Source organism: Myodes glareolus, chromosome 8 (assembly GCF_982192425.1).
Source record: "Myodes glareolus chromosome 8, mMyoGla1.1, whole genome shotgun sequence".
Taxonomy (NCBI): domain Eukaryota; kingdom Metazoa; phylum Chordata; class Mammalia; order Rodentia; family Cricetidae; genus Myodes; species Myodes glareolus.
In genome coordinates, this window is record NC_142033.1 from 19,613,247 (window position 1) to 19,674,194 (window position 60,948).

At 35.2% G+C, this 60,948-nt stretch overlaps 2 protein-coding genes across 2 annotated transcripts in view; both read left to right on the top strand.

The window, feature by feature from the left end:
* The window catches only part of Sult1b1 (sulfotransferase family 1B member 1), a 17,548-nt gene extending 8,300 nt beyond the window's left edge, over nucleotides 1-9,248 (top strand). Inside the window, exons 3-7 of the mRNA XM_048443092.3 lie at nucleotides 1,689-1,786; nucleotides 2,680-2,806; nucleotides 3,400-3,494; nucleotides 6,578-6,758; nucleotides 9,030-9,248. Of these exons, the coding sequence (XP_048299049.3) occupies nucleotides 1,689-1,786; nucleotides 2,680-2,806; nucleotides 3,400-3,494; nucleotides 6,578-6,758; nucleotides 9,030-9,151 (623 nt within the window). The 3' untranslated portion in view covers nucleotides 9,152-9,248. The remainder of the gene's footprint in view (nucleotides 1-1,688; nucleotides 1,787-2,679; nucleotides 2,807-3,399; nucleotides 3,495-6,577; nucleotides 6,759-9,029) is intronic.
* A 28,320-nt stretch (nucleotides 9,249-37,568) lies between these two features.
* Nucleotides 37,569-60,473, top strand: LOC125406241 (UDP-glucuronosyltransferase 2A2). The gene is made up of 7 exons (XM_048443106.3): nucleotides 37,569-38,283; nucleotides 44,803-45,432; nucleotides 53,912-54,060; nucleotides 55,691-55,822; nucleotides 57,209-57,296; nucleotides 57,808-58,027; nucleotides 59,952-60,473. The coding sequence occupies exons 1-7, from the start codon at nucleotides 37,569-37,571 to the stop codon at nucleotides 60,229-60,231; spliced, it is 2,214 nt and encodes a 737-aa protein (XP_048299063.1). The 3' UTR covers nucleotides 60,232-60,473.
* Nucleotides 60,474-60,948: the final 475 nt, after the last annotated feature.

A 60,948-nucleotide genomic window follows, 5' to 3' on the forward strand; every position in this document is an offset into this window, starting at 1 on the left:
ATAAAATATTAGTTCTACTAGTCTTCTGAAGCCAAAGAACAAGACTGTATGAAACATTTTCATAAGAAAGAATTGTCATGGGGAAGGAAGACAGTCTTAGATTAATAGAGGGAAGTTTGTACCTATAGAAGATTACAATTTTCGTTTCTCTGTACTGCGTAACTTGGCTGTTGTGGTGGCATTTCATTTGTATTTTAATAAACAAACACATAAGCTCTCAGTCTCAGTCTTATAATCTCTATTTCTGGGGATTAAAGGCAGGCACCACTAGTGCCAGGTTTCTATGGCAAGCTAATGTGACTACTGGGATTAAAGATGTGTGTCATTGCTAACTCGTCTGTAAAGCTGGCCAGTGTGGCTGTTTTACTTTTTTGATCCTCAGGCAAGACTTATTAAGATACAAAGAAATGTTTCTACATACTATACCTGCCACTTTGGAGATATGAGATCCATGATGGAATTTTGTAGGTTTCTAATTAATATCTTTAGATATTTGATTTTCATGACCTTATTTTTATTGTTATAAAGTGGTTGTGCTTAATATTTATCGTGGGCTATGAACTTCAATCAAAAAGATAATCATTGGTAAATAATATGTCATATTTCTGTTCTGAAGGAATTTCCATTCTATTAAATGTATATTATAGAACCAGCATCAGCAATAAGCATTGGAACACTCTGGAAATAAGCATATTTCTGTTTTTAAATAGTTCTCTATTTAAAAAAAACCAGTTTATTGTGGACTTCTAAGAAGTCCAAGCTGGCTTTAAACTTAACATCTTCATGTCTCAGTCTCTTGAGTATTGGATTAAAGCTCCAAGTCACCATGACAAAATACATGCCATATTACATACAGATAAGTGTTACATAGAACACTGGGACTGGATGTTGTATGATAAATTATAAACAGTTAAAACTGGTGATTGCTTGGGGTTGAGTAATCAGGTGTTTTGAAGAATGTATTCCTATGCTGAAAATGGCAAAAGTATGTAGCATTAGCAGATAATTTAGAGATTAGAGTTGATCTAAGTGATATTAAAAATAAAATATGCATAAGACTTTTGGGTTTGTATGGAAGACCTGCAGAAGCAGATGTGCTAAAACTCCAAGTTACCAATGTAGTGTTTTAGTCCTTATTTTGCAAACAAAAAAATGAAACTGACTTTTAAAAATTTAGAAGTCTTTTACTGAGTAAAATTATAGTAGAAATTTTAATACAGTGATATAAATGTTGAAGTGAACACTGTTACCTGTCTCCTAATACTACTTCCTGGAATCCCGAAAAACAAAACAAAACAAAACAAAAAACAGCCTGTAGTTATTTTAGAAGTTACCTCCATTTAATATTGCTTCAACATGTCTGTAGAAAAATGTTTGGAAGACATCAAGATAGCTTGCTGGGAAAAATCCCTGGCTGTACAGGTACAAGGACCTGAAACCCACATTGCAAGAAAAGGATGGACTTTTGAAAGTTATCTGCTGACTTTCACAATACTCTTGTATTGTGACACATGAACACATCTATCACACACACACACACACACACACACACACACACACACACACTTCTCAGCACATGTACACACCCTCACACTAAAATATCATTTACAAATTTTGGTGGGAAAAATGAAGAAATCTGAGTTCCTTTGGTACTCTAATCTTTCTCTGTCTTAAACTGAAATTTTCAGGTATTGAATACTTAAAGACAACTCCATCACCTCGGATTGTAAAGACACATCTACCAATTGATCTACTCCCGAAAAGTCTCTGGGAGAACAAATGCAAGGTACAAGCCTCCAGTTGAACACTGTCCACTTATCTATTCACGTTGTGAGAACTAGCAGTGTGTATTGTGACCTAGAGAACTGAACTACACAAGGAAGTGCTTGATACTCTCCTCTTCTCTCTCCTGCCTTCCCCCTTCCCCCCTCCACTCTCTTCTTTGCTCTCCCCATCTCTCTTCTGGATCCTTACTTTTTCTCCTCTTCCCTTATCACCTTCTTGTTTGTTTGTTTGAGACAAAATATCACTATGTGCCAGGCTGGCCTTGAAATTGATATCACATTCCTGAGCTTCCTTCCCTAGCCACCCAAGTACTACAATAATAGGAGTTGGCCACTATGAACGGTTAAGTGTTTTTAAATTAATTTCAATTTATTGATATGAAATTTCTAATATTAAAAGTAACAGAATTTCACTCCAACAGAATATTGCTACTTTTATTCCCTTTCTGTGCCAGGATAATGTGACCTTCAACAAAAAAAAATTAAGGCAAGAATATATATTCATAACTGAAAGTTTGTGACATTATTTAGTAAAATATTTGTGACTGAGTGTTTAGCAGGAAATTTCAAGTTCTTCAACAGTTAATCATTTCTTCATTAGTAACTCTGCTATTAAAATTATCTAGTTCTTGTGACTTGACTTTATGTAAAGATTTGGGTGTGGTATATAAAAATAAAGTGTAATTATCCTTATATATGAAAGTACTTTCTTGTAAGCTAACCAAAACCTTAATAAGTTCATGAGTACAGTTTCTACTTTAGAAGTGCTGATAGGTTAGCATTATGATCCATAACTTCGAGGAGAAGAACTGCTCTGCAATTTTATATATTTATAAATATATTTATTTATTAATAATACCCCATCCCTTGCTTTCCTTCTTCCTCTGTCATGTAGATGATTTATTTAGCTCGAAATGCCAAAGATGTTGCTGTCTCGTATTATCATTTTGACTTAATGAATAATCTACACCCTATTCCTTGCACCTGGGAAGAATATGTGCCGAAATTCTTAGCTGGAAATGGTGAGTAGGCCTAAAACTTAGTTTTAAGATGTCAACTAGTTTTTATTTCAAATATTTCTATTTTCAATAACCTATCTTCCTTCATTTTTATAAAAGTCAGAACATTCAAGTTTAATACTAATATATTAAATTCCAGTTTAGGAAAGTAACTACATTTAAGTGTTTACTATAAAATTTAACTTGAAAGTGTGATAATAATCAATGCCATATAAAGACATTTTGTAATCTCTTTCCAGTGTTAAAAGTCCACTCTCAGTTTTTGTTCATCATTAGAGAGCTCTGTTATACATGCTGTATCTGTGATATTTATATTAACACTTGATACTTGATGTTATGTAAATCTTCAATGGAGATCAACCTAACTCAGTGGTGGCCAATCTATTCTTACTTGAAATGCTGTCTTTGTAATTTATGTTTTAAAAGTTGATTGTATATATACATATATAAAAGGCTAACTTTAACTTTTTGAAAATTGATCCTATATTGTCAGCCTCTTTGATTATCAAATTCTATAAAATGTCTTTGCAAATGCCTTCTTAAAATTTTTTTGATCTGGTAAACACTTATATAGGTACCATTTTTTCCTATTTTAGTGCCTTATGGTTCATGGTTCAATCACGTTAAGAGTTGGTGGGAAAAGAAGAAAGAGCATCCGCTACTTTTCTTGTACTATGAAGATTTAAAACAGGTAACATAGTAGATGTTTATAATGTGCACACTGTGCACACTGTGTCATGGAGAAACCATTAATATCTATTTTTCAAACTAACATTAGAATCCAAATTAAAATAGCTTTTTTTTCCTATATATAGTTATATAGACATAACTCTGCATGTCTATCGGACCAGTTACCACTTTGTGAAATCATTGATCTATATTTAGTTATAGATTTTTCTTCATTTAGTTAGCATGTGATTTCAACCATCCTTTTCCCTAAAATTCTCCTCTGGACTTACCAGGATGTCACACCCAAGACTTTGCAGTTGGTATCTGTATATACATCCATTCGTTTTCTTTTTCAATTGATCGCTATAATTTGATCTTCACTTCTTTCTTCTGCATTTGCTGAATATTTATCTGTAAGTAATTCCCATATCTTCATCATTTTCTAAATGGAATTTCAGACCAACATTGGAATTAATTTAACATGTTTAAAAGAAAAAATAATGTGTTTAGTTCTCCAACCTCTCATCCTTTACGACTTGTATTTTCTTTTTACTATATCAACTTTATTTTTCCTTTTAGTTTGCCAAGCCTTCAGTTAGGTTTTATGTTTAGTATAATTACAGTCTACTCTCTGCACACTCTGGACTTTGGATTGTGTCCATGCTTTGTTTGTTTTATTTTTCAAATGTTTCTCTTTCTTTACTTTTCCAATGTTGTGCCCAGAGCCTAGACCTGCAAAAACAACCAAGAAATCAGATCCAGTGTAAAAGTAAAGAGCCTTTTTAATTACGAGTTAATTCAGTTCCTCTATCCATCCAACACAGAGGATGGAGTAGGTGATACCATGAGACATAGTGGGGCCGCTCATTTATTAGGGGTAGAGCAAGGTGCCGCATTTGGTGGTTTGCAAGTTTCATAACAACAGTCTCAGAATTGATGCACCTACAGGCTTGGGAAACCCTTACTGAACAGATTGGTCAGTTGCAACTGCTGAAAGGTATCTTTCATGGGGGTAAAGAACACATCAGAAGTTAGGTGGCAGGCTCTGGACCTGCCTTACTGATAAGGTGGAATGCAGTAATCATAGCAACAGCCTCACTTCCCCTTGGCCTCCAAGTATTGCAACCTTTCCACAGTTGCAGTTGACCTATCAGCTCAGGACAGTTTCCTCCAGTCTGGAGGTACACCAGTCTTGAGACTATTACTATGTAACTAGCAGACTCCCAGATGTACTGCCCTTGGTCTATCCCCAATAAATGCCCCACCCCACTGTGACTCAGAGTCTCTCCTACTCTACCCACTGTGTTGAATGAATGGAGAACCTGAGTTACTTTGTAATTAGAAAGACTCTTTGCTTTTGTATCTGGTCTGGTCTCTTGGTGTTTTTTGGGGTACAGACTCTAGGCATAACACACAGTGTATTTATTTTAGAGTATAAACTTGTAATTCACACAGTCTCTATGAAATGGGTTTGCTCAATATTATTGTAATGCACTTTGCCGCCATTCTGGGCTATTCTACAAAACTTGGACAGTCCTGCTGACCTTCCCAAACCATTGAAAAATGTACAGAAATGTTTCTTTGTTTGTAAAGCTCCATATACACAATTTAGAACACCTTTCAATTCTCAAATCTGTGATGGAAACTAAAAAAACTAACAATTTTGAAAGTATACTTATAGTACCTAATATAGTGCTCACCTTAAATACTGTGGCTTAGGAGTTACACATAGATGGAACCTTTCATAATGTGATGACTTGTAGACTGAACGAGAGTAATAACCAAAATATCAGTGACAGTATGTCCCAGTGAATGGTTACACGCTCTGAATGTGTTTTTGGGAAACGCTAGGCCTTTTTTATAGCTTGTCTCCAACAGTCCGAAATTTTCCACTCTTCAGGTTGTAGTTAGTTTACAGCATAGAAGACATCTGAATCACCCAAATTGGAAAGATAACCTCTACTATCTTTAGGAAGAGCTTCTGTCCTTTTTATACTGATGTGATTTATTCAAAAAGACAATTTTTGGTTGATTCATGGGCTAGCCCAAGGAGCACTTGAGGAATATTCAAACATTTTTTAATACTTCTAAAATCTGTTATATATGTACTCTTAGCAGGAAGTATTTTGAAACATTTCAAAGTCCTATATTAAGAATTTAAGCTGTTTGCTTTTACTGGGAGTTGATACCGACATCTCATCACCACAGTAGATGTTACATTTTATTAAATTCTAATCATATCTCTCAATTTTAGTTTCAATCAATTTTTTTCAAAATCTTTTTGAAATATCAATGAAAATTTAATTGCCCGATTGAAAGCTGTAAACATTAAGCTCATGCTATGCTAATAAACTGAAATGAGGTGATTGATTTTGGTTAATTTTTATAATTGTGTCTGTCTGTCTGTCTGTCTGTAAGTGAGTGCACATGCTCTCAGAGCCCATGGGGCCTGGTCTCTGGAAGCTGGAGTTAAAGGCTTTGGTGTGCTACTCTGCGTGGGGACTGGGAACCAAAGGAGTCCCCTGAAAGAGCAGTGTGTGCTCTTTCTTTCTTTTGTTTGTTGAATTAGTGTCTTTCTGTGTAGCAGAGCAGACCGTGAATTTGTGTTTTTTTTTATTTTCTTTATATTTACACCTCACGTGCTTTTTAAAATTCATTTTACATATCACCACAATTTTCCCCTTCTCCCTTTCTTCCTCAACCCACTCCTATCCACTCATCAGAAAGGGTAAGGCCTCCCATGGGGAGTCAATAAAGCCTGGCACATTCAATGCTGGCAGGACCAACCACACCCCATTTCCAACATCAAGAATGAACAAAACATCCCATCAAGTGGAATAGGCTTAAAGTCAGCTCGTGCAGCAGGAATAGATCCTGGTTCAACTGTGAGAGGTCCCATAAACAGAACAGGCAAGAAAACTTTTACCCATATGCAGAGGGTCTGGTTTCTAGACCTTGAATTTGTAATGCTTCATCCTCAAACTCCAGCATATACTTATGTAGACTCAAGAATAATAATGTAATTATAAAAGTTGCATCACTTTGTAAAATATGAGTGGTTTACATGTTTGTTATTTCCTTGCATTTTTCATCTCACTCCTGAAGAACCCAAAGGAAGAAATCAAAAAGGTTGCCAGCTTTCTAGACAAGACCTTGGATGAGAAGACCTTGGACAAGATTATCCATCACACCTCCTTTGAAATGATGAAGGACAACCCCATGGTCAATTATACCCATCTGCCCTCATCAATGATGGATCACAGCAAGTCCCCTTTCATGAGAAAAGGTAAAATTTTGCTGAATGTAATTCTCACCTTTACTTTCTTGTGAAGAACCAGTTCTATGATTTCTACTACTTTATTTAACTTCTTTAAGTTTCAGTTCTTCATAGGAAATCAATGAAAACCAAAAACATATACAGTCAAAAGTCACTTTATTAGGATCGTCCTTACAAAGAAAAACAATGTACATAGTTACTAAAGGTTTGATACTGTCTTCTAATTTACTATTCTAAATATAATTGACTTTCACAATTATCATGCAATATCGTGAACTATCATGTTTATCATTCTATTGCATTCTATAAATTGACATAGACACTCCTCTTTCCTCATTGGTCACTTATCTAGTAGAATGCAACTTCCTTAAAGCCCCATATAACTTAGAAAATAATTGTCAATTTTTATGTAGACAGTTCATCAAAAAGAAGTTTCTTTTCCTTATGGAATTTACTATTAAAATTCTTGGTTTGTTATGAAGCAAATTGTGTATTATGGTTTCTTATACATAGTCCATTTCAATAATAATAAATCAACACATCATAAATTAATTTAAAAATTTAGTTGTTTAACTTTTTACTAATGCCAACTACTATTTTGATTAATGTTTATTGAAATAAATACAGAAGAAAGGGACCTTCTTTAATGCTGGTACATAAGAATAACTCCAGGAATGTGTTTGGACATTGAAATAAAATTAAAACAATTTTGAAAATCATTATATTATGACATTTTAATAAAAGTTCTAATCTTGTCAAAGTAAAAAGTTGTTTTAGTGTTAAATTTATCTGAAAAAACACTACATTTGACTCCAAAGACAATTTCTACTATAACAGAGTAAAGAAAAATATTATTAGTATTATTATAATTTGGAGCAAAATGACTAATGTATATGCATACACAATTATATTCATACAAAGTTTACCTGATAGAACTTGAAAAGCAATTCATTTTGTTGATGCAGTCAAATTCAGCTATGTCACGGAAGGTAAATCCCCAAACAGTTTAGCTCATGCCATATGAAAATGGATGAGATCTTTCTTGACAGCTTAAAGACTGATGAGTAGAAAAAATGAGCTTCGTGTCTGGATTTGTTGTTTTGTGCAACATCATCATGGAAGACTACATGCTAACCTAACAAGATTTTGAAGTCTTTGCATCTCTTGTAGAGGAAGAAAAAACATGCCCTGTGGTTAGACCGAGTTCTGTCTAAATCTGTGACATCAAATACATCAACTAGCCAGCCAAAGTTCTACTCACATCATTGACAAAACACATAAAACAATAACACCTATTATATAAAATTTGGAAAAACACTACATGAAATGATATATAATAATTTAGAAAACGTTCTAACCATAAATTAGACACACACACACATATATATATATATATATATATATATATGTATATATATTTATACACACACATTATATAAATATTGGTAGTGATTGTGATTCAGTTGTTCATTCATTCACTTATTCAATAGACAGATTTGCATGTTTATCCCGTAATTCACATATAGTACAGGCTACTCATGAATATCTACATGAGGCAATTGTTCCTTCACACAAAGTCATGTGTTTGTCTCAAGACAGCTCTGGAGCTTTACAGGTTTGACTTTAATGTTATTCTCACCAAAAATATAAATGAAGTATAAATTTTGTGAATTAGTGGAAAAGTGTCTTCCAATGATCACAGAATTCTCATTTGTAAATTCCAGGAAGTGAAACTCCTCTGCTTCCCATTTGAGAGCTTATCTGGATGGTGGAAAGTTCTTTGTAAAGACATTATGACTGAAAAAATAAAATGTCTTACTGCTGATGATTGTGCAGGACAGTCAGGAAAAGTACAAGATCTCCCTTATGAAACAGTATATTCCCCGAGAATATAGATAAGAAAATTATCTGTCTCAAAATAACTCTTGAAATATAAACTCCATGCTTATTTATAAGCTTGTTTTACCCATGATAATAATTAATTTTAAATAACATTTTGAAATAATCAGTATTTATTTAATATGAGATTAACTTTAAATATCTACCAGACAAAATTAATTTCAAGATAAATATATATGCATATACACCGGTTACCATTGTTACAAATTAGAATAAAACTAATAACACTTTTCCTCATTTTTTTATAATAGAAATTATTTTTGAAGCCAAATACAGTGCATTTCAAATTCATTTCTCAAGTACTCAGTCTTTCCCTTGGTGAATATTAGCTTTTCTTTTGTAATTTATATTTTATTCTTTCATTCATTCTTGCTATTTTAGGTACTGTTGGTGACTGGAAAAATTACTTCACAGTGGCCCAAAATGAGAGATTTGATGCCATCTATGAGAAGGAAATGTCTGGAACAACACTTAAGTTCTGCACAGAGATCCAAAGTAGTTAAGCTGAAACTCGAATATATGATTTCTTAAAATAACTTGGCCAGGAAGTCAAATGGATTTGTGAAGAGAAATAAATGTGCTTTTAAAACACTGATTAAATATGTCCTATTAATTAATGCCTCAACAAGTAATATTTCATATTATCTAGAGCTAAAGGTCTTTGTTATGCTATTTTTCAAAGGTTGTTTCTGCAGATTCCTAAGTGACTACTGAATTGGAGGAATAGCATTTTTGAAAACAACATGGACTTGTTTCATGAACTTGCGTTCACGTTCCTGATAACACTGCACAGGAGACTGCACTTTCCCACATGATCCTTCATGTCATAGTATTTAGGATTATACCACCTTGCTATAGACACAATTTGCATGGTTGCACATGGACTGCATTTTTCTACACTTGCCCTGTTTTCTAGATCCTGAATATGTGATCCAGGACACTGTGATCAATGGCTATAATGGCTTCTCATGCTGTTACATGACTCATTACTCATCTTTCTGTCATAGGCCTATTTGGATAACACAGATCATGTCCCAGAACGAATAACTTAGATTTCGGAAATGGTTTTCTGTATTTTATCAAATTTCTAAGTGTCCAAAGGCTGGAGAGGTGGTTCAGAGGTTAAGAATATGGCTTGCTCTTCCAAAGGTCCTGAGTTCAATTCCCAGCAAATACATGGTGGCTCACAACCATCTGTAATGAGATCTGGTGCTCTTTTCTGGTACAGGCACACATGTGGGCAGACACTGTATACAAAGTAAATAAATCTTAAGAAAAATGACTAAAAAAAAGAATGAAAACTTACATCATTATGTCTAGGTACACTTTAGGTGCAGTAACTGATTTTCCCCCTCTGTAGAGGTTCCTCTCAAGTGACCCTTTTGAATTTCCCAGAACCATCCATCACTATGCGGATCATCCCAAGTGTTTTTGGGTCCAACAACAGTACTTTCATTTCACAAGATGAAATTATCACTGGATTGAAGTCTTCTAAACCTTAATACCCAAGGGAGAGTTTCCAGACTGAAGATCATTTGTCCTGTTGACAGAGAGATGGGAGATATATAGAGCAACCTCATGGATAGAAGCCACCTTGTACAATCTGTTTCTCAACTCCATATTTTTCTTGAACAAGGTTGTATGTAACTCCTTGTATGAAAATGTTTTCTGCCTGTAGGTCATATCAACCTACGTCAAATTGCATCCAAATTGTCTCCAAACTAAAACTGTTTGATGTACTCTGGATTTCTCCTTTATCTGTTCATGGGATGGAGGGTTCACTTCTGTTGTAGACACATCCTCGACTGTACTTGAGATGGGTTCATTAACATTGTAGACACACCCTCAGCCATAGCTGAGACAGGAAGTGATTGAAGTACTTGTATTTTACAAGTACTTAGCATTGTATTTAACATTGTAGCCACACCTTCAACTGTACTTGAGATAGGCTCATTAACATTGTAGACACACCCTCAACCATACTTGAGATGGGTTCATTAACATTGTAGACTCACCCTCAGCCATAGCTGAGATAGGAAGTGATTGAAGTACTTGTATTTTACAGGTGAATTTTATTTATAACAGGTCTCTGCTTCAACTCCAGTGAAGAAGTAGGCCAGTGACAATTGCAAACACAGCCCTAGAAGAAGAATGGCTCTGATTATTGAAACAATTGCTTCATATCATGCTCATTAGTTATTTTTCCTAGTGATGAAACATGTGTTCGAATGCTTTGAAATAGTTTGTAGATACTAATTAGGATATTTTGAAATATTGAAAATTAATTTCACTTTCTAGAATGGTGCTTTTAAGCCTGTTTTGACCAAAGGTTTTGACCCTTTGGAAGTTGAATGACCCTTTTACTGGGGTGATCTAAGATCATCCGCCTATTAGATATTTATATTTCTAGAATGATGGTTCTGAGCCTGTGGGCTGTGATCCTTTGGAAGTCGAAGGAGTTTTTCACTGGGGTCACCGAAGATTATCTGAGGACTAGATATTTACATTGTGAGTCATAACAGACAGTTCATAACAGTAGCAAATTTATAGTTATGAAGTAGCAATGAACATAATTTTGCGGCTGGAGTCACCACATCATGAGGGTTGCAGCATTAGGAAGAGCTGAAAACACTGTTCTAAAATATTTTTCTCAAGAAAAAAGCTAAATGAGGCACATAATTACTTGTCTTATTATCATTACTAATCAATTAATGCAATGCAGATCCTGACACAGCAGCCAGCTATCAGAAAAGCAATCAGCATCTATGATCTACTCTCATTTTGTTTTCATGGATTGTCTCAAGTAGCTACATTCACTAGTACAGTGAGACACATTCAAGTTTTCTCTTTAGGAATTACTTTTTAACTCTATTCAAAAATAATAAGTTTGTAAACTTGAACTACTTTTCAGGTATTTTATGTGCATGGACTATAAACTGAAAAATAAAATGTACATATTTCTTTACTGTTCAATAATCTTTTTACCTTTTAATGCCATCTAAAACACTGCCACTAAGTTAATTTATAATACTTTATTTTTTCTTATTCATCAATTCCCAAACAGAAATAAGAATTTTATTGTTTTTAAACTGAAGCCTTATAATGAAGAAAAGTGATATCAGACATCAGTGGAAATTTTCTTTAAATACTTCATGAGCTTTTATTTTTAAAAGTTCAAAGCAGCATGACTTACTGCCTCCCTTCACATCCCTTCATTACTAGACAAGTCCTGTCTGAATGGACTTTCAAAGGTTGTGGCCACTGATCCCTTTCTTCTCGTCCTGTTTTGAGGTGATTTGTTTCTGACTCGTCTCTGTTCATATCTCTAACCTTTTTCTGCCTTATAAAGTTATAAGGCTTTAGTTTAAAAACAGGATAAAAATATCCTTTGAAATTTTTGAAGGCTGACTACTATGTCAAAAAATTATCAACATATTTAGGCTAACCTAGATCTGTGTTCTTGGTCTACAGTTATTCATGTTTGTCTGTAGGAACAACAGGTTGTTCAAACTCTTGTTCCCTTTAAGAGCTTTGTTTTTCATTTTGAAACAACATTATTTACAGGAAATAATAATGTTTTTGTTTATCACAACTTTTTCTTGTTGGTTTACAAAATGAACTAATTTGCATAATTACTAAGGAGTGGGATAATAAAATAGAATATATTGTACATGCTAATGCAAAATTAAGCAATTTATTATGTAGAATTGTTGCTAATTCTTGTTTTATTATTTATTTTTTATATTTCCGTGTGCCTGCCACCTGTGTACAGGTGCCCACAGAGAACATAAGGGAGTGTTAAATGCCCCGGAGCTAGAATTACAGGCCGTTGTGAGTCACCGTACATGAGTGATGGGGTCAATAGTCATGACTTCTGGAAGAACAGCTAGCTCTCTTAATTACTGAGATATCTTCCAGCCCCAGAATGATATGTAATTCTCATATCTTATTGCTATTTTGCTCATATCATAAATCATCCCAGGCTATCATGTAAAAAAATTATCACATTCATTTTACAGTGAATAACCACTCTTAACTGTCCTTAGGGCACATAAAATTATATGAATTCAATAAATAAGATCACAATAAAAAATGTTCCAAGCTAGAGTCAGCATGAAATCTCTGTTGTTTTAAGGAACTTTCCTGAGAACCTATAATTACATTTATGAATGTCATTTCTTTATCAATAGTCAGGGCTTGTTTAGAGTTTGATGTAATAGACAGAATAGCACTGTTCAAACTCATGTAGGCTACTTCAAGTTTCTACTTTGACCCGAAAACTTACTTATTAAAAAGGAATGTCTCTGTGAAATTCACACTATCCCCACAAAAGATTAATAAGGTAATTTTGCAACAAAGCATATTTATTAGTCACTGACTGTCCTCTGCCCTGTTCTCTATTCATGCAGAAAAGAACACGTTGTCATAAATTTTATAGAGAATCTTTTCTTCAAGTTAGAAGGAAGCAAACAGAAAAGAGCAAAGAGATGAAGTATTTTCTTATGCTTCACGTTCGTATAGCCATTTCTTCAGATCAGAACTGCTGTCCACTTTACAAGCTCTGCAAAGCAAGTGAGATCCACGTGCTTCCCTTTAGGGGTCCTGATTAAGAAACTCTCTACTGATGCCACACACTATGTGTTTTGTATAACCACTTCAGGCTCCCTGGCAGTATTTACTATGTAATTTTATTACCAAGAGACAAACGCAAGCTACTTCTGTTTTTCCGACGACTGTAAGATCGATGAAAACAGCTGCCAATGCAGAAGGTTTTGTTGATTCTATTCATATTTGCAAACACAGAAAGTAAAATTAGAAAAGCAGGAAAAATGTGAAACCAATTATTTAGTATTATTTAAAAGATAAAGGAGCTTGGCAAACCAAAGCTCAACACTGGGTTTTTTTGCCAAATGTGCAGTTTCAAAATCAAACAAATGGGCAAGTTTCCCAGTACATCCTTCTCACTGTGTGACCCATTCATTATCTTACATAATTATCGATTAGGTTTCTTTGAAGATTTATTTTATTATTTTCCTAGAAATTAGTCCTTTTAGTGTACAAAAGCTAAGTTTCTATTGAGATTAGTGTACCTGGAAACTATACCTCCACGACACTTGTCTTGAATTGTTATTTTCCAATCCCATTTTGGGCTGTAGGGCTTGAAGTTCAGTGGGTTCTCTGCCATAAAATTATATAAGAAATGCAAACAGGAAAGTATAAGTAGTTAAATCAGTAAACAGAGAAAGCATATTCAAAACATCCTGATGCTCCGTTCATATAATTTGAGAGGCCCTGAATTTCTTTCTCAGTGCCTTCATTCACATGCTGGAAAGTACAACACGCATACACAAAACAGGTAAATCTGGGCATGGGTACCTTGAGGGAGGGTTGAAGACGGGAGGGGAAAGGCAGAGAGGGGAGCAGAGAAAAATGTAGAGCTCAGGAAAATTCAATTTAAAAAAAATCACAACAAAACAAAATATATAAAAAAGAGGTAAATCTCCTCAAATAAATACTGTTTGGAAATCACACTCAAGTCTCAAGAGAATATGTGGAATGCTACCAGAACTGCAGTTTACCTTCCTGTTCTATTGATCAATAGTCCCGGGAGTGAAATTCATGATTCAGGTTTCTCCCAGAGTAGGTAAGTTTACTTGAGAAGTTCATTAAAGAGGAGGCTCAACAACTAAGAGCACTGATAGCTCTTCAAGAAGATGAGTATTCAATTCTCAGAAGTCACATGGCAGCTCACAAACTCTGTAACTCCAATCCCAGGGAACCCAACGTTCTCTTCAGGCATCTATGGTCACTGAGTGCACAGTACACAAACAGACATGTAGTCAAAGTACTCATATAGATAAAATAAAGTAATAAAACTGTATTAAAGGAATAACATAAATAGAATATTTTGGCTTTACGGGCTATAAAAACTTTTAAAAATACATTGTATATGTGAATATATTATGGTTATCAGTCACTTCAAATATACTCCTGGTTTAGAATTCTTCATCTTAATTATTATCTATTTTACCATATTTTTTAATGTATACATTTGAATCCCATGTAAGGCATATTTGATTGCAACTTAAGGTCATTATTAAATTTATAGTTTTTGTTTTATTTGAAATCTGTAATATATTATTTATATGAAAGGACTAAAGCTAAATTTCTCCACCCTAGGGATATGCAATGATCCAGCACAGCTTACTAACAACACTGTTTTTCTTCAATTGCATCATAAATTATCTTTCCTTATATATGTGATCTGTTGTTTTGAGTGAGACATGTCCCCCATGGTCTCCATTACTTGAAAACTTGGTCTCCAGTTGGCGGTATTGTTTAGAAAGGTGTAAGTGGCACAGTCGTGATGAAGGAAGTACATCACTGGGTATGAGTTCAGACGGTAAAAGTTTAGAGGTACATCCACGTCACTCTTTCTGCCTCTTGCTTGTGGTTAAAGATATGAGTTCTCAACTTTCTGCTCCTGCCTCCATGCTTGCCTCCCCATCATAATGGACTTATCACTCTAGAGTCATAAATCAAAATAAACTTGTAGTTCTATAAGTTACCTTGTTCATCTTGCTTGTCACAGTAGATATGACAGAACGACAGAATTTGATACCTCAGAAAGGGCTGTTGCCATGAAGGACCTACCCGTGTTGTTCACTGAAGGAAATAAAGAATAGGTGGTAGAGAAAGGCTGTTATTGGTAACACCTAAGTCAATATCTGCATTTTCTTTCCATAATTTCTTTATCATGTACTACAAGACCAATTGAGATAATATTGGTAAAAAACTATTGTATATCTATATTATCACATTGAACTTATGACTCTAAAGACTAATCATTCCTCAATGACTTTGACACCTACTCTAAAACATAAAATGTATTTAAGGTTGTATTTGAGAGTGTCACATCATGTTAGATGAAATTATGACCTGCATATTAGTTCCATTTGGAAGTTAAGCATGGCATGAGGAGATGCCATTAATGTGTCAAATTGACAAAGGGTGAACTTGGAATGGCTAATCTTGGTTGTTGTCAACTTGAATGTCTCTGGCATCAACTGAATTCCAACTGCTGAGCATTTCTGTGCCGGATTTGCTTAAGAATATTTGAAGCGGAAAGACCCACTCTGTATCTGGGTTGGACCTTCTGATAGTAGGCCAGACAAAGTCACATAGAAAGAAACGTTGCTCTCGGCCTGCTTTCCATCACGCTTGCTGGCAAGATCTTGTAGCCCGATGTTGTAGCAGCATTTCTTTATTACTATTTAAACTAACTTCTTCAGAATTCCAACACAGACTGATAATTTGCTTGTTCCTCCAGCCTTTTGTTGCCAAATTGGAACTGCTGGACATCCAGCCTGATGGTCTACAAAAACTCCAAGATTCTCAGCCTCTCTGTTGTGAAACAGTTACTGTTGGATTTTCATTATGCACATACACTATTTATATTGTGTATATATATATATGTGTGTGTGTGTGTGTGTGTGTGTGTATGCCTATACATACATACGTATATACGTATATATATTCTAACAGTTCTGTTCCTTTAGAGAACCCTGAAAAGTACAGGTGTGCCATAAAGCGCTATAAAGATATATAAACACTTACATGTGTGTATTCAGTATAATTTTAGATAAATAAAAATAATGTTTCTTTCATGTATTTTAAAACAACCTTAGTGGTATTTATTCCTTCTTTCTTCCCTCCTTCATCTTCTTCTGTATTTACTTCCCTCTCTTTTCTCAATTAAAATTCTTTCCTCATTTTCCTATTTTCCCCTACATATCACTTATATCAAATACAATTCATTTGAAAAAAAACTTATCTGCATCTGAAAAACCTTCAAAAACTGTCCTTCAGTATCACTCAATAGAAATTATATTTTATTTAATTGTTTCTAAATTATCTCTCTTTGAAAGGGAGAGAATATAAGTTCTTCAATATTTTATTACAGTATAGGAAGTGACAGAAAAAAGTCAATCGAACTCTACAAATCATACTGTTAGAGATGGTGCTTTTAACACTGGTGCCATCTTATGCTGGAGTGTGAGCTGTGCTCTTTCTGTCATGTTGAGTTGGACCCACGGGAGTACACATGTGAGCACTCAAAATGTGCACATTAGCAAATCATTGCTTGTAAACTGAAAATAGATTCAATTTTACTCGATTATAGAAAGGATCAGAGACCATGTCTCTATCCCTCAGTTCCTCAGTGTCTCATTGGGTTCTCAGGCCTCTGGGCAGTCATCCACCATTGCATTATCACAGCCATTGCTTGCATCTCGGTTTGTTTTTACTTCCTTTTACCTCTAGAGTATTGATCCACTAGTTAAGCACGAGACCTGAAACAGAGAGAAAGCCATGTCACATAATTCATACCTATTTATAACTACATAGGTATGTAGCTCCAGGAAACAAATTGTAATTTCCTTCAGGGACCCCTAGATGTTTTCATATAATTATTATGGAAATCTTGACTAAATTAGCAACACTTCTTTTCAGGACACTAAGTTATCCCAAGTTCATTTTCAACCTGCCTACTAATTTGCTAATTATTACTTTGATCATCCTGTCTTCCTTTGACATGTGCTCCTTGCATGGCTCTGGATTAGTAAATTTCTCTCAATCTCTGAAGAGAAGTCAATGTCCTTCTTCTGACCACAGCCAAGGATACTCCTACTGATAACAGAGATCCTTGCAGTGCCCTGGCAGGTCACCAGAAACTCTTAGATGTCCTATTCCTCCAGCATGGCTCTGAGTCAAAGACAAATTGACCTCACACTCAGGGCTGAGAGTCAGGACTGCAGCAGAATGATCAGTGGGAAAGTGAAAGAGAGAAGTAATGTGACATGGAGAAAAAGCACAAACATTCATATCACACACAGCAGGATTTGAACCTATCTCCCCTATGTACCAGTTATCTTATTTTATATAGATCACTATCTTGGATCCATAGTTTCCTTAATTGCATAAAAATTGAGAAATGATACCTGTATTGTTGAAAGATCATAGAATAGTATTGAGCAAGCCATAAGGAACAAGCCAGTGAGCAACATGCTTCCATAACCTCTGCATCATTTCCTGTCTCCATGTCCCTGCCTGGATTGAGTTCCAACATTGCTTTCTTTCAATGGACTGTGTGATTCTAGATATATAAAGTCAAATAAACCCTTTTTCTCCCTATGTTGCTTTTGATCATGGTGTTTCATCACAGCAACACTAACCTTAGCTAAAACATATCCTATTTTGTGACTTACATGTCCATTATCTTTATATGGTAAGAGAAATAACATATTAAATCATGGAGAGAAATGTCTCAGTGGGAAAAGTATATATTGCATAAACATGAGGACCAGTGGTCAGATCCACAGAATCCATGTAAAGAAAAGGTGGGCATGGTGGTGCACATCTGTTAACCCTGCACTGTCAGGACTAAGCCCAGACCCATGGGCATTGCTGGACAGTCATTCTGGTGGAAACAGCAAGTTTCAGATTTAGTGAAGATTTTTCTCAAAAAAACAAGTGGAAAGAATTGAGGAAGAACTCTGACATTTCACATGCACATACACATAGAGCAGCAGTCACCTGTATACATACATCTATATGCACGCCTACACACATACACACAAGCACACAAGTACATACATATGTGCACATAAAGACACATCTTATTGTTAAACTTTTAAATGCAGGACAGGTCAATAACCTACTTTAGATTTTCTGAAATTGAGCTGGAGCAGGAAGGATTAGGACCTACTCTAATCACAAAATATTAGGTTTATGCTGGAAAAATAATCCTTGACTCAATTATATCTCCAAGAATATATCTGGCTATTACTAGCAAGAGTTAGAAAACTGAACAAGTGTTTTGGATTATGGTGATGATGAAGAATCACACCTGCTTGGTGGATTTGGTAAGGGACCAAGGGAGTTCTATTCAGCCCATTTCTTCTCCCAGCCCTTCTAGGCTGTCTCCTGTTCCAATGTGTTCCGGTAGTAGAGACCCTCCGCATGCATCTGTGTACTTGCTCTAGGTTATAAAGCTAGTAAGAAAGCTGACCCAATTGCAAGGCCACTCTAAACAAATACGTTTGTCTAAAATCTCCAAAAGACTGAATTCCAACTTAGTTTCAAACAGAAGTAAAGGTACTTTTTTAATCTCTAATGTCCCTTCTTGTATTGTAACAAATGCTGGATGAGAGTTATTTTTACCCTACTCAGAGATTGTACCATCTGGCTTCTATAGTTACACTGTAGCTTTAAATGCTCAGGCCAAAATAACCACTGAGTTATATTCCCCACATCTGCTGCTATCTTCTTTAGTAACACAATTATCTTTATTTCTCATACAAGAAATTGATGACAGTAACAAGGCTGGTTAATTATCTATCTCAAAAAACATTTATCAATTAGATCATCTCATTGATTTACCAAATCCATCATGATGTTTCATGTTAAGGACATAAACATGCATATGTACAAACATATTTCTAGATAGTTTTGAATAAATATAATAGAACTTTACATTATCAAGACTAAAACTGAATAGTTTTTATTTATTTATTTCAAATACTTAAATAAGCAAAATAATGTATTTTTGGTATTTAAAATTTAGGAGGATACCAGAAAATGGAAAGGCCTCCCCTGCTCTTGGATTGGGAGAATCAACATAGTAAAAATGGCAATTCTACCAAAAGCAATCTACAGATTCAATGCAATCCCCATCAAAATCCCATCAAACTTCTTCACAGACCTAGAGAGAACAATAATCAAGTTTATATGGAAAAACAAAAAACCCAGGATAGCCAAAACAATCTTATACAATAAAGGAACTTCTGGAGGCATTACTATCCCTGACTTCAAACTCTATTACAGAGTTACAGTACTGAAAACAGCTTGGTATTGGCATAAGAACAGAGAAGTCGACCTATGGAATCGAATAGAAGACCCAGATACTAACCCTCAAACCTACGAACACCTAATTTTTGACAAGGGAGCTAAAGGTATACAATGGAAGAAGGAAAGCGTCTTTAACAAATGGTGCTGACATAACTGGATGTCAACCTGTAGAAGAATGAAAATAGATCCATATCTATCACCATGCACAAAACTCAAGTCCAAATGGATTAAAGACATCAACATCAATCTGTCCACTTTGAACCTGATAGAAGAGAAAATGGGAAGTAGTCTACAAGATATAGGCACAGGAGGCCACTTCCTAAGTAGGACCCCAGCAGCACAGACAATAAGAGAAACAATGAATAAATGGGACCTGCTGAAACTGAGAAGCTTCTGTAAAGCAAAGGACACTGTCAGTAAGACAAAAAGGCTGCCTTCTGACTGGGAGAAGATCTTCACCAACCCCTCATCAGACAAAGGTCTGATCTCCAAAATATACAAAGAACTCAAGAAACTAGACACTAAAACTCTAATTAACCCAATTAAAAAATGGGGTACTGATCTGAACAGAGAATTCACAACAGATGAACTTCGAATGGCCAGAAGACACTTAAGGTCATGCTCAACCTCCTTAGCGATCAGGGAAATACAAATCAAAACCACTTTGAGATACCATCTTACACCTGTCAGAATAGCTAAAGTTAAAAACACCAATTATAGCCTATGCTGGAGGGGATGTGGAATGAGGGGAACACTCATCCATTGTTGGTGGGAATGCAAACTTGTGCAGCCACTTTGGAAATCAGTGTGGCGGTTTCTCAGGAAACTGGGAGTCAACCTCCCTCAGGACCCAGCAATTCCTCTCTTGGGAATATACCCTAGAGATGCCCAAACATACTACAAAAGCATTTGTTCAACTATGTTCATAGCAGCACTATTTGTAATAGCCAGAACCTGGAAACAGCCTAGGTGCCCCTCAATAGAAGAATGGTTAAAAAAGGTGTGGAACATATACACATTAGAGTTTTACTCAGCGGTAAAAAATAATGACATCTTGAATTTTGCATGCAAATGGATCGACATAGAAAACGCTTTACTGAGTGAGGTAAGCCAGACCCAAAAAGAGGAACACGGTATGTATTCACTCATAAGTGGATTCTAACCATAATTAAAGGTCTTTGAGCCTATTATTCGTTATCCTAGAGAAGCTAAATAAGAAGACGAACCTGATGAAGATTATTTACCTATCCGCCAGGAGGTAGGAAATAGTCAAGAGTCCCAGGTAACCTTGGGTGCATGGGGGGGGGGGGTGGGAGGGTTGTTGGAAGGGGAGAGGGTTAGAGAGAAGGGAGTAGGGGAGGAATGGAGAAAGCTCGGTTGACCGGGATGGGGGGAAGGGAGGAAGGATGAATGTGGGATCAGGGAAGAATATATTTCAACTAAGGGAGTCATATTAGAGTTTACAGGAAACTTGATTATATATGGGATCCCAGGTCCAAGGAGAGATCCCCAGATTGTTCTCTGGACAGAGGAGGGCGTGCCTGAACCGGCCTTGGCCCGTGACCATACTGATGAATATTTTGCTTATCACCATAGATCCCTCATCTGGCGTTGGATGACTAGACAGATGGAGGCCCGCGTTGGAGCACCGAACTGAGCCCCCCAAGATCCAAACGAGGATCAGAAGGAGGAAGAAAATGACGAAGGACTGCGAGGGATACTATCACCCACTGATACAAGGGGTCGGATCTAATGAGAGTTTACCAAGGCCAGATGGACCGTGACTGAACGAGCATGTGATCCAACCAGATTCTCTGAATGTGGCCGGATTTTCTTAATGTGGCTGGCCTGCAGTCTTTCCGAGAACCCATTGACAATGACACTGGGACTGGTTTCCTCTGCATATACTGGATTTTTGGGATCCAGTCTGTTTGGATGCTCACCTTCCTGGACCTGGATTGAGGGGGGAGGAACTTGGACTTCCCACAGGGCAGGAGACCCTGACTGCCCTTGGGGACAAAGAGGGAGGAGGAGAGGGAGGGGGGGAGTGGGAGGGCGTTGGGAGGAAGGGCGTAAATGGAAACTTTTTATAATTTAATAAAATTACTAAAAAAAAATAAATAAAATTTATATTGATTTTTTTTCCATTACAGGAGTAGTCAGTCACGTTATAAACTTGAAGCCTGACACCACTGTAGAGATGGAAGGTCCTGAGGAAATGAAGCCAATAGTGAGACAGACTAATGTCTCATGCAATATCCAACTTTATTGAGAGCATCAGACAATTTATACTGTGAGGGTGAAGCAAAATCACATAAATAAAGTCATCATGTGTTTAAGCTATATACAACAACAAGAGTAAGTCACTCATGGCCAAAACGTTTTTCCATAGAGGCATATAATAACAGCAGCAAGCAATAATGAGTAACCTGAAGCAAATACACTCCTGTCTGCTATATCTAGGAGGAGCACGCATTCCATTAAGAGTTCTGTGTTTTGAAGAAACAGATCCATGGACTTTTGTCTTGTTTTCTTTGAGTGTTCCCAAAAGTACTTGGAATTTTCCTCACACAACCTTATTTTTGGATCATGTTTCTGCAGAGGCCAGCTTTACCAGAGGCAAATCATGCTGCTGTAAACAGGGACAAAAGTTCATGACTGCAGACATCATGGAGTAGCAGTTGTTTTGCTGATGAAAATAGTGTTAACCAGTCTTATCAATATTTCTGAAGTTATATCCATAGTTTTCATGCTGATCTCAGCTGGGGTATATAAAAGGAGACTTCTCTTTTGTTACCCAACTTCTCAGTCATGAATAATCACATAGAAACTATATTAATTGCAACACTGCTTGGCCAAGGACTCTAGTGTATTCCTAGCTAGCTCTTATATCTTAAATTATCGCATTTCTATCAATCTATTAATGACCACAAGGTTTTGGTCTACCTGTAAGGTTCCTGAGGTTCCAATGTGTCATGTTCCTTGGGCAGCTACATGTCATCTCCCTGACTCTGCCTATTCTTTCTATATATTTCTGTTCAGATTTCCTACCTGGCTTTGCTCTGAAAAGCTTTTTGGCCCAAACACATTTATTCATTAACCAATAAAAGCAGCACATATACAGAAGGACATTCCTCATCATCTTCCCTTTTCTGTCCAACTAAAAATGAAGGTTTTAACTTTAACGTAGTAAAATTACATGTACAAATAAATTATCAAGCAAGAATTACAGACGTTTGAAAAATTGAGGAAAATATTCTATCATCTATCCTATTTTTATGTCTAAAGTTTTATATCTAATTTATTTTATATCATAACTAAGGGAAACTATAACTGTCTTCAACTATACCAAAGATTCCAGAAGGATATAATATTACCTAAGCAAACAGGAAGTGCATTGTAAAAAACTTCCAAAAGTCTAGAATCTTGCTGTCTGAATAGTCACCAAAAGTTCTTCTGTAGCGTTAGGGCAGCCATCTTCAGCCTATAGTCCCTTAGCATCTGGCAGATTTTTCCATGAAGCAGAAAATTTGAAAGACTTTTTCACCTATTTTGGCAGTTTGTCAATCACTTTCTTCTGTCTCTTAGAGAATGTCTGAATGACTCTTTTATGAAGTAGAAACTCTGAAGAACTGTATCAGTTTCTTAGGCAATTTTAACTGTCATTTTTATGTGGATCCTGCATGTCCAGTTCATACAGCATACCATCAAGTAGACCAGGCAAGAGCAATTTCATACCCAAAAGGCTAGCAAACTCCATAAAGATACTCTTCAATGCCCATCATCCTCTTGAAGTAATTGGTGCTGCTAGAAGCAGATATGTCTCACTATTGAAATAAGCCTAAGTTATTATAAACTTTTAAATATCATATTCTGTAGGTCTTTGGAGTTTTGAATATTATCTAACTGAAATATATATCTCTATATATCTAGAAAACCTAGCTAACATAATTAAAATTTTGATTATTATAAATGACTACAAATTAATCTGTAATTTTTAATTATATATTACATTTTAAATGAGTTGTATAATCATAACACCTAAAACATGAGTAGGAATACATACACACACACACACACATATATATATATATATATATATATATAAACCAAATTGGCCTTAAATTTGTATCAATACACCAAAGTACATACCAATATAAAGTATTCATTTCTATATTATATCCCTCTTAAATGAAAACAAACATTTATGAAAAATCATTTTGGGAATTATGCATATTTTCTCCAAATTGTTTACTGCTGTTTGTTGGGCAAAGTATTTTTAGGATTAATGGAGAAATTTCAAGGGAGTCTTGTTTCATCAAACCACATTAGCCTGGAAGGAATCCATATTGTCTGTGTTCTCATCTTCTGTCAAAACAAAAGCAGAATATCTTTTCCAAAGTAACATATCATTAGACTCAAATTTTGAAGTCAAGGTACCTTTAAAATACATATATCTTGGTTTAGCTTAGCATCCCTCAGAATCAAATGTCTCTCTGCAGTTAAAAATTAAAAAAAATACAATAATATATTTAATTCATATTTTCTGTTTATTTCCCATCTTTACATGACTTATTTTTTACCCTATTACATTTAGTATTTATTTTATTATCGTTATTTCTTTAATCTATGATTTTCCATGCTCTTTTATATTACTTTTACTGCCCTTTTAAAGACTTTATTTTATAACTGTCTATACTCTTTTTCCTCTCTTTCCCAAGTGTTTGTGCATTCTTAAACACACCGTGCCTCATTTAAAAGTTTTTATGTCTGATCTGTCCTATTGTATATATGAAATACTTTTCTGATGAGGAACATTTTTAAATGGTAAGTGAAGTGGTGAAGGCAGCCCTGGATTCTGGCTCTACCTCTCTTGGCCTTTCAAAAATGGTGGAGGTACATTTACTGTCAGTTCTAGGACTGCTGGCTTGGAACCATGCTGACCACCTCAACTCTGGGAAGGATAAAAAAAATCCTTTTTATCTGAGTAAAAGCTAAATCTGTCATGAAGCACGTTGCACGACCTAGAAATATTTCTATGTATGGTGGTGGGAATCTGCCATGCACTACTGCCTGTGCATGCATACCAGACCCAATCTGGGAGGTTGCTCAGGCAGAGTGCTGAGCTAATGGTGTGCTCTCAGTTACTTTCCTCCTAAACCTGAGTGGGTATAGAAGTATCCATTCCTGAAGTGGGTGACAGGATATGTGGGTTAGCCCCAGTTGTTTGGGTGCATTTGTAGGTGGAGACTGCTTTGTTTCCTGGCTTCAGATCTAAATAATCACACAGAAACTAAATTGCATCACTGCTTGGCCAATGACTTTAGTCTAGCTAGCTCTTACATCTTAAATTAACCCATTTCTACCAATCTGTGTATTGTCACAAGGGTGTGGCCTATTGGTAAGGTTCCTAATGTTCCAGTGTGTCTTTCTCCTGTGGCAGCTACATGGCGTATAACTGACTCTACCTAGTCAGTTACACTAATAAAAGCAACACATACACAGAAGGACATCCCACATCAGGGGACAGAGAGAAGCATCTTGGTGCAGTGGGTGGCAGTTAAAGCAGAGAATCATGATTTGAAGTGTCCAGAAGGGACAATTGTGTGCCCACCCCTAAGGGAGACAAAAATGTCAACTTGTACAAGACTGGAGAGCATTATAGAAGAGAGACTAGGAAAAGGATAATATCCAGAAGATGAAGAAGCTGTTCTGATCCACATACAAACTCCACAAGATCAAAAGAGTTAAAATTCCAGCAAGGGCATGGGAAGGAATCCTAATATACGTTAATAAAGAATGATTTCTTAAATCATTAAAATCTTAACAAGATTTAACAGACATGCATATTTTTAGATTTTAAGTTTCGTGGACAAATGAGAATCTCTAAGTTCTGACAAGAAAAAAATCAGATCTTTTACTTTGAAACATAATTAAGAAAACCTGGGTATTATTCGATAAATATATAGATTATTGACTTGTGGTTGTTTTGTTCAAATCCATTTGTGTTGTATATACTGTGGAATGTGAAATTAAATAAGATTTACCTGGTTAAAGGTATGTTCACTATGGGCTGGGTCTTCCCTCATTGATCACTATTGAGAAAATGGCCTAGAGCTAGAACTCGTGAAGTCATTTCCTCAGCTGAGGCTCCTCCCTCTCTGATGAATCTAGCTTGTGTCAAGTTGACATACAAAACTTGCCAGTATGCTCCCCCAGTCTGGGATCACCTGCAAGGTCAGGCTTTTGGCTTACTGTCATCCTGGCCCTGCTCCAAACAGAGGAGTAATTTAAGGCCATAGGTGTCCAGGATTGGAGGACAAACAAAACCAGTCAGTACATGCATAAAACAAACAAACAAGTTGTATTTCATGAATAAATATTGAAATCACATATTTTTCAAATATAATAACATCTATGTCTTTTCTGATGTATGCCTCTAAATATGTAGATATTTAGCTACAGCTACAGTTGTTGAGGATTCAGGCTCTCTACTACTATGTAACAAAGGATAGCATACAAATGAAAACTGTATTCATTAACTTAAAGTTCCAATGGATATGATATCATCTACACAAAGGAAAAAAAAGATTGTTTAATTGTTACTGTTTAGTGATGTTAGAAGACTCACTTTGGAGTTCTTAAGCAGCTGGTTGCTAAATATATGAAAGTTTTCTTCAACAAAAGTTTGAAGCTTGATTTGTTATGATTTGAAGGTTATGATTACTTGGTAAAGGAATTAAGAGTGCTACATTTATTACCTCTTTAATACTGAGGGTTCTGTATATTGTGTTTCAAAAAAGCTCAGGGCTCCAGCTGCAAGGTTTCTGGAAAAGGTGATTGTTGTATACAATTCCATGATTTAGGACCAGAAATTAAGTAACCATATAGTATAATATTCTTATTAAAATAGCCATAAGTCTGTGTGTTTTCAAGATAAGTGATAAAACTTCAACTCACCGAGAAAAGATTTGAAAATATACACAAAGACATTGTTCGAACTTAGGCCAAACAAAACTCCTGCCTGGAAAAGAGGACAGAGGACATAAAGTCTCAGCTATAGCTGAAGAGCTATTGATATTTGGTAGCTTCTGGGAGGGGGAGAGAGAGTTTCTTTACTGGTATGACCTCTGGTGTATAGACCACAACCCAGAGCACTCCTCAAGAGTTGTTGACTTATGCAATGTCAGCTTTATGGTGAGAGAAAGATAAATCTATCATCTAGATAGATTATATATATGGTAGATAGATAGATGATAGATAGATAGGTAGATAAATAGATAGATAGATAAACAGATAGTAGAGAAGATGAAAAAGTGGGAGTAGAGGAGGGAGTGGGAACTGGGATTGGTATGTAAAATGAGAAAAGATTGTTTTAAAATAAAAAAGAAAGTATTTTCATGGGAAATGAGGAAGTGAAATGAAATGAAAGATCACTAATTAATAGCAATTGATTTGTTCAAGTACGTTTTAAGTGAGGATTTTTGAATGCTGAATGCTCATGGGCCTGACTCTGAGTTAAAGTGTCCGTCTGCCCTTTTGTTCTGACACTACGAATATTAGGAGAGGGTCAAATGCAGGCCATTTACTTTGGAAAAATGTAAAAAAATAAAAAATCATGTTATAAAGCATTTTTTAATTCCTCATTTTCCCTACTGAATTGTAAATATTGCTTCCTGACAGATGAGGTATTAGGGATGGGAAGGTTAATTTATATTAGCCTCTGTGTGTTGACATAAGCCTGAATAAAAGGTACATGGTGTGCAGTCACCAAGAGGAGCACTTAGTACCCTTGGCACACAGACTGGAACTCAGAGTTCACATTCCAAAGAAATATTGTTCTTAGGGCATAACAATTTTAAAACTATCAGTTGTACTGAATAATAGAGAAATATCTATTTTATCTATAAATTGTTATTCATAGAATGTGTTATTTAGTTTGTATTCATTTACATGAAGAAACTTGCTAGAAGACTAGTTACTAGTGACATTGGCATTAAGATGGGAGGATGCCTCTGAGATCAAAAAACCCTCTGCTGCAGACAGAATAATCTGAAATAATGGTGAGAACTCTTAACTATCATAATTTAGTATTACTTGTCTTGAAAAATCACTGGATGTCTTAAATTTGGGTTTTTGTAAATCATTTACTTTCTGGAAAATGCTAAAGCTAAAGCTTGACAAACCATAAACGAAAGCTTTCCTGATACACTCATGGGCCGTTGGTAGAACGTAGGCTGAAGGTAGAATCCTTTGATATAGGATGATGAAACAAGGTTGCTAACTATATACTTGGAAAATGTACAGAATTGGGAGTTAGTTGTTTTCAACATAGTGTTTATATGAAAGAGAATACTTCCTCCTTTTCTCTAATGAAGGAAGTGATAGAAACACCCATCTGTACCATCCTTGCAGGGGACCACAGAAGTAAGGTGACTTTTCTAATTATTTTACAGATGCTTTGGTATTATCACTTTCACTTTGACATTCTAAAAATACAAATTCCTCTCTTTGGAATTAGTTAAGAAGAAGATCCTTGAGGTCTAATTGAGGTTAGCAAGTTTCTTGATGCTTTGTAGCCAATTCTAGTAGCAGAATAATAAGCCTCAGAGATAAGGTATATGTCTAATACACTAAAAATGAGTTTGTCCCCTAAGAAATACAGCTTTCTAAAAATGCTGACAAATTGTTCCAATATACATAGTCATTGTAAATTACAATAAATTTCCTAAAATTGATCATGGCTGGGAGAGAGACTCGTGAACCCATTACCCTGGTTAAGGATCTAATAGAATTTAGTAGTTGACTGAGAAAGGTGGAGTCATAGTCCACTGCTAAGCTGCCTTGCTCAAATAAATAACCTGTTCCCTGCCATGTTCAGAAGGGAATTTTCATGAATAGTTGCTGATGAACTCACATGTCTCTGGTCAGACAGCACAGTATGGCCACCTTTATTTTTGGGTGAACTCTCCCTGCATCCGTATTGCGCCAGCTCTCAAGAACTTTAGTAAATCTCACACACATTTACTCTTGGAAAACTTTAGCCTTTTTTCTCCTCTGTTTCCTTTTCTTCCTTTTCCTCTTCTCCCTTCTTTTTATAGCATTATTCCCATAGCTCATGAGTATTTTGCTCTCTTCTGTAGTAAAAATGCAACATGAAATCTATGGTGTAAGCACCCCATGTCTGCCTCATTTCCCTTTACCCTTTGAATAAAATGTGTTGCTTATAATACTCACTGTCTCCAGATTCTCTCTGTCTCTCTTCCACGAACACTTCCTAATGAGACTTTGAGACATATTATAGATAGTTTTAATGGCACCTTGCCCCAAACCAGAAGCACCTCATTAGAGAGAGGTGGACCACAGAAGAATTGTCCTGATTGTTTTGATTGACAGGAGAAGGACCATCCCAATTGTTTGAGAAACATTCAGATTGCAATATAGATTTCTTTCAAAGGGTTTTTCAGAAAATAAATTACCTGCTTGGTTTACCTTCTTGCAGTGGAGTTGGCTTTTCTTGCTGTTGTTGCTTCTTCACTGATACAAGAGTCAGTGTATCTAAGTTTTCATCACGGAACACAGTGACAAGTGGCTCTCTGAACTACAGGAGTCATATTGGGATCACTGTGGCACTGGCCTCTGGACTAACTACTGGTCATGTCCCCTCAACTGTTCTAGGACTCTTCTGACTGTTGAGGTATTCATCTTCACAGACCCAGTACTAAGTACTCAGACTCTTAAATGTGATTCGAATGTCATTGCTAACTAAAGATCCCTTAGAAACCCCTCTCCTGTTTAAAATAAGTATTTTGTTTTGTTTTGTTTTGTTTCCACCTCTTCAAATGGTTCTAGAAAATTTCTCTGAAATTCTTCATTTTCTCATAAATTTCAGTGCCTAACTGTTTCAGCAACTCTTTTTCATCCTTGAGAGAAATCCTGATTGTTTAATGAAAATGAAATGAAGCAAAACCACAATGAAAATCATTCCCAGTAACTTTTGAATTTTGAAGCATTATCTATATATGTAATGTCCATCTATAAACACTAATTTACTAATAGACTAATGACCACCAAACACTAATTCTTGCAAAAATTGTTGGTTGTAATTTTATTTTTCTACCTATTATCTGTTCTGAACTTCTTTTTCACACAGAATCAACAATGTAATTTTTCAGTGACTACAGGAAAAATGGTCCTTTGTGTAGAGGTCAGAAGACAAGACATGGGAATTGGTACTCTCCTACTACCATGTGGATCCTGGAACTTGGGTTCACACTGTCAGCCTTGGCAGCGAGCACCTTTACCCCCGAGGTCCACACTAACATCTGAGCAGTGGCCATTACTCCTCATTTTCTTCTGTGTAGGAGAAATTTTTCATACATAGATTTTGTATCTCAGCAATGACAATTAAGTAGAGCTCATGCTTTTGTCATTAAATTTTTGGAGTTAAATAATAGTGAAATAAGATATATGATTGGTAGATTTCAGTATGCTTGTAGGTTTTCAGACGGTTGGAAAAATATCTCAGCTTGTGAGGTCTTTCCTTTTTCATTCCAGAACTTTCATGAGAATTCCAGAAGAAATGACAAGAACATTCAAACCCATAATGCAATTGTGTATCCTCACAGAGACTCAACAACAGGTGTCCTTGTTTATCTGGCTTCAGCAAGTGCTGCTCCTAGGTGGACACTGTCTAACAGCGCTCACTAGAGATCCACTGTGACACCTGTTGGGAGGGGGAAAGCCAGTTTTCTCCAGTGGAGTAACACTGAGTATATCAACCTCACCAGGCAGGCATCATGTTCAGTAGCTGATCAACCTGTATTGGACTCCACAGGAAATTTTTGTTGTTGTATTATTTTGTTACAGTTTGGTGTTTTTTTTTCCCATTTGGGTGTTGTTTCCTTGGTTTTGATAGGCTTTATTGTTGTATTATGTTTTTGTAGAAAGAGTTTACATCTGGGTGGGTGGGAAGGGGGAGAGGATCTACAGGTACTTGGGAAGAGGAGAAGAATATTATCAAAATACATTGAAATTTAAAAATTGTGTTAAACAGTATAGAATATAATGAAAAAAGAGAAAAAAAGAAGGGTATAGGGAGGCTTCAGAGGAGTAATTCTCAAACTTCCTAGCGCTTCAACACTTTAATGCACACAGCTCCTCCAATTCCTCATGCTATGCTGACCTTCAACCATAAAATTACTTTTCTTGCTACTTCATAACAGTAATTTTGCTAGTGTTATAAATTGTCTGATGGTCTTAGGCAACTCCCTTGAAAGAGTTGTTTGACTCAGTATGGAGGTCACTATCTGCAAACCATTGCTTCAGAGAAAGAAAATGGAAGGAGAATCTATGTAGTTGTGTTTTAACATCAAAATCCCAGGAATGGTAGGCAAAGGCAGGCAAATATTTGTGAGTTCAAGGCCAGACTCATCTACAAAGCCTATTTCAGAACAGCCAGGGAGGTTAAACAGAGAAATCCTGTCTTGAAAACCCAAAAAACGTAAAAGAATTAATTTTTTAAGTAGTTAATCTAGAAAAAAAAACACAAAATTAAGCTTTTTTTTTTAAAAAAAAAAGTTAATCTAGAAAGCTGGGTACTTTACTTAAATGAATAGATTATATTTTTAAAAACAAACTACACCACATATGCATATAATCATAAGAAACAGTACTAAATAAAATATATAAAATATAAAAAGTTAATGCTAAACTATATAAGTGCACTAAAAGTTAAGTTACATTCCATTAGCAATATATATGATCTATTAACGATACAGTGAAAAACTAATTTTGAACAGTGATAACCTCTACTTTCAAGTTCATGGTGCCATATTAAATTGTATTGCTTATTAAGTTAAATTATACTTCTAAGCTTGTTCTTCTTGACTGAATTTACAATTACAGATTTTTTGGACATTTTACTCTGATCTTATTTTAATCAAATGGTCTTATGGAACGCATAATCTTTCCTGTCTTTCAACTATCATTGTGTGTTATTACATAAGACTTGATTATCAGAATTTTCACATCAAGAAGAAATTTAAAAGATAATTATTAGAAAATAGTGTTATCTTCGTTTAAATGAATTAGGAACTGATAAGGCCCTCATTCTGTTTAAAGGGCAGAATGGTGGGTCTTCACATGACACTATCAATATAGTAGGAGAAAGGGGATCACAGCTTCACCGGGTTAAGTGAGAACACTTCAGACAATCTCATTGGAGCTCATTAGTCAGGGTTCTAGCACAGAGGGAACAACATGACTTTAAACCATGTGAATTATGCCTGAGAGGTTAGTAGAACTGCCCAACCCAAAACACCCTTACCCACAAAATTGACAGTGAGTAAAATGATTTCTTTTTCTTCAAAATATTTAACGGGATAATTTTTTTCATGACAGCTAGTAACAGGTAAAGAAACCAATTATGTAAAAATGATATTAAAATTGTCTATATGAAGTTGTTAATAAATAAAACAATGAATTATATAATGAATGATATATAAGGTATTTTTGATTTGAAAAATCAGTGTCGAGTCAGTAAACTATTTTTAAAAAATTAAGAATTATTTTATGAATATGAGTATTTTACCTGCATTTATGTATGTGCAAGACACTACATGTGTGCCTGGAACATAGTGAAGCCATAGAGAGCATTTGAATTTCATGAACTTGAGTGACAGAAGGTTGTATTTTGCCACATGGTGCTGGGTACCAACCTTACATCATCTGCAAGATGAGCAAGTATTCTTAAGTGCTAAGCCATTCTCCAGATCCTCAGAAATTTAAAAAGTAACATTTAACTCAAAGTTATTGATTTTCTTGAATTAATAGAATGTTTATGCACTGAACGAGCTTATTGCTATTGCATATGCATTCTATGGGAGAGTGATTGCAAGAAATAATGTAAATCGAATGCACACATCTTTGACAGAAATGGGGTGTTGACTTCTGTGTTATATTTGGTGACAGGGAATGTTAAAAGAAAACAGAATATGCTTTGATGTAGATTCTCCATGGAGAAGAGCGGGATTAAAGGAATTGATTCTTGTTTATGCCATCTTCTATTAGCAGATGTGAAAGAGACTTTTTATCTGACATCTCATGGAAATGTCTTCTTGGGCTGATTCTACTTGGTTGAAAACCAGTGTGTACTAGCAGTTCAACTGTGAAAAACCCTTTCCGTAGAGAATGCACTATTTTTATCTTTACTTGTTCTGTGACTCAGCAATATTTATAAGCAGGTATGTACAATCCATGCATTCTTGAATCTGAATGAAGTGTGTTGCTTCTCTCACACACCCTTTCCAATATCATCACAGAAGAATGTCTCTCAGAGAGAAAGTTGTACCTCACTAAATCTGTATGAATTTTATTGTCACCTTTGCATATAAACTAAAACAATGAATGATGAAATCCTCAGCTGTACTTGTTATTAATAAGTATAACATATTTAAAAAACATGCATAAAGCACATTAAATATGTTATTTTTTCTAAATCAAAATATTTGCATATTTAAATGTAGTGGGGATTTTATTCTCTAATATTGTATACTAAAACCTAGTAAACTTAAGTGTACAGCTAGTAATTTAAATACTAATCTTTTAGTATTTAAAAGTATTTAGTATTAGACAGGAAAGACTAATAAACAGATTGACGACTACCTTAATTGTCATCATAGAACTATACCTGGTAACTGATAAAATCAGATGCAGAGATTCATAACTAAAAACTGGACCAAGCTCTTTGGAGTCCGGTTGTAGAGAGGATGAGTGACAATATGAGCAAAGGGATCAAGACGACAGCTGATCCGAGCAAGTAGCAGCTCTCTGATTCTGGCCAGACAAGTGGGGAACCTGCTAGTTCTGACCTAGGTCCTCTGAATGTGAGTGACAGTTGTGTGGCTAGGGAAGTCTGGGCGAGTCCATTAACAGTGAAACCAGCATTTATTCCTAGTGTGTGAACTGTTTTTTTTGTTTGTTTTGTTTTGTTTTTGTTTTATTTTTTTGAGCCATTCCCTATAGAGGCTCAGTCTCGATATTGGAGGAGAGGATGGTCCTGCCTCAAGTGATATGACATTGTTGACTCCCAAGGAGAGGCATCACCCTCTCTAAGCAGTGGATGAGGGGTGGGGTAGGGAAAAGGGGGAAAGACAGCAGGGGAGGGAGAGGAAACTGGGATTGTTATGTAAAATAAGACTGCTTAAAAATAAACAAAAATATAACTCATAATCATAAAGATTAAGAAAGCTAATTCATCTACATAGTAAAGATATTTCAGTTGAAATATTCAAAAAAACTGTGACATTTTCTAGATCCATCCATTTGTCTGCAAATTTCAAGATGTCATTATTTTTTTCTGCAATTAGTACTCTATTGTGTAAATGTTTCTTTATCCATTCTTCATGTGAGGGGCATTTAGATTGTTTCCAGGTTCTGGCTATGACAAGCAATGCTGCTATGAACATAGTTGAGCACATTACGCTTGAGTATATTTTGGATATATCCAAAAGTGGTATTGCTGGGTTTTGAGGAAGGTTATTTTCTAATTTTCTGAGAAATTGCTATACTGATAATGAATGACATAACACAGACCCAGAAAGACAAATATAATATGTACTCACTCATAAGTGGCTTTTAGACATAAAGCAATGACACCAGCCTACAATTCACAATCCCAGAGAACCTAAACAACAATGAGGACCCTAAGAAGGACACACACGGATCTAATCTACATGGGAAGTAGAAAAAGAGAATATCTCCTGAGTACATTGAGAGCATGGGGATCATGCAAAATGGCTGAAGGGGAGGGAAGAGGAAGGGAGAAGAACAGAGAAAAAAGTATAGCTCAATAAAATCAATAAAAAAGAAAAAAACTGTGACATTATGTTACATGAATTAAAGGATGTCAATATTCTGTTTTTATTATTAACAATTGATATATTGGTTATCATTGCCATTGTTCTTATAGTAGACAGTAGAGGCAGCATTCAATGTAAATGGTTATAAAGGAGCCAATGGAAAGATATACCTTTAACAAAATATACTGGGTGGGGAGGTTAAATGTAAGAAAATCTATTTAATCTCTCTCCCTTCAAGATCATGTTCCTCATATCACCGTGTCTACCCAGACTTTATTTAAATTCAACATTTTCTTATTGACAGTTGAGTGTTGCTGACACTGCTGCGAAGAACAGGTAAGAGATTCATAAGCATAATCAATATAAAATGTGCTGTTAGAGAAAGGGGTGTTTAAAAATTTGATTTGTGGAAAGGAATACTGCAACCTGATATTTTTGTTAGTCTTCCTGTTAAAGCTATACTAAATTATTTTATTATTCCTTGGAATGTAATTTTAGACTTACTTTGTATTTTTTAAAATGAATAACCAATGACAAAGGTTTGGGCTGAAACGGAGGTGTATATTTTTTTTTAGCTGCATCCTCTTGGAAATATTAGATTCAGAAATAAGCTGAGTTATTTGCTTTTTTGTTTTATGTTTGTGTTTTTTTCTATCAAGTCTGTGCCTTTCATATTGTTTATAGTTTTAAAGGAAACGTGTAAGAGGAAAGTTAATTTAATTTGGACTGCAGGTAATTTCTTTGGCCTGTTTGAGGAATTATCTCAAATCCCTAACTCTTTGCAGTAGATAGTTAACTTGCTCCTTTGTTGAGCAAGCATAATGTCATAAGTAAGGTTCACATTAAGTCAGGACAAAAGGAAGCATGAGTCTCACAAAGGCCACTTCAGTTCTTACGAGACAACGGTGCAAGCCTGAGCAAGGTGTCAGCATTATGTGGTACTTTCTTTTTCTAAATTATGTAGCCAATTTTAATTTCTGTATCTTTCAGATACAAATGGAATATACTTCATGCAAAATAATTAAAAGTGAGAAAGGAAATACAATTTCTCTACGGAAATCTCAGGTGTAAACAGAGTCAGCTACTCCAGTGACTGCTATGCTTAATACTTTTGTGAACAAATCAGAAAATACTCTATTTACATTCATTGCCTAGGATAAAAATTTGAATATTGCAGTTTCTTTCCAATTATGCCAGTTTCCTTGTTGCAGCGGCCAGATGACATAAGCACAGCAACCATTGTTTTAGGTTTGCTCGTGGTTTATTTCTTCATCTTTATTTTAGACAGCGCCAAGTCTGACCTTGATCTAAGACCCTCCCACCACACTCTCCTCAATGCTAGGGTTGTAGGTAGACACTACCATGCCCAATCATTCCTTTGCTTGCACCCTCTTTCAGAATTTTCTGTGAAAGAGAAACTTAGGTTTACAGTGAGCTTAGGGAACAGGAAATAAAATAAAAAGGCATCTCCTTGTTTGTGGCAATATTTACTTTTAATCTCTTTATATATTTATCTCTACAATTTCTGATATAGTCACTAGTTTAATTTTGGGCCAAAAGTTAATCTAAAATTTAGCCTCCATAGTCTGAAAAAATTTTTAATATTGCCATTTTTCTGAGATGTGTATGTGAAGATCAAGGTTTATGTTATGGCATGATACTGGTCTCATTTGTATACCCTGTTGATTTCACACATCCAAGTATTCCAGACCACAAAATAAAGTCTGAAAATCAGATTCCTCCTGAATTCATCCCTATTCTTTGCTTCACTGACAATTCTTGCTAGAAAATAATATCCTGGGAGAAATTTCTATCATGAATGAGTACAACAGATTATCTGTCATTCTATCTCAGAACCCTTCTCACTTGCTCTCTGTAAGACAAGGAGGAGGGCTTATAGGAGGAACATATTGCATTCTAAATCTATGGTTTATCCTGACATGGTATTTGTTGATTAATAAATATTATTTCATTTTATATGCATTCATTCGTGCTCTACATATGATTGCATAAGAATTAATTCTCTATTATATAATTATACTTGTTATGTAATACCACATTATATACTTCATTTTTAAATTTTATTTACTATACAATAGATGTGGAAAACCTAATTTACATTAATTTTCCAACTAGTAAATGATTTTTCCCAATAAAAAAGTAACAGTATGATACCATATAGAACTGGAACTGACTTCTTGTTAAAGAAGCTAACACGAATAAAGCAACTCATGAACAAATGTCCAGTCCAGTGAACTATTTATTATAGCTATTTTAAAGATTATATTTATGGGACGGTGGATGAGGCTGGCATCAGCAGGCAAAAATAAGTGGAATAAGATCAACTCTTTTAAAAATGTGAAAAGAAAAGAAAGAGATTAATATATGTGACCTATTCTCCAATGTCTTCCATATCAGCAAGTGTGAAAGGCTGTGTGTGATGTCTGACAGCTGTCACTGCCCTGTGTTAGCTTGTTTTTCAACAAGACTTTGTCAGATTGTTCTTGAATAAGCAAACCTCTCAACTAGAAACTGTTTTCCAGAGCATTGTTCACCATCCATTATGTACCTTTAGTACATATTTTGTTCATCTACTTATAAAATTTTTTTCAGAAGTTAACAAGTCTCTCAAATGTGTGAGAAAAGTATTTATAGATGTACCATATATGTTTCACTTTCACATTATTATGCTTCTGTCATAAACATAATTATACAATTAAAGCAAAAGTTTTAGCATTAATAATGTAATGATATGAATGCACTACAGTAAAATAAATAAACAAATAAAACTTACTGTTAGTGTTCTTACACTGGCCCTTTTAATTGACATTATCTAGACTTGAATATAGAGTTTAAGAGTACATGGAGTTGATTTGTTTAAGGAGAAAATTGTCAACAAGTAGGGTATATAAACAAGGGTCGAGAGATCAAATTTGGAAGGGTCAAAAGGTAGGAATCACATTGAAAGATAGGACGCTTTGCTTTAAGCCTGAGTCCATAAAATATGTATCTATCTAATAACACTTAAAAGAGAGAGAATTATTAAAAATATCAATTGTTTAAAAAATATGGAGTCACATTTTTTATTTTTTTTGCTAGAAAAGTGAAGAAATTTGTTCAGCATCTTCAGAAGTCTACAACAAACGACATCATGTTGAGCAACGTTTTGCTGTGGTCTCTTCAGATAAGTCTCCTAGGGATGAGTCTTGGCGGGAATGTTCTCATCTGGCCAATGGAAGGCAGTCACTGGCTAAATATTAAGATAATAATAGATGAACTCATAAGAAAAGAGCACAATGTGACTGTCCTTGTTGCCTCCGGTGCACTTTACATCACGCCGTCAACTAGTCCATCTCTGACATTTGAAATATATCCAGTGTCCTTTCGCAAGGAAAAAATAGAAAGTGTGATCAAGGATTTTGTTTTGACATGGCTGGAAAACAGGCCATCTCCTTCAACTATCTGGACCTTCTATAAGAAGATGACCAGAGTCATTGAGGACTTCCATATGGTATCCAGAGGGATTTGTGATGGCGTTCTTAAAAATGAAAAGCTGATGGCAAAGCTGGCGAAAGGGAAATTTGAAGTTCTGTTATCGGACCCAGTATTTCCTTGTGGCGATATCGTAGCTTTAAAACTGGGAATTCCGTTTATCTATTCCTTACGCTTCTCTCCTGCCTCTACAGTGGAAAAACACTGTGGAAAGGTCCCATTCCCTTCTTCCTATGTTCCTGCAATTTTGTCAGAGCTCACAGACCAGATGTCTTTCACTGACCGAGTAAGAAACTTCATCTCCTACCGAATGCAGGACTACATGTTCGAAACTCTGTGGAAGCCATGGGATTCCTATTATAGTAAAGCTTTAGGTATGTAGACATTCTAGCTCTATTATTTAAATATAAACATGGCTTCAGTAAGTTCTTCTTTGTGTAAATCTATAATTTCAAGTTTGTATAGCAGTTCACTCGTATACCCACATGGAAGAAGGAAAGAATATTTTTAAACAAACATTGGCTGTAGATTATGGGACCAATTTACTAATTTTATGGATTTAATGTTTCAACCACTATATAAATAAAGTTTTTGAGAAATAATTTGGTTGCTAAAAAAGATTAAATCTTATTTAGAATTTATATGGGATTAAAATTTGCCTAGAAATTTTAGTCTTTTGTAGATACATCTGGAAGAAATTACATATTTCATAAGCCTTTTGTTGTATTGATTGCCATCTACAAAAATATCCTTATTATACATAGAGTCTCCAACTAGTGCTTAATAACAACTAAGATAAAAGTCAAAGACATTTGAAAGCTTTATTTGTTGTACACAGCTAAAGTAAAAACACAAAATGAAATATCTAATTATTTTACTTAATTACTTAAATGCAATATAGATTTTATTTGGTGAGTAATTGCAAATCTAGTGTTATAAAACATGTATATTGCTTACATTAATGTGTCCATAGTTAGTCTAAAAGTCAAATAGTCTTTGCTCTTCTCTCACTTTTTTCTGAGGTTTGTTATATTCACTAACAATGGATTTCCTAATATTCACCAGGCACTGGCTTAGTTTACAGATTGTTATTTGAATGATGTAAAGCCAGAGGCATTATGTTTATGAAGGGAGTAATCTATTAGTTATGCAGGAAGATACAGAAATAGGGTAGAGGAGATAGACTTTGCTTGAATAATCAAAAGTGAGTACCATCCTGAAAAACTTTTAGATTTCACCAGGAAGCTGTTAAATAGCAAATATTTGTCTCCCTGAAAAGCAATCATTGGACTGGAAATTGTGCCTAAACTGGAAACCAAAATTAGCATAATATATTCTGATTATTATATGTGATTTACTATTAGTATATATTCTGGTTATTACATGTGATTTACTATTAGTGTAGATCAATTTGAGAAATGGGGGATATGAGAAAAATGGTAGAGATGACATCGTTGTTAATTCAGTGTGTGTGTGTGTGTGTGTGTGTGTGTGTGTTTGTACACGTGTGTGTGTGTGTGAGAGAGTGGTGGCCTATGTACACATGCGTGACAGTGGGTGCCTGTTCATGCCAGATGTAAGAGGATGATGTGGGGGTTTTCTGTCCTGTCATTCTCTGCCTTATTCCTTTCAGAATTTATCACTGAAGTGAACACTTCCCTAAACAGCCAAGTTTTTCACTGTTCTAGGGTTACAGACATATGTGGCCATACTCATGATTGTTTTCACGTGAGTGCTGGATTTTGAACTCAGGTCTTCACTCTTCTGCACTGAGTGCTCTTTCCTACTGAACCATCTCTCTAGGTCCTCAATATATGTTTTAATAGTCTTTGTAAGTTATACTAAGTATTTCAGCTTGGAATTGTTTAGAGGGATTTGTTTTGACAAAAGAAGAACATATGTTTTATTGAAAATAGCTGGACATGCAGAGGGTGAGTGGAGAGCCTTGGTCTTTGCTACTTCCTCACTCCAGGAGCATTAGCAAGCCATTCTCAGCTTTACACTCATAGTTCTCATGATTACTACCTATCACACCTGTGAGATTAGCCTTCCTCAGGAGGAAGTTTCAGAATCACAGAGCCCATTGTTCTTTGTTTTTAAGTTAATGCTGATTATAGAATCACACTATTCTAGACTCAGGGCAGGAGAGACTAATCTTTCTTACCAGTTTGTTCATGAGAAAACAATGAGGGTTTATGTAGATGTTCTTGATATACTGCATCATATTGCTAATTGAATTACCCTCTTCTGACTCAAAATGCCTATATAAGTTTGTTTCTTACCAAGACATAGTTACCTGGTTATCTGAGCGACATGAACACTCATTTTTAAAAAGATCAGGTAAGAATAAAAAAATGCTGACATGCTGGAGTAAGTACCTCATTTTGTGCAATATATCATTGATGTAGAGCAGTAATAAGAATGATGCCGGCAATGGGTTCGGATCTCCTTCCAAAGGGTCATTGAAATTATCATCTGTTTTCCCCCCCTGTTCTAATGCAAGTTTTGTAATGACCCCAAAGACATTCAGGTCTCAAATTGTCACAACTGAGAAAACAAATAAACCAAATTTCCCAGAGATTACTTCTCTGTGAAAGAATGTAATGAGAACCACAGAGTGGGTTCTTAATCTCTGGTAATTACTAGCTATTGGATCTTACAATGTCAAAATTAAACATTTTTCCAAATCATGACTATTCCATTAAAACTCATGGATCTGTATTGATAGTAGCTAACAATAGTTAACTTATCCTGTTACTAGGTGTGTATATATATAGATAGATAGATAGATAGATAGATAGATAGATAGATATACATATATAATCACATAACTTTGTTATTTCACTTCTGAGCAAGAAAAATCATTATTACAGATAACAATATTGAGATTTCAAAATATCAGGTATGTTAAAGTAAAATCATGTACTAATAACTTAAATAATGTTCAAATAAATCTCCTGTGTCTTCTTATTTTAGTATTTTGTTGTAATTTGTTTTTGATAACTTAATACACTATTACTGTCTCTATATCGCCTTCCCCTCATTTACCTTTCTACTTTTCCCACATTCCCCCCTCCTTCCCAGTCATGATTTCTTTGTCAATTATTATTGTTACATGCATATGCAATATATGTATTTATAGATGTATAAAGTTCGCTGAGTCCATTTAGCATTGCTTATGTGTGCAAGTGTCCAGAGCTCAGTACTTGGGGTTTACAAACCAAGGCAGGAGCTTTTTACTGAAGGAGACTGGTTCTCCCTCATTTGGGAGCTGTTAGCCACCTGTAGCTATTTATCTGGGAGGGGGGACCATATTGAATTCTCCCCATCTATATTGTCATGTCAACTGATGCCATTATTCTGCTCTTATTTAGGTAACCATATTGGTGAGATTTCATGGATGCATTTTCCCTGTTGTGTCTAGGTACAATGTCAAGCAGCAGGGGTCCTGAATTCCTTGCTCTTACCTTCCCACCTCCTCTTCTCTTATTTTCACTGAGGCTTAGTTGTAGAGAGTATTGTAGTTATATCAGTTGAAGTTGGACTATCTCAACATAATAAACTCATGGACAACATCATCCTAAATGGCAAAAACACAAAACAAAGCCTACTAAAATCCCTGTCTTTTCAATGTTGTGCTTGAAGCCCTAGCTATATCAATAAGACACAGGCAGGAAATTAAAAGACCACAAATAGGAAAACAAGTCAAGTTATCCCTATTTGCAGATGATATTATAAGAGATCCCCAAAATTCCATCAGAAAACCCAAAATGATCAATAGATTCAGCATGAAGATATAAATAGACTTACAAATATAAGTAGCCATATATAGTGTGTAGTACCCACCAATAACAAGAATGCTGAAAAAGAAATCATGGAAGACTATTATTCATAGTAGCTTCAAAAATATATCAAAGAAACTTGACCTAGGAGCTGAAAGAATTCTGCAATGAAAGCTTTGAATATCTGATGGAAGAGATCGAAGAAAACACTAGAAGATGAAAAGATTCCCCATGATCATGGATCAGTAGAATTAATATTGTAAAAAAGACCATGCTACCAAGAGCAACTTACAGATTCAGTGCAATCCTAATTGAAATCCCCATGACACTCCTTTCAGAAATAGGAAAAATAAAACAAAGCTAGATTAAAACTCATATGAAATCACAAAAGACCCTGAATAGCCAAAATAATCTTAATCAAAATGGAATATGCTGAGGGATTACAATACCAGACTCCAGAACTTTTTCATCCAATTTAAATTTAAGATAAAAATTATCAGGTATTTAACATAGTTTTATTTGAACATTCTTAGATATTTTCTTTTAGTTTTTTTGACAACTCTAATTCTGTCTTTTAGCTATTCTTAATTTGCTGCATGAAGATTAATTACCCATGTTGTTGCTATGCCATTCACTATTCCTTAAGGAATATAGCTCTCTGGGGCTTTCTGATCTCTGAGATCTGTTGTCTGGGATATCTTTTCTAGCTCTAAGATACTGCTGTAAACAATCTCTAGCTGAAAATAAGAAAAAGGGTCTACATGTTTCAAATATGATTGTTTAAACTTAAAACAGGTAAATTTTGTTTATTTTATGATATTTTCAAAAACGCCACCAAAATTTTGCAATATTTCAAAGAGAAAATAATACAGATACTGCATAATAGTAGAATATATAAAATCCAATATGCATTAATATAAGTTTTATGATCTGACCACTAAAAGACAAGCAGGAATTTGAAGGAGCATCTTTTGTATATTTAGGATAATATATTATAAGTAATTATATAGTATAGTATTATGTTTAAAAATTAACTGAGAAATTTAAAATATCAACAAAACTATTTTAACTAAACACTGTATTCAGATGTTTATTTGAACCAGGTTCTCATGGAGACTAATTAATTAATGTAAAAGAAAGATTTGGAAATCAATAAGTAATTTTATCTATCCAAGTTTCACTTTCATTATAAAATCAGATAGATTTGATACAAATTATTCTCTTTCCATTTATGGAAATTTAATTCCTATGAACAACCATAAATAAAATGTACTTACATTATTTTAATTTATAATTGTGAAATATTTTGGTAGTATATGAAACTAGGGATCAAAATACATCAGAAGCCTAAGGCAATTCTCATGAAGATAAAGTCTTTACCATCCAAGTATAATTTCTAAATAAATGCATGCATCTGTTGATAACTAAATGTAGTATTTCTTTATCTTAGCATAATAAAATTATTTTATTGCCTAGCAAGGATCATTTAAAACTCAAATACTGACACTGAAAATATCCTGTTTTAAACTCCCAAGTAATTTAGTGGTGCTGCTAATGACACTCTCTATGGACACCAATATGAGATATTTCACACTCTCATCTGGCTTCTTCTGTGTTTCAAAACTGAATTGACTGCAAAGTACTACAGTAGTTTCCAAACTGAAGCTATCGCCTCAGAAATTATAAAAATCACAGTTCTAACAGTGCATCATTCCCGGTTTTTCTTTCTCCTTCTTCGTGGTCCTTCAGTTACTGAAGAACCTGAAATTTCAGGATTCAAGAGAAACTGATTGTGAAGTAATGTTGCATGCTAAATGTCCATATTTCAGCTTTGCTTTTTATCCTCTTGATTATATTATTTGTTATCATGGCTCTGTTTAGTAGCATCGTGATAAGTCTGACATTCCAAAGTTATGTAACTGCCTTTGCTGGGTTCAGATTGGTTCAGAATTTCAAGTGTTACCTCTAAACCCATCTCAAAAGCTAGATCACTAATTTAATCACTGGACTCTTTAATCTGCTAACTTGGAAACTTTTATAGACAGTTAAGATCTTATATAGTGTCATTCCTCTGAGAGAAGCAGCCTTTATGGTAGCTTTACAGAGACTGTTAACTTAAAAAGCAATCTAATAAATTAGTTCTGTTGTCTTTCATTTACACCCAAGAAAAGTGAGGCTGAGAGGTGCAGATAATTCTCCAGCATCTTCAAATCTTCAAAGGATATAATGCCTTTGGTTGGGGCTCACTGTACTCCTAGCTTCCTCTTGTGTAGTCTCCTACAAAGAGGTAAAACAGACCCTATTTCAACAACCTTCAAGGAACTGTGTTTTGAATTGTTTTAAATGTTGCCTTATGGAGAAAAAGGAAAGCCTGTAATAAGGAAGTGAGAAGCAATTGTAAATAACTCAGAGTAAAAGGGGCATCCTCTACACAATGTTTACTAGTGTACCACACTATCCAATCAATCTAAAACTTATAAAAGTAGTTGTTGGGGGAAATAGCCAATAAATAGAAGTTTTACCAGCTTTCTTCCTGAATGTGTATGAGAATGCAGGTTTGGCAGTGAGTCAAATAAAGTTATGAATATACTCCAAGTTGGATGACTTTGTCATATTAGTTTCAGGACTCAATTACAGTTCTCAATGAAGTGAAGGAGATAATGTTTGGCATCCAATGGTGGAGAATCTAAAATTATAATGTATACAGATAGCTTATAATGAGGACACATGATATTACAAAGTGGATCTGGCATCAGAGAACACACAGGCACACATATTTCATAACTTCTTTTCATTACACTTGGGCTAGATTTCTTTTCTACCCACACTATAATCATGTTGATACATATTAAGTTCAGTTACACAAGTTCCTTCTTAACTTATATAACAGTTGATCTATGAATGGGTGTAGCTAGATTATCATATTCAATATTATTTTAGCTGAAATATACTTAAATACATTGAACTTTTCTTTTTAATTTTAAAAGTCCCGCAGTAGACAGTTTCCAACAGTGGATGCCACCATGATTAAGAAGTTTTCCCAGCTCTATGTTTTTCATTTGGCTCTGGCTGAAATTGTCCTCAGCGGGAATGTGCTAATTTGGCCTACAGATGGCAGCCATTGGTTAAATATTAAAATCCTCCTTGAAGAATTGATTCAACGAAATCACAGTGTGACTGTACTGGCTACATCAGAAACTTTATTCATCAATTCCAGTCCTGATGACTTTATGAACTTTGAAGAGATTCCAGTTTCCTACAAGAAAAGCAATATAGATGAAATAATTGAACACATGATAGCCCTGTGGCTAGACCACAGGCCAACACCTCTCACCATGTGGACATTCTACAAAGAACTAGGAAAGCTCCTTGAGACTTTCTATCAAGTAAACATTCAGATCTGTGATGGTGTACTAAACAATCCCACACTAATGTCAAGACTTCAGAACCGTGGCTTTGATGTGTTAATAGCCGACCCAGTAACAATTTGTGGCGACCTGGTTGCTCTGAAATTGGGAATTCCGTTTGTGTATACATTGCGCTTCTCTCCAGCCTTTACAGTGGAGAGGCACTGTGGGAAAATCCCAGCACCTATTTCTTATGTACCTGCAGCCCTGTCAGAGCTCACTGACCAGATGTCCTTTGGTGAAAGGGTTAAGAACACCATATCTTATCCTCTGCAGGACTATATATTTCAGTCCTACTGGGGAAGATGGGATTCATACTACAGCAGAGTTCTAGGTGAGTCTCAACATCTGTGTCATAATGACCCCAGGTGCCTTCGTTCTTATTCATTCAGCAAAAGTTATCCACCCGCTGTGTGAGCCACAATTGAGTGAATGTACATGGTATATCTGTACAAGTCTTTAATTATTGTTTTTGTTTAAGAAAATTCTTCAAAGAATGTTGTAGTAGTGTTGATTTATATGCAGTTTTCTTCCTCTGGAATGAAAATATTCTTATTTAGTCAGTAGCTTTACAATGTTCAAATCAACATTCAAATATTAATACATTTTCCTTTACTAAGGTAAATTATGACATACCCACAAAACAAAATGGAAAACATTATGATAACATATAATCTCTCCATTCTTCAGTCTTTCTTTATCTGCAAAAAAAAATACATTAGAAATCATAAAAGTCTATCATTGGAAAACCAACATTTACATGCTAGTCTGCTGCTTGCTATTTGCCCTAAGCATCTCAGGAGGGCTAGCCATCTCTAATCACAATGCATCTCTATCTCCCATGTTTCTAAAGCCTTTGGGCCTTAAAGTTTTCTTTTGAAAATCAATCAGATAAAATGTCAACCGAGAAAGTCAGTTCTAGATGGTTGTTTATATTACTGCTCCTCGTGATGCTCATGAAATTTTCTCCCATATTTTCTTTCTTTCCTGATGTCTTTTCTCCAGATATGTTAGTGCTCAGGGGGATTAATTAGTTCACATCTTAATACTGAATGCTGCCAGTGTGGCATTTTCTTTCAGAAGTTAGGTGCAAAACATCCTCACACACACTTTACACTCTTTTCTACCTCCCTCTATTTTTTCTTTTTCTTCCCTACCTCTTGTTTCATTTGTATAAAGGAATATTAACTGAATATAAAATAGGTACCTAATAATTTCCTACATAGAACAAATATAAAAAATTACAGCTTACATTCAAAATTACATTATATGTAATACTATATATGAATAAACATTTAAGGCTGAATATACTTTAGACTATACTCTTCATTAACTCTTCAATGTCAGAGCCATAATTACATTTCCATGAAAAGCTGTACCTAAAATTAATTAATTCATATCTGCAAAAGAAAGGGTAGTACCATAGCTTAGTATGTAAAATATCGACTTTGCAAGCATGACACTTGCAATACCTGTTCCCTGGAGTACTGCTGGTCACCCAGTCGAGTTCATTTGGCAAGTTACTGAGAGATCCCCTAACACCACTGACATTAAAACGTAAATAACACCAGAGAAATGACATCTGAGGTTGGCATCATGTATATGTACACAGACAGACGTAGACAGAGCAGTACATGACTTCTCATGTACATACAGAGAGGTAAGCAGAGACAATGGTGACCTTATATACACATACATAGAGTTGCAAGCAGAGACAATAAGGCTTTCTATGTACATACACAGAGATACATAGAGAAGTAGAGAATGACTAGAAGGAAAAGCATCATTTGGACATTATAGGACACCTACACTGATGAGCTCACTCTGACTGCAACAATAGGGACAAAGCCTGTGCTAGCCAAAGCTGTACCAAATCTGAGCTGCTGACAGGACCTAGTCTGAAATCCCAGCCATAATCCAGAGCTATTGGCAATTATTGGCTGCTAGAAAGGGAGTTTTCTCTGAGAGTGTAATAACTCTACAAGTTCCGCTGGAAGACTATGCATTTAAGTATATTAAGTCAATACAAATTTATCTTTAAGGATTTAAAAAAAACAAAACAGGACAAAAGGTTGGGTGAGTATGGAAGAGGATGGATCTGTAAAGAGTTGGTTAAAGGGTAAAAATGACCAAGGCAGATTACATGAGACTCTCAAAGAACACACTCATACACTAGGTGGGAGGTACTTCTTAGTGGAGCCCAGAAGGATTAATGAGAATTTTGATGTCTTCGAATGTACTAAACGGATAAATTCTAGTCTTTCTTGAATAACTGAAAGCTTTAGCCACAAACCATATGGGGTTAGGTGAAAATATTTCTAAAACTGCTCTTGTCCTGTGTGGGAAAAGTAAAATTTAAAAAGAAAAAAAAATCCCAGAGCATGTGGCCTCTGGTATGACCTAAGTCTTTCCTCTTAAAGAAGTCATAAGAATAGTACAACGCCCATGACAGCCTTTGTAAATAGAGATTTTGCAGCTTACTTTACCTGATAATGATCTAGATTTACAAATCCGAACATTTGAGAAATTGTTTGCTAAATACTTAAGTCCATTGTTTTCCTCAAGTTACCAAATTTCTTATTCTACTTCCTTCTCTGTGTATCTGTGCCATGGTGTGCAGGTGGAGGTTGTAAAGCCACAGTTTGTGTAGGGCATCTCCTTCTCTGCCAAGCAAATCCTGGGGATTGAATTCTTATCCTTTAGCTTGGTGGCAAGTACCTTTGCCCACTGAGTCATATCACTAAACATCTCTGAACAGGAAATATTTCAGTAGGAATACAGTGTCCAAAACTGGTACTATATAATGACTTCCCTTAGCAATTGTGTAATTTTACAGTGTTATAAATACCCAGGGTGAATAAGCTGATAGTGAAAGAAAAGAACTACATTATTTTTATATTATTATTCTGAACACAAGAGACTTCATAAACCATTCCCTTCCTACAGTTTCCATTATAATGTTATTCTTCTATTCCTTAGGGGAGTAGAAAAGTTGGACTGTGGTTAGAGACTACACTTATGTTTTCAGGAGACAGAGTTGAGCACAAGGACACAGCCTAGCGAACTCATTCATAAGCCTGTATCGTGTGTCAGTGGGATTGTAGATCTTAAAGATGAAGTGATTAGTCACTTTATACACCTAACAGCCAAGGGAGTAAGAGTATCAGGGGTATGACAAGCATGATTGTGCATTTCCAGGAGTGCACGTAGCAGTTCTTCTTCCTTATGCTGATCTGTGCTCCTTGTCGTCCAGAGTGACTACTCTCTCTCCTCTGCAAACATTTCAGCCATGATGATTCTGTGCTTTGACATAACCAGGATCCCATCACCCCAAAATCAATGTCGCACCCTGAAATCAGATTTTAGTCTCCCAAAGTTAACTAACTAAACTTATTAACTTCATATATTACTTAGCAAATAAATTTTATCACGGCAACAGATTATATAACAAAGCAAGAGTTTAAAGAAGGGAAGACTTTTAAATTCATAAGAAATTAAGGCATCTTTAAATTTTGTTATCAAATTATTTATCTTATCCTTAAATCACATTTTTAATTTCTCTGTGCATCATTTCTTCATTTTTAAGACTGGTTTATTCAGATAGATTCTGTTAAGGAATCATTAGACATGTTGATTACCTTAAAAATACTTCCACAAATGAAAATAATAACAAAGTGGCTGATGTGATTACTTAGTCAATGATGGGATAGCTGTACAAATATGAGGGTTTGATACCGATCCTTGAATCCACACTCCTAATATCATAGCACTAAAGGTAGAGACACTTGGAACCATGGAGTTTGTTAGGACACAAAAACAATTTAAATGTCTGCTGGTAAATCATGGGCATATATAATTATGGATTGTGTCTCAGGAAAAAATATCAATAACCCTTAAAAAAGAAATTATGGTATTGTAACTCATAGATTGATATTGGTACATGTTGTAATTTATGTAATAGATTTCACACAGATGGATAAAATTATATAATACCATATATAGTTAAATATAAAGTAGTCAAAATTACAGAGGAATAATGAGATATAATGATTTGTGGGAGCTAGACATGCTAGGAATAAGAAGGTATCAGGTTAAGGTCCAAATGTCCAATTGCAAAATGAGTGAGTCTTTGATACATACATACATACATAGATGTGTGTATGTGTGTGTGTCTGTGTATACCACAAAGTAACAGCTGACTGTAATGCATTGTACACCATAACATTTTGCTAAGGACACATATCTTTAAGTTTCCTTTAATACAGACAATGATAATATTCTTCAAATAATAATAAAGACAAGAGGAAACTGTTTGAAGTAGTGGATATATTCCAACTCACATTGCTATGATGGCTGCATAGCTTCAAACCAATCAAACTGAACACTCATAGGAATCTTATTATTTATAAAATGTTTCACAAAAAGTAAGTGTTAAAGCTTAAAGTAAGTTTTATCAAATGTGTTGTAAACAAACATTATGAGATAAAATAATAATGTCTGAAATACCTTCTTTAAGCCTAGTGCCATTGGTTTATGAAATTATATTTTTATAAGAACCCTCCTTCTAATCTTGAGTTGATTTAAGTGGGATACAGATATTTTATATTTTTCAACATTGCTGGTTTTATTTATTCATGTTTGGATAGATGTTTGTATCCATAAATGATTATAGACTTTGAGTATATAGAATATCAAATATTTTAGGCTGACCTCTCCTGTTGTAGCTAAAGTTCCATACCTGTTAGAGATGTTTCTTTCTTGATTCAGCCCGGTAAAAAATCAACAAGACTCATTACTTATAAGTCTGTTAGAGAAATATATGCACTGAAGCATATTTGTGTAGTGCTCTCTTTGCAAATGATTCTGTTCACTGTTTCAGTGTTCATAAATTTTATGATAAATGTACCATGGTCAGAAAATATAGATTTTACAGCCCTATTTGTTCATGAGGATTGAAGAAGTAAATATGTATCACCTTGTGGTGATATAGGTTTCTCACTATTGAAGATAATGTTTAGACATAAGGAGATGATAAATATATTTACTTGTGCAGTCAATCCTTGCTTTGTCCTACACAAATGCCTGAACACCATAAGAAATGAAAATGGGCAGTAAGAATACCTATCTTTTAGATTCCATCTCCCAATAAAGTGAAACCCTAATCTATGAAGAAAATATTGATTTTAAAGTTTAAACTCTGAAAGTAAGAGGTGAGCCTGAAATATTTTCTGAAATTTAGCAATGAGAGAAACAATGTCATATAGAGGAGAAACCAATGTGAAAAAAGAAAAAAATTAGAATATAACTTAAATAATTGTAATACGTGAATAGAATATAAAATGAAATAAATCAATAGAAATATACACAAATTGAAGAAGCTAGCTCCCACTAAATTCAAATTCATAAATATAACAATAAGAAAAATAAATTTATGCTTATTTATTTGATGTGAAACTATATTACTAGCATTTGATAGTAACCAACTCATACTAATATTGACCAATAGGCATATATATTTAAATTATCTAATTTCATGAGTAAAGGATTTATAGGTGCTATACATAAACAATAACTGACAGATTTCTCTCCTTTTTGTGCATTTATAAGTCTGGAAGTTAATGTTTGACTTGCTTCATACTTAAATTGCCACTTCAATTGAATAGATGCTCACCCTCTGCAGAGTAGGGTGAGGAGACACAGCAGTGATCTTTCAGAAATGAATCATGACAGTTTTGTTGCTGTGCTTCCCTCGTGGCTCTGCCGTGGCTCTGCCATGGCTCTGCCGTGGCTCTGTTGTGGCTCTGCCGTGGCTCTGCCATGGCTCTGCCGTGGCTCTGTTGTGGCTCTGCTGTGGCTCAGTTAGCTGTCCTCCTGCTGTGTCTCTGCTGAGGCTCTGTTATGGATGTGTTGTGTCTCTGCCATGACTCAGCTGTACTTCTGCTGTGGCCCTGCTGTGCTTCTGCTGTGGTCTGTTGTGCTTCTACAGTGGCTCTTCTGTGACTCAGTTGTGCTTCTGCTGTGGCTCAGCTACACTTCTGTTCTGGCTCTGCAGATTATAGTTTCTTTGACAAGACCCTGGAGTGCATCTAGGATATGAACCATTGACTCAACCTGAAGCCTCTTCTCAATAGGCTCATGGAGAGAAGACAGACATGACATTTCTGTCTTATCAGACTATTCTCCCAGATCACAACACATCAAGCGTTCTGCACTGGACTTCGAAAGAATCCCTATGCCCTGTGAGAGCAAGATCACCGAATATTCCCTATGTGAGCTTACAGATCTAGCTTGAAAGCAATGCCAATTTTGACACTTTGCAAGCAGCAGGACAACTGCAACATATCTTTTTTCCAGCAACTGGGACATGTGAAGTTCTCAGCAGACTGCTCTGTCATACCATGAAACATAATAGATGTTATTTAAAAACATAAAGCTACAAGTGAATGTCAATTAAATAGAAAATGCCTTTTATCACAATTTTTTGTTCTCTATTTTGACAATTTCGTATATTGTGATTATTGAATTTTATGTGGTTAACTTTTTTATGTATCTGGATAAATCTTAGCACAGTTTATGACTTTTAGAAATTTATTTCTCTTATTTTTATGACTAATATATTATTATATCATTTTCACATTTCCCTTTTGTACTTAAATCCCTTCCATATATGTGCTTCTAATCTCTTTCATCACCTATTTTTCATTAATTATAGCATACACATATGTATATGTTTGTGCGTGTTGCATTTCTAAATACATAAATACAGTCTGCTTGATTTGTATGTTACTTGAATATATGTTCAGGGCTGAAAACTCGGTAAGCCCCTGGTATCCTCCTGTCTGGGAAAGACTATTTCTGCTACTTTCAGCATTACTGACAGTTCTTTGTGAATGGTTGAGGCCTCCAGGTCTTTCCCTATCCACTTAGGCATGCAAGTCTATGGTTGTTGTTCCTGTTCAGGCCCTGTGTGAGCACTCTTGTTGATAAGATTTACAGTGCAGCTTTCTGATACTACTAGGATCTGCAATTTCACAGCAAACTCCCTCATCCTTTGGCTCATACAATCTTTTTGCAATCTTAGTACATTAAAAGTGTAATTACTAAATTATTTACTAACAAGCATAAATATTCAATCAAATTTTCTTTACTTTTTATGGGCTTTATACTTATAACCATGAATCACTGCTTGGGTATATGTGTGCATGCCTGTGATGCTATGTGTGGATGTCTGTGAAGGCTGGAGGGCAGTGACCGATTTCTCTTAATGCTCTCACCTTAATTATTAAGATAGATTTTCAATGAGGTTCAATTCTGATTTGGCTAGTCTAGTTATAAAATGAGTTCTAGGTATTCATTTCTCTGTAAATCCACAGAACTGAGATTACAGGCATGGGTTACTGACAGCTTTTTATTGAACACTAAGAATATAAACCCAGAGAATCTTGCTGTGGGACAAGTATGTTACCAACTGTTTCATCTCCAAGATCCATGTATGGCTGCTTTCGTATAGATTCCAGCAACTATTGTAATTGTTATATCAATCATTTAAAACTCTTCTCTTGCAATTGTCTAAAAGGCTAGAAGAAGTACCCATAATGTAGAGCAAGCAAGGGATATAAACACTCTGATGGTGGAGATGTGAGATGGTTTTAATGCACTGCCTGGAAACTCCAAGCTCAGTATCTTTGAGCAATGATTATTTGCTACATAACTATACGATTAGGCTGTGTGACTCCATGCGTGTTTCAAAACAATGCTAAATCGTGGCCATTGAAAGTAATATTACCCTGCCTGCACAAGATCAACAGGTTTATTTAAAAATATTTCATCACATATTTCTTTTCTTACTTGCAGTACATGTTTTCTTTTTGGGTAATATTAGTAATTGTTAATATAGATATCATCTCTAAACAGCTCTTGAAAGTAGTATGTAATATTTTTCTAGTCTCTTTCTTTCTTTATTCCTTTCTTTCTTTCTTTCTCTCTTTCTTTCTCCCTTCCTTCCTTCCTTCCTTCCTTCCTTCCTTCCTTCCTTCCTTTCTTTCTTTCTTTCTTTCTTTCTTTCTTTCTTTCTTTCTTTCTTTCTTTCTTACTTTCTTTCTTTCTGGTTTTTCAAGACAGAGTTTCTTTGTAGCTTTGGAACATGACCTGAAACTCTCGTAGACCAGGCTATCCTCAAACTCACAGAGATCCACCTGCCTCTCCCTCCTGAGTGCTGAGATTAAAAGTATGCACCACCACTGCCTGGCCCATTATTTTTTATTAACAGTAAGTGTTAAGAGAGGAATTGGCAATCCCTATATTTGCATCTCATATCTCAATGTTTATTGTATTGAAAGAATTAATCCAGACTTCCTGATTAAGAAAGTAGTGATAAATCATTTGCATAATGGTACTTGTCTAACATATTGCTGAAAGTGAGACTATGACCCTGTGCACAATAGAAATTTTTTTCCTAGCTAGAGACTGGAGAACAACTGAAGAGTGGCAGCTAGTTTAGAGGATGCAAATAATCTCTCTCCTGCTCCTTACTGGAGAAAATGGATCTTTGTGGAATTCATCCATAATTGTAACTACACTTACATTTTAATTGCTTTATTGTTTGGAGATGGTATTTGCACATTGCCCTTCTTTCACTATTCCTGATTTGGTCCTTTTCCATACTCTCCTTCTCTTTTAAAATATTGGCATGATAAGTATCCTAGAAGACCCAGGTTTTCTTCCCAATAGCTGGTAAGGAAATATAGGATACATTTTTACTTGGCAAACTTGAGTGCAAATTTCCACCATGCAGTATTATGTGTACTCTCCAGGAAGACCCACCACATTATGTGAGACTATGGGGAAAGCTGAGATTTGGCTGATGCGAACATATTGGGACTTTGAATTCCCTCGTCCATATTTACCTAATTTTGAGTTTGTGGGAGGACTGCACTGCAAACCTGCCAAGCCTTTACCTAAGGTAGGTCTATGAAGGGTAAGACCTTAAGGGCTGCATGACATGATAGTTGATTTTCCCTCTGAAGTTAACAGCTTTAAAGCAGAGATGCATTGCTGAGTAGCTCTACTCTGTTAGAACTTATTGCTCTCATCACAATTGCTCTGTTTGAACTATATTGGGTCATTTGAACATGAGAATTTAAGCTTAGATTGGATCTGGAGAAGAATAGAAGTGGTGGGGTGCTGGAAGGAGTGGAGGGAAGAGAAACTATGGTAGGGATGTATTCTATGAGAGAAGAATAAATTTTCAATAAAAATTTAAAAAGAAACTTGTAGCAAATAGGGCCCCTTGTTGTCCCGGCCACCCAGCTAGCTTAACCCCTGAAATAATCACACAGAAACTGTATTCACTTAAACACTGCCTGACCCATTATCTCTAGCCTTTTACTGGCTAACTCTCATATCTTGATTTAACCCATTTCTATAAAATTTGTGTTCACCAGGAAGTTGTATCTTACCGGGAATGATTCAGCATATCTGATTCTGGCAACTAAATGGAGGTTCTCCCTCTCAGCTTTCTTCCTCCCAGAATTCAGTTCTGTCTTCCCTGCCTACCAAAGTTCTGCCCTATCAAAAGGCCAAGGCAGTTTCTTTATTCAACCAATGAAAGCAACGCGTAAGCAAGAAGGACCTCCCAAACCAAGAAACTAAATAGAAAAAGAAAATAAAAGATGTATTAAAATGTCTGTGTTTCTATAGTGTGGATACTGCAGTGGGGAATGGAAAAACCTAACTATGGGTGGATTGCCATGGGACTTTAAAGTCTTCCTCATGTGCCAGACAGAGCTGTAAACAGGGAAACCTTCTCCAACTGTTTGGTAGAGAAACAGTACATAGAAAGTTCTGATGAATTGTTTAGGACTTGATGAGTAAGAGAGGCACATGTGAAGGGCCTTCATAATCAGGCAGGACCTCATACCTTAGTCCTGTGGCTTTAATAGAAAACGTGGTGACCTGTAGTGTCATTACTACTAACCTGTAGTAATGACAGGTATGGAATCTCCAAGAACTGATGATGATGAGATGGCTTTAGGTTTTAGCATAATCTCTTTAAGAAGATAAAGGGATATTTTAGGTGATTGTTAGAGAACATTTCATTTGATCAACAAATAAAATTTGATGCGTATTGAGAATCATCTATATTAAGTAAAAATAAGAAAATGGCTAGACAGATTTAAATATTACAGCAGTTATATAATCATTGCATTAGAATTATTTGGGTTTATCAGGCATGATAATAATTCTAAAGCCTGATTTTCAGGATTTAATTATGTACATTCAAGTAAACAAATGTTGTATTTTCTTTCGGTTAAACTTTGTGAATTACATATCAACTTAAAAAAAGAGGAGCTGTCCCTATTTTCTGGTCTCTTCTGTGGTAATTTGGAGTCACGTTGGTTCTTGTGTATACTTTATGCACTTTTAAAAAGAAACGCTTCCTGGTACAGTTACTATCTGTTTTACATGATATGGGAAAGACAAACATAAAAACTTCTTTGACCTTGAGTTCCATGTTTTGTACATAGAACTGTAAATGAACAAAATCTCACCTAATGAATCTACACAATATCAACATGACATTATGTTTGCAGGAAATGGAAGAATTTGTCCAGAGCTCAGGGGAACATGGTATTGTTGTGTTTTCCTTGGGGTCAATGGTGAAAAACCTGACAGAAGAAAAGGCCAGTCTCATTGCTTCAGCCCTGGCCCAGATTCCTCAGAAGGTCAGTATAACCTCAGATCCTGGAGACCAGAACTTCTTTGGACTGATGGGATAGTGCAAAGGGTAGTGGTGTTTGCTAGAAATCTGAAGCTGAAATCTGTAAGCCACTAAACACAACTAGTGCCGGCTTTCAGTATTACTGATAGAACGTATAAATGATGTTTTATTTGTTCATTTGCTTTATTATACAGTTATTGTGAAGATGTAGACTTCTATAGTCATTTTCTATATAACGGATAGAGAAGAAAACATTAGGCCACTTCTAAAATCATTTGATCTGGACTGACTGACACTGGATATTTGAAATTTGGTTTACCAGCATTCTTTTGAAAAGAAAGAGAGCATACACCCTTCAGAAAGAATTCATACTAAAAACTATATTCCAACTTTTTGAATCCTGTTAAGACAATATAAAAATTTTGGCATTTTCCAAGTAAGAGCATAAGTCTATTATTCTTTCTAAATCAAATATTCTACAATCCAAATGAAAATATTATTTTAAAATATAATTACTTTTATAATTCATGGCACTCAGTTAACCTTAGCATTTATCATTATCATTTTCAATTCAAGTCGCTATTCATTCCTATTCATGGAATAATCTATAATCACTCATGTACTGATTAGTATTCATATGATTGTATAGAGGTAATATGCTTATAAGCACCTTAAAAATTCTATCTTTTATGCCTACACTTGTCTCTTTCTCTTTCTTGTTTATAAATTAAAAACTTGCCTCGTTACTCCAAAAATAAGATTTTAAAAAGTGACATGTAGACATGCCATATCTAGTTCTCCCTCAAAAAAATAAAATCAAACAAAAAATTGAAGAATGGTATAATCATTGAGATAGACATAAAATGGTAATAGAGTAAGATAAGGGAAAAGGGAAGAAAAAGAAGGAAAGGAAAATAAGAAAAGGAGGAGGAAGAAAACATGAAGGAAGCAGGAAGAAAAGATGACGGTAAACAAACACTGGCCTCCAAACGAGAAGCTAACGTCAATCACCAGGAAGTACCACATTCACGAGATAACAGCTTGGGCCACCAGGTTACATGGAATTAGTTAATGCATCTTGCATTTATGTTTGTTTTAATAATTTTCACTCCATATTCTGATTTGCTAAAATATATCTATTTGTGTTCTCATTTATTTCTAACGATAGTTCAGTAATAAATATCAAAATACTAATCTATGCTTAATAGACCAGTAGTAGAAGTCATTAGTTGTTCATAATCCTGCTCAGTGTTTGCAAATGCCCACATCAGTAACCCCCTTCTCAAAAACCACCTAAAGTATGTACACCACTTGTTCCCAATAACTCACTGTCTTAGCACACCCTCAACTTGTGTCTTTACCTATAATATCACAGCATTGTCTTCCACAGGTTTTGTGGCGATACAAAGGAAAGATACCAGCAACTTTAGGATCCAATACGAGGCTGTTCGATTGGATTCCCCAAAATGACCTTCTTGGTGAGACTCTGGGGCTAGAAAAATCTCTATAGTTATGAAAAACGTTAAGCAATTGCTTAGCTTTGAGTAAGTTGACAACATCCAATGATTTTCAATTTTTACATATTACTTCAGGTTTTCCATTTGTGGTAGTACTGGATATTGACCCTAGGGTAGCACCAAGCAAATCAAATGCTCAATACAGCACTTCACATCCAGATTTACGGTGGATGTAAATTGTACAGCTCCAAAGAGTACCCATGCCCAAAAGGATATCTTAAAAATCTCATTGGTTTTCAAGTTTCCATCAGATGTGAGACATTACCACATCATTAACACCCTCCCAGACAATGAAGAGTAAATTTCCCCTGTCTCTGAGAGTGTAATTTTCTGGTGTAGCAAAGTCTCATATGCTCAACATTTATAGAAAATTCTGCCTTATAGTGTAACTCTTCATCCCTTCTACTTTTGAATTTTTGCTAACTAATTAGCCTGAAACCTATACTCACTCCTTCCTTTGTCCTCAAAACAGGACATCCCAAAACCAGAGCTTTTATCACTCATGGTGGAACAAATGGAATATATGAGGCCATTTACCACGGGATCCCTATGGTGGGAGTTCCCATGTTTGCTGATCAGCCTGACAACATTGCTCACATGAAGGCCAAAGGATCAGCTGTGGAGGTGAACATGAACACAATGTCAAGTGCAGATTTTCTCAACGCTGTGAGGACAGTCATTAATGACCCATCGTAAGTGTTGAACCATGTAAAGCCCTGTCTGTCATGGATGGACTGTCCATCATTTTGGAATGTTTCTACAAATTACACATTTTGAATTTAGTTTGGTGTCAAGTAATGAGAGACAAATGTAAGCACTGCTTGTTTCATTTTCAACTACTGGGGTTATATCCTAAAAATTGAAAATAAATCTGCTTTAAAAATCCGGTCAATATACCTTTCAAATGTAATAATATTAGCATGTATTCTTATGTAGTTTTTATTTTATAGACTTAGAAATAAAAAGTTAAGCATTATAAATCATTCAATATCTACAAAATGGAAAAGGTAATGTATTCAACATTAATCATGCATAAATGACTATTAACATGGTGTTCTCAAACATTAATTTCAACATTTACATCTGAGTATTCTATAATTGCATAAACAGTATAAAACTCTCAATTCAGGAACTGAACTTCATGTTAAAAATGTTATTAATTCTTGGAATGAGCTATTGTGTTTCATAAACGTTGACTTTGCAGTCTATCCAACCTCACTGTTATAAAGATTTTAATTGCTGATACATTGATTCATTTTATTAAAAATTAAAGTAGAAAAGTTTATGATTCTTTTCAGCACAACTCCACAGAATGTTCACTAGATTTGTTGCTAGATTTTAAAATCACATAGGCAAGTAAATAGAATAACTACTGTCAGAAAACTCCATCTGCATATTAAAATACATGTCATTTGAAACAACATCACATGAACTCCAACCCTAATGGTACTGCTGTTTTACCTGAGATTGCAAGGGTGTGCTATTTGCATTCAATTCTCTAATTTCACAAGAAGTTAAATGCATGAAAGATTATATATGAATATGTAAATGTTGATTTTAGTTACTTTGAATATTTTTACAGTCAAACTTTGTTTCTATATACAATGTGATGTGTCTAGTATGTGAATAAGTCATTAGCTATCCTGTCTCATTTATAATAAAATTTCAGGGTTTTTGGTATTCATAAAAGTGTTAAAATTGAACATATGTAATTTTAACCTCTAAAATATAATTAAAATTCTCTACTAAAAATCTAAACCAAAAATTTGATTTATAAATATAAAATTATTTACCTAAAATCCATTGGAATGAACATGTAAACTATATTTAGGTAACTACAGTCAATACAACTGAAAAGAAGTAGATATTTTAAATATACTATAAAGACATATATAGATATATTTATATTAATATATGAAATTTTGATCAAACCCATCTCAGACCCTTGCCTTAACTCTTCTCAGATCCATTCCTTCCCATTTCTTGTCTGATTTTTATTTTTAAGTCACTGAGTCCTATTTGTGCTGCACACATACCCATGGATCTGGGTTTATCCACTGGAGCACTGTTAACACACAAGGAGTAAAACCTCTAAAGAAAGACTTTCCCTTCCTTACGAGCCACTACCTGCCCACAGCTCCTCTGCTCTTGTGCACAAAGAAGAACAGATGCAGATAAGACCCCACAGTGGCTCTTGAAAACCCAGGTCCTCTCACTTTTCCCTACTTCCAAGGATGTCTTCTAAGCTAAAAAAGAGCCTCTTCCCTAACCACATTACTTTCCTCATTTCCATGAACGGACTCTGGAACTTTATGCTATGATCAAACCTAAGTGAAATTTATCAATTCTCCTCTAGTTATTGAGAAACTTCAAGGGAAAACACAGGTTGCATTACAGATACTAAGTTCTGTACTTTATATGGTTTGGTTTTGTTTGTTGCTTTGAGATAGTGTCCCTGCCTGGCCTGCCTGGCTCTGGATTCTGTTTGAGCAAAAGTCAAACTGTTAGGTCCTGTGTGTAAAAAATTAAATCTATTAGCTAAACACATCTCACATAAATCACTTTTTAAAAAAATTTAAACACAAAGCAAATGTCTGTTTGTGCTTTTCTTTCAAGTTATAAAGAAAATGCCATGAGATTATCAAGAATCCACCACGACCAGCCAGTAAAGCCCCTGGACAGAGCTGTCTTCTGGATCGAGTTTGTCATGCGCCATAAGGGAGCCAAGCACCTTCGTGTGGCAGCGCATGACCTCAGTTGGTTTCAGTACCACTCGCTGGATGTGATTGCTTTCCTGCTGGCTTGTGTGGCATCGGCTATATTCTTGGTTGCAAAATGTTGTTTGTTTGTATTTCAAAAGTTTGCTAAGACAAGAAAGAAGAAAAAAAGAGACTAGTTCAAGGAAAAGACAATAAAGGTCTCTGGATTTGGTAAAGAACCGAATGGGGTAGCACTAGTACTTAGAGGCACATGGAGTTGTCAATCACCTGTCTTCATCTCATTGCCAAACATCACATTGCTAACCTAGCCATTAGGTAAATTATTTCTAGGATGCAACATAATCACATTCTCCTGAAAGTGCCTCATCTTTTCTTTGTTATTTTAGTGACAGTCCTAGCATTTTCTTATCTTCCTGGCAAAGTGGCACTATTGATTTAAATAAGGTCTTTTCAGGATACCATTTAAAATATAAACCAGATGATAACTAATAGCATTCTGAAATCATGGGAAGGCACATAGAGCATATTGAATTTTATTTAATTATCACACAAAGATCACAAACACAGGTTCTTCTGGACCACACGAATGGAGCACTGACCACAGGGATTAGTGTATCCTGAGAAGATTCATCATTTTATTTAGAAATAAAAGCCAACTCTTGTGATTCTCTGATGTCACTAGTATTAGAGGATGAAGTCAGAACTGTGACAACATATTACCATAGGAAAACTATATATAAAAATTGTTAGTACCTTTAAATCGTGGTTCTATTTTTCTGCTTCTCCCTAAAATGCATAAAAATCATATTGTTCACAATCTATCATCACTATATATAATGAGATATTTCATTTTCTGAAAAAATAAATACTTATATTGAGATTACTGTGTTATT

Excerpts from the sequence above, each read along its gene's own strand:
- LOC125406241 (XM_048443106.3), top strand. The coding sequence starts at position 37,569 with ATGTTGAGCAACGTTTTGCTGTGGTCTCTTCAGATAAGTCTCCTAGGG. Across the intron at positions 38,284-44,802 it reads CTATTATAGTAAAGCTTTAG|ATGGCAGCCATTGGTTAAAT; the intron begins GTATGTAGACAT and ends TTTGGCCTACAG. Across the intron at positions 54,061-55,690 it reads CTGCCAAGCCTTTACCTAAG|GAAATGGAAGAATTTGTCCA; the intron begins GTAGGTCTATGA and ends TTATGTTTGCAG.